Source organism: Aedes albopictus, chromosome 1 (assembly GCF_035046485.1).
Source record: "Aedes albopictus strain Foshan chromosome 1, AalbF5, whole genome shotgun sequence".
Taxonomy (NCBI): Eukaryota; Metazoa; Arthropoda; class Insecta; order Diptera; family Culicidae; genus Aedes; species Aedes albopictus.
In genome coordinates this window covers 65,696,133-65,768,221 of record NC_085136.1, presented here as the reverse complement: position 1 = coordinate 65,768,221, position 72,089 = coordinate 65,696,133, and the positions used below count along the sequence as shown (strand labels likewise).

The following is a 72,089-nucleotide window of genomic DNA, read 5'->3' as shown; positions in this document are numbered from 1 at the left end:
GCTCCCCTAGAAATTCTCCCTGGAATTTCTCCAAAAGTTTTTTTTTCTATTTTTGCTGGAATTTGTAAGTATCGGGTCAGCCAATCGGAAGCTTTTTTAGAGACTCCCCGACTCAACCCAACTAACAATCGCAAGCCGCAAACATGCTGAATTGTTGCTTTATAATAGTAATAATAGCTGAACTAAAATTATGCTGAACACAACACTGTACAAATGCGTTTTTAATTGAAAAAGTAGCCAATGTTCAACCTTTTGTATCGGTATTAACAATGATAAATTAAAAAACTTTTCAACCGTTTAATAAGATTTTTATTCGACTTGAAATAATTCCTTTACAAAATAGTTTGACAATACCTTTTTCGGCTTCTTGTTAAGTTCCTGTAACAATTTGCCCATGTATCTGTATAATGTGTCTTCACAAGTTAACTAAGCACTTTCGTTTCATCATACTTCGACTCAGTGTACAGGATGAAAAACACGTGTTTTTACTGAACAGCAACTGAATTAATGTGTTGTTCAGTTGTTAACCAAAAACAGAACATTATTCACCACTGCTGAATAGGAGTCAAAGTGTGATCATTATTAAACCACGGAAATTTTATGTTTTGATTCGAGTGCTTCAATTCATCATCTCTAGGATAGCGCAGATAGGAACACATACGGCTGGCAATCGATGGGTCTCGAGTTCGAATCTTGATTTAGGTAAATTTATGTGTAGTTATAATTTCAAGGTAGTTGTTCACAGCTTAAGTGCCAATTATCGTGGAAATTGAAAAATTTAGCATTTTCTTTATTTCTAATCATTTTTGCTCAAGCTGAATAACAGCTTTACTATATAGTTGTAAAACAATTTAACAAAAAACAATTCAGTTGGCTCACAACACTATGCTTTATAGTTTCTCCAAATTTGTGTGAACAAAACCCGAACAAAGGTTGTACCTGAAAATTATCCAAATGTTATTCATCATCATGCTGAATTATTTTGTCGTAAACAGAATAATAAAATGCACTGATGTTTGAAGCTTGCTTCTTAAGATTTGTGCGTCTGAAGTTCTGATGCACTGTTGAAGCGGGATTTCAAGACGTTTGTCCTTAAGGTGATTTTGCCTACTACTGTCCTAGCTATATGCGAAGTGGGGTTTTTTTTACTTTTTTATTTAGGGATTTTCTGCCGTAGGCAGGTTCATGCGAAGTGGGGTATTACTGGGGAGGAATACCTATTTCTTACACGAAATCTACCTGTCCTTCATACATTTTCGAATATACAAACACAAAATCACTTCAACACAACCAATTAACAAACCAAACACTTACAAATTTCATTATGAGTTCTGGGACTAGTCCAAGGATTTTCCAAGAGTTCCTGCAGAGGTTATTGCAGAAGTGTGTTCTGGATTTGTATCAGAAGTTTTTTCTGGTATTCCTGCAGGAGATATTTCAAGAACTTGAATTTTCGCTGCTCCTGCTGACACTCTTTCAATAGTTATTTTTGGAATATTTCATGCAGGATGCAGGAGTTCCTTCTTATTGTTTTACTAAGATGCAGGAGTTCATCCAAGCTGGAAAAGTGGCGCTAAACTGCACGAGCAGATTAGGCCTAACTACCGTCGGGGGCAGTGATATTGAAGAACTTTGACTGCCCGGTTTCGAGTCTAAAAACTAACTAACTTGATTTATTCTTCCTTTCTTTTTACAAAGCTTCTGTATTTACTTTATCTTCATTTTGGTGCCGTGGGCACCGAGTAGTTTTCTGCTGAATCGCTCTGAGGTTTCGGGTGTCCGCCGCTCAGAGGATGTGCTGCTCTTCGTTGGTGCTGGGTGCACCAAATCGTCCGTTGTATTCTGAGGTGTCGGGTGACATCCACTCAGACGTTTCTTCAATGGTGCTAGTCGCACCTAATCTGCTGACTCAAACTTCCAAGTTTCTTCTCTTCGTAACTGCTTCCAGAGCCTTGAGTCGGCTCGCGTTGCGCCGCCACTTCCAGAAATGCGCCGTCCATGGAGTATGACACGACGTCATGCGCGGTGATTGAATTTGAGATAGTTTCGCTATCTCCGAATGGCCACATGTTGATTCTGCTTCTGCTGGTTGTTGATGTGAACTGTATTCCACAATTCACGATGTGTTGATTTATATTGACCGGGTGGACCTTCTAGTGGCACATTTTCTGCTGATAGAGCGTCTGCTCGGCTCTTTAGGTGCGCATTTGTTGATGGTGCATGTTCGCTGAGAACCTTATTGCTTTTAGGTTCCCACTGACGCTTGCTTTTTAATTTGAATGATTTTAGCTATCTCCACAAGCCTTCTAATTGTTTTACTCCTCCAAAAGTTCCTTATGGGAATCTAACACAAAGTAATCACTTGGTTTAATTTTGTTCACTTTCGTAATTCCTGTGAAGCATCCAACGCTGGCTTTGCTCTACACTAACAGTAGTCTCTAATGTGGTCTGAGCTTGTTTTCATGCTACGCGTTCATCAGGTTATCAGAAACGGCGCGGCTTGATGTGTCGCGTGCGTGGGTTTTGTTCATTTTTACATTTGGCCACCTCCAGCGGGACACCCGGAACTGGTTACGGATCATTACCAGCAGTCCATAGTATGGTCTGAGGATATTTTCTTCTTACCCAAATAACACACTTGTCACAGAAGAGTCATGGCGGCGCAGGTTTTTGTTGCGCAGAAGTCACTGTGACTTACTTCTAGCAAGTAAGTGTTCATTTGTTGGAGGTAAGTCATACTGACTTCTGCGAAACAAAAACCTGAGCCGTCGTGACTCTTCTGTGGCAAGTGTGTTACTTGGGTAATGAGCGGTTACATTAGGTTATCGGAAAAAACGCAGTTTGATGTGCCAATGCATGGGTTTGGTTCAAGACCAATTCCAGCGGAAAACTCGGAACAGATACCATGACACTACCAGTTGTCCCATATATGATCTATTTCATTGCTAACTGTTCATCAGGTTACATAAAAAGCCATGATTTAATGTGCCGCATGTATGAGTTTGGTTCACCTTTACATTTGACCACATCCGGCGGAACACTCGTCTGTGCATATCTCTTTACTAACCGTTCATGAAGCTATAACATAACATTGGTTCAACTTTACATTTTACAACTTCCGGCGGGACACCCGGAACTAATTGTGGAACATTACCGGTAATCTCTAATGTGATCTGAGGCTATTTTCTGACAACCCGTTCATCAGCTTATCGAAAAATCCGTGATTTGATGTGTCGCATGCATGGGTTGGTTCATTTTTATATTTGGCCACTTTCGGCGGGACACCCGGAACCAGATGCAAAACACTACCGGTTCGGATATGGCCTGAAACTAATTTCCTGCTTACTGTTCATCAGATTATCAAAAAAAACACCATTTGTGATGTGTCGCATGCCTGGGTTTGGTTCACTTTTATATTTGTCTTTGTCCACCCCGACGGGACACCCGGAAAGTTTCCGGAACAAAGCCAGTACAAATGTAGTCTGTGATTATTTTCTTACTAACCGTTTATCAGGTCATTGAAAATGCCGCGGTTTGATGTGAAACATGCATGGGTTTACTGCATTTTCATATCTGGACCCTTCCTGGACCCCTACTGATCCGGAACACGTAAATGGCAATAACTCCGGAACGGATGGGCTGATCTGAACCATTTTCAATCGGAAACAATGGGACCAAATTCTGCGTGGTATGAATCGTCGGTCATTAAAATTGGTTGAGGTGTTTTGCCAGAGTGATGTGACTTCGTTTTGTACACACACATACATACACACAGGCAGGCCCGGATTAGCGGATGTGGAGCCCCTCGGAGGTACAAATGCGATGAGCAAATAAGTTTTTCTTTGATTTGAACAATACTTGAGCAAAATTAAAAATATAGTTAATGCTTAGCAAGCAAAAAGGGGTTTTTGGGGGCCCCTAGATCCGTGTCCTGCGGTGGAAACGGACACGTTGCACAGTAACTGTTGTGGCAGTCGACAACAGAGTTAAAGTGCGATGTTGCGATATTTGCGGAGCCATACCGGGTTCTCCCCGAGAACTGCAACACCGACACGCTGGTTGGACGAAAGCCGGTAATCATCGGAGGTGACTTCAACGCTTGTGCTATGGGGTGGGATAGCAGACTTACCAATGAAAGAGATAGAGCTTACTGGAAGCCCTAGCGAAGCTGGACATAAAGCTTTGTAATGAAGGTACGGTCAGCACATTCCGCAGTGACGGGCGTGAATCGATAATCGATGTCACGTTCTGCAGTCCTTCGCTTACGGAGGGCATGAACTGGAAAGTCAGCAAGAAGTGATTTCACAGCGATCACCAGGCGATAACTGACACCGTCGGCCAGCTAGCCTATTCGGCAACGAAACGAACAAGGACCCGAGAGCGGAAGTGGAAAATACAGGAAGCTTTTATCGAGGCGCTTCGGACACACAGCGGTCCATATTTCGAAGCAGAAGAGTTGACAGAAGTGGTGGGAACAGCCTATGACGCATCAATGCCAAGGAAGTCCCAAGTAACACACTTGTCACAGAAGAGTCACGGCGTGCAGGTTTTTGTTACACAGAAGTCACTGTGTCTTACTTCTAACAAATAAATACTTACTTGCTAGAAGTGAGTCACAGTGACTTCTGCGCAACAAAAACCTGCGCCGCCATGACATTTATGCGACAAGTGTGCTACTTGGGGTTGGAGCCCAGGCTCCGATGGCGCCCAGCCTACTGATGGAATGGATCACTCAGTACCCTACGTACTACATGCCGCAGAGCCAGAAGAAGTGTTCAGAGAGTAAGAACCGCAAGAACTGATGTCGAGAGGGAAGAACGAAGACTCGTATTTCGCGAAGCTCACGCGGCTCTCAAACGGGAGATTGGGCTGAGTAAGTTGAACTGCTTCAAATAACTGTGCCGAGAAGCTGATGCCAACCCATGGGGTAACGTCCATCGAATCGTGGCGTGGTGGCAAAGTTAAAGGGCCCGGCAACCCCCGTTGAAATGTGCCCGGAAAAGTTGGAGACGATCTTGGAAGGTCTTTTTCCACACCATGATCCAACGTTGTGGCCGCCTACGCCATATGAAGAAGATGAATCCAGAGGCTCACAGATGATCTTCAACGAAGAGCTAGTATTGGTTGCGAAGGACCTGAAGGTGAATAAAGCTCCTGGCCCGGATGGAATCCCCAATGTAGTGTTGAAAACGGCGATACAGGCGATCCGTGAAATGTTCAGGATGGTATTACAGAAATGCTTTGATGAAGTTTATTTGCAAATAGATGGAAGATCAAGAAGTTAGTTTTACTGCCGAAACCGGGGAAGCAGCTAGGGAACCCAGCATCGTACAAACCCGTATGTTTGTTGGATACCCTCGGAAAGCTAATGGAAAGGATCATCCTTAACAGGCTCACACATTGCACGGAGAGCGAGAATGGTTTATCGAGGAAGTAATTCGGATTTCGAAAAGAATCTCAACGGCGGATGCAATCAGGACAGTCGTGCATATTGCAGAGAAGGCATCCACACAGAAGAGGAGAGGAAATCGATTTTGCGCGGTAGTAACAATGTACGCAACGAAGTAGGGTCAAAAATCAATCACGATTACGGCACGGGTTCCACAAGTTTTCATTCTAGGTCCAATGTTCTGGAACGCGATGTACGATGGAGTAGTTACGCTGCAGCTGCCTAGTGGAGTTGAAATCGTTGGATCGTCAGCGAAGATGTCATTCTTACGGTAACCGGTGAGACGCTAGAAGAGGACGAGATGTTGACGGCGGAGCGTGGATGACTGGAGCTTAACTGCAGTTGGCCCATCATAAGACGGAAGTAGTGCTAGTGACCAACCGGAAAGTCGTTCAATCGGTTAACATAAACGTTGGAGAACACGTCAAAGAGTTCGCTGAAGCACCTGGGGGGTGATGGTCGACGACCGACTCGTTGCCTAAGTGGCAGCAAGAGTGGGACAATGTGGGAAATGGAAGGTGGGCCCACCGGCTCATCCCGAATGTATCTGAATGGGTGAACAGGAAGCATGGAGAAGTGAACTTCCATCTGACGCAGTTCCTGTCCGGGCACGGCTGCTTCCGGAAATATCTGCATCGGTATGGTCACGCACCTTCGCCTCTCTGTCCAAAGTGAGGAAACGAAGAAGAGACACCGGAGCACGTCGTCAGATTCGACGAAGCGCATAGGGATATGCGTGGTATGACTGCTGACAGTTCTTCTTCTTCTTTATGGATCTACGTCCTCACTGGGACTTGGCCTGCCTCGCTTCAACTTAGTGTTCTTTGAGCACTTCCACAGTTATTAATTGAAGGGCTTTCTTTGCCTGCCATTGCATGAATTTGTACATTGTGAGGCAAGTACAATGATACACTATGCCCAGGGAGTCGAGAAAATTTCCCCGATTGGAACGGGAATCGAACCCGCCGTCTCCGGATTGGCGATCCATAGCCTTAACCACTAGGCTAACTGGAGACCCCTGCTGATGACTGCTGACAGTGTCATCCGTGAAATGTACCGCGAAGAAAAGAAATGGAACGAATACTGTCCGAGCTGCAACGCAAATGGCGTGAAGTCCAGAGCATCTCGGATCACGACCGGAGTAGGCTTGATCCACCGCCCGGGACAAAACCGAGTAGACCGTGACGTAGTACTGGTTTGTGATCGTTGGGGCGCCTGTGAACCGGAAGCCAGTCTCCAACCGGAATCTCAGAACCGACCTCGACGCCGACCCGGGAAGATCGGTGCGGAAGAACTTCCATCGCCGGGGAAGTCTTCGTCGGAGTAGGATGGATCCACCGCCGGGGACTATCCGAGTAGCGAGCGACCGTAGTGAATTGATAGTTTGGCTCATCGAAGTGAATCCTTAACTTCAAACCGTGAACTTATCAAGAAAGCTAAAAGCTAGTAAGTCAATAAAGCGCCAGGACCAGATGGTATTTCCAACTTGATGTTGAAAACAGAAATCCAACAAAATTCAGATTGTTTCGAATCATGTTGCAGAAGTGTATAAACCAAAGGAACTTCTCCGATCATTGGAAGCGGCAGAAATTGGTACTACTGCCAAAGCCGGGTAAGCCACCAGGAGATCCGTCGGCGAATAGGTCTATATGGCTGCTGGACTCGACCGGCAAGTTCCAGACAAAGTTATCTCTAACAAACTTGCAATTTAGACAGAAGGCGAAGACAGATTTTTTTTAGTCAAATAGACTAAAAGAGGTTCTTAAAGCCATCATAAGACCAACATAAAAGGTATTTGGCTTTATGGCGGTTCTCAAAGCCGCAAAAAAACTAATTTGTCAACAAAATGTTACTGTGTATCTCTGTAGCATCCAGAGAAGCTGTTTTCAGAACCGGACATTGGTCTAAGAAACGCGTGAGAGCTAGAAGACTTTGGACATAACCGCGGGTGTCCCTCAAGGTTCAATCTTTGGCCCAATCAATGTTGTGGAACGTGATGTATGATGAGTTGCTGCAAATGTACTTACCGAGAGGAGCCAAAATTGTTGGGTTTGCGAATGACGTAGTGTTCATGGTATTCGGAGCGTTGCATAACAAGCTATAAATACTAGCCAAGGAGGCGATCGAAATGGTAGAGAATTGGATGTGCGGGAGAAAGCTGGCGCTGGCCCATCATAAGGCCGAAAAGTTGCTGACCAGCAACCGGAGGGCAGACAGTACAGCAGGTTGAAATAACGGTCAGGGAACTATCCATCGGGATGTTGATTGACGATCGATCGATCGATTGACGATCGGCCACGTTGACTACGCTTGCGAGAAAGCATCAAAGGCAATCACAACGTTGACCCGAATCATGTCCAACAGATCGGCGATCAGCAGCGGTACGAGAAGACTCCTGTCAACGTCGGTACTCAGATATGGCGCTCCTGTTTGGGCAGCGGAGCAGTTAACAAAGAGGAAGTGGAGCGGACCTGGTGTGATGGTTAGAACACTTGATTATCACGCCGAGGACCTGGGATCGAATCCCACTCCCGACAAACTCACAAAAATGTGAGTTCTTCCTTCAGAAGGGAAGTAAAGCGTGGGTCCCGAGATGAACTAGCCTAGGGCTAAAAATCTCGTTAATACTGATAAAAAAAAAAAAACAAAACAAAGAGGAACCATACTTACCTTACCGATCAGACTAAGGCTTAAGTGGTCCCTGTGGTACGTAGTAGCCGTCTCCATTCCACTCGGTCCATGGATGTGTGTCTTCAGTTCCGCAATCTATCGGATGACTTTCGAGAACCATTTTAGTCGGGTTGCTATCCGACATCCTGATGACGTGACCCGCCCATCGTAGCCTCCCGGTTTTCGCGGTGTGGGCGATGATTGGTTCTCTCAGTAGCTGACGCAGTTCATGGTTCATTTGCCTTCTCCAAGCTCCGTCTTCCATCTGCACTCCGCCGTAGATGGTACGCAACATCTTCCGTTCGAAAACTCCAAGGGGGTGTTGGTCCTCTGCACGTAGCGTCCATGCTTCATACCCGTGGAGGACTGCCGGTCTAATCAGCGTTTTGTAGATAGTTAACTTCGTGTGACGATGAACTTTATTCGATCGTAGAGTTCTGCGAAGTCTAAAGTAAGCTCGATTTCCGGCCACAATGCGCCTCTGAATTCCTCTGCTGGTGACTCCTTATTACACCCTCTAACACAATGTTGAACAGCAAGCACGAAAGACCTTCACCTTGCCGTAACCCTCTGCGAGATTCGAAGGGACTCGAGAGTGTCCCTAATACTCGAACTACGCACATCACTCGATCCATCGTCGCCTTGATCAACCGTATCAGTTTATCCGGGAATCCGTATTCGTGCATAATCTGCCATAGCTGTTCTCGATCGATTGTATGATACGCCGATTTAAAATCGATGAACAAGTGATGTGTGGGCACGTTGTATTCGTGGCATTTCTGCAACACCTGGCGGATGACGAACATCTGGTCCGTTGTCGCGCGTTCACCCATGATTCCAGCCTGATATTGCCCCACGAACTCTCTTGCAACCGGTGATAGACCGGTGACATCAAATTTGTAGGTAGCGCTCAGTAGTGTGATCGCCCGATAGTTCCCGCAATCCAACTTGTCGCTCTTTGTGTAGATGGGGAACACTATGCCTTCCATCCATTGCTTCGGTAATACATTCTCCTCCCAAATCTTGGTAATGACCCAGTATAGTGTTCACCAGTTCTTCCCTATCGGCTTTTAGAAACTCGCTTGACAGTTGATCTGCTCCAGCGGCCTTTTTTTGTTTTTCAATGGCCAACCTCCTTTTCAATCTTTTGGAGGTCAGGGGCCGATAGTCTTTCTTTTTCTGCACGTACTCCTAGAACTGTTATCACGCCACCTTCGGTGCTTGCCACGTCGCCATTAAAGTGCTCATCGTAGTGCTGTCGCCACCTCTCGACCACCTCACGCTCGCTCCCGTGATTGTCTCGCTTGTGGCTTGTGGCACAAAACCTGTATGCGAGCGTTTCAGCTTCTCGTCGAACTTACGTGTATTCTTAGTACTGTACAGCTATTCCATCGCTCCATGATCTCGTTCTTGGTGCTGGCGCTTCTTCCTCCGGAAGACTGAGAACTGTCTGTTCAGTGCATGTCCATAACGCGCCTCATTCGCCCTCGTACGGTGTTACCTCGTATTTCAACTGTTCACATTCGCCGTCGTACCAGTCGCTTCTGTGATTCGGAGTCGCGGAGTCAAGTGCAGTCGAGGTACTACCTATGGAGGATCAGATGTCCCTCCAGCCATCTTCAAATGTAGCTGCGCCAAGCTGCTCTTCCGTTAGAAGGGCCACTACTGCAATCGTATTACAACTAATGATTTAAAATAGTTGGAGTAGAACTCACATGTGTTAACAATCTCTTTCCCAGGTGACGACCCGTTCCGGCTCTGGATCTTGGGAACCCTCATCTACACCATGACCCTGTACTGGACCATCGGTTCGATCTACACGCTCCTGGACGTCACCAACCGGCCGGCCTTCATGCGTCGTTTCAAAGTTCAACCGGGCACCAACGAACCCGTCGACAACGACCGACTCCGCCGCGTCATCCAGCAAGTCCTCTTCAACCAAGTCTTCACCGGCCTTCCGATGCTGCTGGGCCTGTACCACCTGATCACCCCACAAACGCCGGAGCTGATCCGCAAGCTGCCCACCTTCACCACCGTCCTGTGGCAGCTGGCCGTTTGCATCGTGATCGAAGAGCTTGGCTTCTACTACAGCCACCGGTTGCTACACCATGGGCGTATCTACCGCTTCATCCACAAGCAGCACCACGAGTGGACCGCGCCGATTGCCATCACTGCGATGTACGCCAATCCGATCGAGAACTTGATCAGCAATCTGCTGCCGATAGGAGTGGGCGTGTGGTCCACTGGATGTCACATCTCAGTGGCCTGGCTGTGGTTCACGATGGCCATCTCGAATACGCTGCACGTGCACTCGGGGTATCACCTGCCGTTCCTACCCAGTCCGGAACAGCATGATTTCCATCATTTGAAGTACTGAGTTTCAGATGTTTTCGTTTTTCTATAAAACTAACCCGAGTTTTCCAAATTTCACAGATTCAACCAATGCTTCGGAGTACTGGGAGTTTTGGATTGGCTGCACGGCACAAGCAGCATGTTCAAGAGCTCGAAGCAGGCAGAACGGGACTACATCATGACCGGGTTCAGGCCGGTTCGAGAGATTCATCCCGATCAGGGTCAGGAAGGAGGCAAGAAAATCAAATGAACAATCAAATGAAGGAAGTGAGTAGCTCGAAGCAACAACGGAAGCTCGATGGAAGGCTGAAAATGACACAACAAGTCAATGCAATTGGAAAAATGACAAAAAAAGTGCTTTATTGATATTACTTAGTAAGTTGAGCGTTTATTGGGATACCATTTATCTTGAGATGAATTTTATGACACAGTAATAAATAATCTGAAAATTTTAAAAGCTGTTTTCCCACATCCGAATACCGTTCTTGTTACACCAGCTGCTATTTTGAATGCCTTTTTGTTCTAATTATCTTTTTACGGGCCTTTCGGCATACCAGTATCAAGTTTAGAAACATCGAAATATTTCTAGATATGGATAGGAGGAAACTAAGATATGGCTACTAATGTGGCTACCAAAGTTACACCACAACCTCCATTTAGGTAACGAGTCGGGACTGCCAATCAGGGATGGGAACACTCACTTGCAAAGAGTTACACTCACTTGCTGTTTTCTCAGCTCAGAAGCGTGCAATGAAGAAACAATGTATGCAGGGCTGGTAGCGATCAAGTGGCAAAATAATAGTGATTTTAGTGACCAAAATTATCAAAAAAGTGACCAAATAGTGACTAAATAGTGACCTCAAAATTATTGAAAAATTGAACTTATATGCCGAATATTCGATGAATTAACTCATTCCCAAGACAGTTAATATATAATTCTAAGCTAAATTTTACAGTTTGAGCTGGTGAATACTTGAATGATTTTTTTTTGTTGTTGAGCTACATTTCAGTGATTTTGAAAGGAATTAGAATATGAGGTTTTATATTAACAATAAGAAATTTTTCCATATAGTATTATTTGTATGAGAATGAATATTAACTACTCTGTATATATAAGGGAGATTTTTTACAATAGATGTTTTATATTATAAAGCTTTTCCAAATTATCTGAAGTTTATTCATAAAGCCTTAGGACTTTTTCAGCATATGTACTAAGAATTAGATTCAAAAATACTTCCAGACTTTCACAATAATTTCTCTTTATGTGAGGTCAAAAAATGCCTTCAGGATTCCATTTAAAAAAATCTTAGAGTGGACAAGATACTTTCCTATGGAAACCCCTAGCAATACTTTCTAAAGGTTCTTCAAAACCTGTTTTATAAAATTTACTGAGGAATGTCTTATGACAAAACGTAATCTAATTTAAAAAAATATAAGGAAACATCACAAAATGTATCTACCGAGTTTAGCAGGATACTCTATATGTATTTCATCTTCTCAAAACAAATTATTAAAGTGCAGAATTCGTTTCTTTTTTATTTATTTTTTGTTGAAAATGAGCAAAGCACGTATGATAACAAAAGAGCGATATCAATCCATATCATATCACACCTAATTAAATTGCATCTGATATTGTCTTTCTTTATTTTTTAGTTACTGGAAAAGGTATTTCTTAGCACTCTGTCAGGAATACTGTCAAATACTCCTCCAGGACTTCAATTCTGAAAAATTCTCACTCTATATGCTTTTGTTTGAAAAATTATTTTTCATATATTGGGTAACATACAGATATTTTTCCGATCGCAGATCGCCGAAAAAATAAAGTCTCTCAAGGGTTTGCTCAATAATCTCCAGGAAGTTTATAGGAAACACTTCCAAGAACACTGAAAACTATCTACAAACCATTCAGAAATTTCTCAAAATCCACCTGAAATGACAAAAAAAAACATGAATTTCTATGTTTTTCTTTAATGAAAGCTGAGATGAAGAAAAATTTTATATAATTGAATTTAGGAATTTTAGGAGAAATTGCAAAGAATGGCAAGAAAATCATGTAAATTTTACCACAATATTCTCCATGAAATCTGTGGAATGTCGTGAGATTTTCAATAAAATTTCCTGAAAATGCCAAGATTTTCGTAGTGGATACTCTGTTATGGTTGTTTTACTTATTAACATCGCATATAGGATATTAATAAATTAAGGTTCCAAGAAAAACACAAAGATAAACGAAAGAGTCTTGAGGAAATTTTAAAGAAGCGTTTTGAAGAAACTTCTGGATAAATTCTTAATAAATCTTTTTAAATAATTCTGCCAACATTTCACTAAAAAGTCTTTCGCATTCCAGCCCAAAGATGCTGAACAAATCATGTTACTACAATTGACATTCGATAACTTCAACATGTGTACATTTCACTTCACATCATTTGACGTTAATTGGATTGTGAAATTCATTCGAGTGTTCATTAGGACCAACATAGTTCACCGTTTTGACGGCGAACGGTGCGATAACTGCAAATTTTTTGCCCTTACCGAACTGGTTTTTAAAGCATTGCACTGTACTAGCTTCACAGTTAGTTCATCAATGCGTGGACATAGGACGATACAATTAAACAGAAATCTATCTATCTATCTATCTATCTATCTATATATATATATATATATATATATATATATATATCTATATATATAAAAATGAGTATGCAGTTCCTTTGAGGCAACAAAACTCACAAACGGATGAACCGATCAACATGACTCTTGCACGGTTCGATTCGTATTCATGGTGGCTGTGTTTAAATGCAGAAAAAGTTACGAAAATCCTTTAAAAAAATATGAAAATTGAGAAAATTCTGATTTTTGATGAACCGGGAAGAAATTTGGCGTGATCGACAAAAAATCAATCTAGAGTGCGTTGCTGCGATAACCTCAACAGTTGTCAAACCACCACAAGACTGGCAAGACAAAGTTTGCCAGGACAGCTAGTATATATATAAAAATGAGTTTGAAGTTCCTTTGAGGCAACAAAACTCAAGAACGGATGAATCGATCAGCATGACTCTTGCACGGTTCGATTCGTATTTAAAGTGGCTGTGTTTATATGTACAAAAAGTTACAAAAATCAATTAGAAAAGTAAGAAAATTGATAAATTGCTGATTTTTCATGAGCTGGGAAGGAGATCAACACGATCGATATGAAACCAATGTAGAGTGCGGTGATGCTATGAGCTCAACAGTTGTCAAACCATCACAGCTTGTCAAGACAAAGTTTGCCGGGACAGCTAGTATAAAATGAAAATAATGAAGGAATAATAGTGTTCTGTTAAAATGGATAAGTTTAAATATTTAACAAATTTATCTAAAGTGTTAGACACATTTTCAATCAAGTGTTCTAAAAAAGAATTGAAACTGTAGCTATAAGCCGAAATTTTTTTGTGAGATAAGCATTCTGAAGAAAATTTTGGCGATGCGTTCTAATCTAAATTAATATTTTGTCTTCTCCATGTTGTCATATTACCAAAATAGTGACTTTAGTGACCACTTTTCTGAAAAAAGTGACTTTAGTGACTTTTTCGTGCAAATAGTGACTTTTTAGTGACTGACTCGAAAATAGTTACCAAATCACTAAAAAGTGACTCGCTACCAGGCCTGTGTATGGACGACTTTTGCCTTGTGGTTTTGTCTAAAAGTTTGCCGAATAGAGTATGGGTCGCACACGCATACCAACATTGTGGCAGAGCTGCGAAAGCGACTCTCCACGAGGTGAGTGTATTTTACATTCACCTCGTGGAGAGTTGCCTCCACAGCTTTCTCACAACTTCGGTATGCGTGTGCGACCCCTACTCTGTTCGGCAAACTTCTAGACAAAACCACAAGGCAAAAGTCGTCCATACATCGTTTCTTGATTGCACGCTTCTGAGCTAAGAAAACAGCAAGTGAATGTAACTCTTTGCAAGTGAGTGTTCCCATCCTTGCTGCCAATAGAGTTTTTACCTAGATGGATTTGAAGATTGAAAAGAAAAAAAGTTTAAGAAAAGCGAATGGCATGGAGATTTAAAGGGGGCCATGCGGGGTTTCAGGAGGATTTCATGAGAGTTTCAGGAAGGGAGGGGGTGTCAAAGGCGTTGCACCGGGGTGCTTCAGGGGTATTTTTGGGGAGTTTCGAAGGGTCTCAGCGTTACATGGGATCCGATGGGGTTTTAGGGGGATTTCGAGGCCATTTCAGAAACCTTCAAATGATTTTTGGCGAGTTTCAGAAGTGTTATTCAGGCGTTACGTAGGCGATTTCGGGGGTTTCTGTGTATCTCAGGTGTTAAATGGGGTCTGAAGGGGTTTTAGAGGGATTTCTAAGCCATTTCAGAATGCTTCAGAGAATTTTTGGCGAGTTTCAGAGGCGTTACGAAGGCGTTTTCGGTGGTTTCTGAGAGTCTCACGTGCGTTACACGAGGTCCGAGGGGGTTTTAGGGGGAATTCGAGAGCATTTAAAATACATTCAGCTGATTTTGGGCGAGTTTCAGAGGTATTATTAAGGCTTTACGTAGGTGTTTTCGGGGGTTTCTGAGGGCCTCAGGTGCATCAGGTGTTTTAGGAGGATTCCGGAGGCATTTCAGACAGCTTCAGATGATTTTTGGCGAGTTTCAGAGGCGTTACTCAGGCGTTACGTAGGTGTTTTGGGAGTTTCAAAGCGAATTAGGTGCGTTACATGATGTCCGAGGGGTTTTAGGGGGATTTCGAGGGCGTTTTCGGAAGCTTCAGAGGATTTTTTACGGGTTTCAGAGCCGTTATGCAGGCGTTTTCGGGGGTTTCTAAGGGTCTCAGGGGTGTAACTGGGAGGTTTGAGGGGGGTAAAGGGGCCTACAGTTTCGGAAAATATATTTTGGATCACAGTACTTAATTAAGCTACAGGGAAAGTTCACTGGCGCTTTAAAGCGTTTCTTAAACGTTTCATGTGGTTTCAAAAGAAATTCAAGATGTTCCAGACTGTTTACGATTGTAGATCTGATGACCTCTTAGAGATTCTTAAACAATCATTGCACTTACCACTTGTCAGCACAAAGTTGCATAAGGCTGTGTAAGCATGACTGTTTTTCAATTATTTAAGCACACAAGTTATGCATATAGATTCGATGACCTATGCTCAAGAAAGTTCTTAGGAAACCCTAAACAGTCCCAAAACAAACATCACCCCCCCCCCCCCCCCTCATTGACCCCCCTCTCCTGAGAACGCTCTAAACTCCCCTTAACTCCACTTGCAACTTAAATCCCTTAAACCAACTCAATCTAAAACACTTCAACTGCTCTGAACACAATCAGATTCTATTTAGGTAACGTTACCTAAATGGATTCGACCTAAATGGAGGTTTGAGTGTAGACTTATTGTCAATGAGGGATTTCAGGGAGTATCTAGTGGCCTCAGGAGGCTTCGAGGGCGCTTCAGGGGGTCTCAGAGGCTTTTCAATGAGTCTTACAATGTTTCAGGAGAATCCAAGGGGGGGGGGGAGGGGGGAGATCCGGATTGCATGGGGGCTATCTGTAGGTCTCATGGCACAAATATTCCAAATGAAGGAGAACGTGCCTATGGAGCTGACCCACTAAGGGGCGTCAGGCGAATCTAGCTGGCCAATATTATTTACAGAGGATTTTCACATATTGAATTCACAATTACCAATGAAACACTGCATAAACGTCATTTGAATGCTATTTGCATGATTTACCCAATAAGAAATGCCCTTATCAATAAAATTATCGATATATTAAAGAAAGTTTTTCACTTTCTCATGAAAGCGCCTACCTTTAGGCGTAAATCACGGTTCAGAGAAATTTATTCATCAAATAACTCCAAAAGCACATTAGGGGCTGTCCATTAATTAAGTAAGGGATTTTTTATGACTTTTCGACACCCCCACCCCCTTCTAAGATTTTTTGTATGAGAGCCTAAAAATTTTTGTATGGCTCGTAATATTTTTCAAACCCCCCCTCTCCCCATAAACCCTTACGTAATTAATGGACAGCCCCTTACCTGTAAAAAATTTAACAACAAATTGGAATTTAGAATCGCTGCATGTCACTTGTCAGGGTATTTTTACATAAACGAATATTGTTTACACATTTCTTATTTTCAAATACTATAATTTATTGATAGATTCTTGGGTTAGTTCAATATGTACTGAGTGATATGGTTGGCAGAGGGTTCACACATTTGGTGGTGGATGCCAGGCGTAAGGTGAAATGTTAGTGTGAAGGTAATGCGGCACAGCTCACTTGATTGCATAACCTGCAGGCGTTATCTGATAGATTGTCACCGTGCTGTGAAAGTTTGAAAGGAAGGGAAACTGCTTTTTCAACCCGTTTCTGTTCTAGCGATAGCTATGAACATGTGAATATACACGAGTTGTATATGTTGAGAGGAGTGAGGAAGTATATAGAAAGGTACAACCCCTGTGGAGCGGACCTGATGTGGTGGTTAGAACACTTGACTATCACGCCGAGGACCTGGGATCAAATCCCACTCCCGACAAACTCACAAAAATGTGGGTTCTTCCTTCGGAAGGGAAGTGAAGCGAGGGTCTCGAGATGAACTAGCCTAGGGCTAAAAACATCTTTAATACAGATAATTAATTAATTAATTAGGTACAAACCTAGGTATCAAGTACTGACGATCAAAACGTGATATTGGTTTGATTAATATAAGAGAAAAAAAGATCTGAAAATAATATCTGAAAAATGTTCCTGGAACATCTGAACAATATCAAAATTTGATATTTCAAGATCAAACGAATAGATCACTGCTATTGGTTAGATCTTACAAAATCTAAATATGATCTGATGATGAAGTTCCTGGAGTATATATTAGATATTATTCTTAGATCTATTATCTCTTATATCAATCAAACCAATATCACTTTTTGATCTCGATATCAAAATATGCTATCATTGAGCTCTTTTCCTCTATCCGGGAAGTAGGAGAGAGCGACGGGCCAGGAATTGAACCCACTTCCTTCTCAAGAGGCGTTTCAGGCGGAGGGGGAGGGTTTACAGATGTCTCTGGGTATTTCAGAGGGTGTCGTCTAAAAAATACTGAAAAAAAAAACTTGTAATTAGAATTGGCAACTAAGGGGTCTAGTTAGCAACTAAGGGGTCTAGTAAGCCTAGTTAGCCTAGTGGTTAAGGCTATGGATCGCCAATCTGGAGACGGCGGGTTCAATTCCCGTCCCAGTCGGGAAAACTTTCTCGACTCCCTGGGCATAGTGTATCATTGTACTTGCCTCACAATATACAAATTCATGCAATGGCAGGCAAAGAAAGCCCTTCAATTAATAACTGTGGAAGTGTTCAAAGAACACTAGGTTGAAGCGAGGCAGGCCAAGTCCCAGTGGGGACGTAGAGCCATAAAGAAGAAGAAGAAGAAGAAGAACTAAGCCGAAGGATAGATGGATTTGTGAAAAAGAGAGTGTTTGTGGTGTGGGCTCGGAATCAGTTTAGTTTGCTATTCCGCAGAATCGTTACCTGTTCTCTGGCTTATTTGGTTAAAGCGCCGGTCTAGCGAATACGGAGTCGTGGGTTTAAACCGCACCTGAACGCTTTTTCACAAATTCATCTCTCATTTTGTCAATAAGCAATATTCTGTGCCCCCTAAATAGAAGTTGTTTTCTCAGTATGGGTACCAGGAGATCTTAGGGGTTTTTCAAGAGGGCATCAGAAGGTACCGAGAGCGTTTCAGGGGGATTCTAGGGGGTCACTGAGGCGCTTCTGAGAGGCTTTCCAGAGAGATTACTTGGGCGTTTCAGTGAGTACCTGGAGGTCTCAGGAGGTTTCTGGGGCTACCATGAGGACTCTAGGGCGCTTCAGGGAGTCTCAAAGTATTTCAGGTGGTTCCAAGGACGTTTCAGGAGAGTACCTGTAGGACTCAGGGGCGTTTCAAGGGGTCTCTGGGATGCTTCAGGGGTCTCTGTGCTGCATCAGAGGATCTCAGGGGCGTTTCAAGGGTGTCACAGGGAGTATAAGGGGCGTTTCGGAGGGGTACCTGGAAATCTCATAAGTGTTTCGATAGGCCCAGGCTTCAGGAGCTCATGGACATTCCAGGGAGCTTCAGCGGAGTTTTAGGGGGTTTCAGAGGCGTTTCAGGGAGTCCAAGAGAGTTCCACGAGGTCTCACAGACGATTCAGGGGATCCCAGTGGATTTCAGGTAGTCCCAGAGGGTTTCAGGGGTATCCAATAGTCTCAGGGGCGTCTATGGGGGTATCAAAGGCGTTTCAGTGGGTCCCACGGCGCTTCAGGAGATTTCTGGGAGATTCCAGGGGGTCTCAGGGGCATTTTAGTGAGTCACAAGGGTCCCTTTAGGAGGTCTCTGGGGAGCTTCATATCGATGAAACCATTGATGAAATGCTCCTGAAATCCCCGTAATCTCTTTGAAATACCTCTAAACGTTTTTTTTTAAACTCCTGAGACCTCTTCACAAAAACCCTTCAAAAAATGACCCTGCAACATCCATATCCCCATAAAAACGCCGTTGAAATCTCCGTAGTTCCCATAGTCACTCTGAAACCCCATGGATTTAAGGGTGTTCCTGAACCCTCTTGAAACGACCCTGAAAACCTCTTGAAGCGCTCCTGAAATGCTTCGAAACACCGCTGAAATCTCCATAATTGCATTGAAACGCACATAAAATCCCCATAATAAATTAAAATGCTCCTAAAATCCCTTGCAACGCATATACAAGGCTTCACAAACTTTCTGAAACGCATTTGGAAACCCTTGACCCTTTAAACGCCCCTGAAATGTTATCAAAAAGCTCTAATATCTCTCAGAAAGCCCTTCAAAAGTTCCAGGAACCCTTTAAATCCTCAGCAATACCTCAAAAAAGCTCCAGGGGTCTCCAATTAGTCTGGTGGTTAAGGCTATGGATCACCAATCCGGAGACGGAGGGTTCTATTCTCTTTCCGGTCTGGAAAATTTTCTCGAATCACATAGTGTATCATTGCACAATGTACAAATCCATGCAAAAGCAGGCAAAGAAACCCCTTCAATTAATAACTTTGGAAGTGCTCAAAGAACACTAAGTTGAAGCAAGGCAGAAAGAAGAAGAAGAGCCTCCAAAAATCCTGCAGCCCCTTGTAATGCCCTTGAAAGGTTCCTGAGATCACCCCCCCACCCCTGAATTTTCCTTGAAGCCCCTAGAAACGTCCCTGAAACGAAGCTCCCGTAATATAATTGAAACGCCAACGAAACCTGTCGGAACACCTTTTAAAAAGTCCCTGAACAACTCCCCACTTCCCCCTGAAACGCTTCTGCAGCACCTTGGATTCTGCCTTATTTTTTGGGTTCTCTGGGAACTTCCTGGAAACCCCCGATGGTCCCATCTCAAATGCCCTGTAACAAGATCTGTTTTCGTGAACCAAGTTTCGTCAATGAGTTATGCAGAAAATGCCCTCTTTTTATGCCCTTTTTAATTTATTCAGCCACAGCTTACGGCATAAGAGGTTCTAGTGTACTGCCTACGTTGGTTCCCGGATCCGCAAGCTAAGAATCGCATCTCATCGTCTCCAGGATCTCCGAGTACGTGGACTAGTCGGTCTTGATGTTGAGAACGTCACCCTTGTCTCGCTTTCCAAGAGGTATATCTTCCCCCGGGTCTACCCTAACCTATGGTAGCTGAGAGCTCATCCAAGGACCCACGAGTAACTCCTGCTCACATGCCTTTGGCCTTGCGAGTGCCACCGGGTAGTTCCTCTTTCGACGACTGCCTCGCACGCTTTTGCGCCTGCTTTGAGTAAGCCAGTTGCTTCTGGTGTTTTTTCGTCAGGCTACCCGCGGCCTCTGCCTGGGTAGACTTCGGCATCTACTGCTCTGCTACTGCTTTCCATGGCCTTACTTGACCGCTCCCATCAACTCAACTTCGAGGTTCAAGCAGCCCGGCATGAGATCCTTGCTGATGTTGCTCTTCGAGGACGCGAAGTCGATTGAAGCGCAACCGCTTCCATGACAAGGAGCCCCTCTTTGCTGTTGTTGACGACACGCACCATCAACTACTTACCTCGACGTGCCAGCCGGGATCATAATGGGGTTCTAGACATTTCTGCTCCTTGCACTACTACGCCAACAAGCTGTGTAACAAACGAACTGTGCCGCACCTTTATAGTAATCCACCACCGTCCGCCTACCGAACGGCATCTACGCATCACCGTGAACCATCTGCCATACAGCTATTTCAAAAACAAACATTCCGACATCTCATCATGAAATAACGCAGATGCAGAGGATTCTACGGTCTGCCAGTGCAATCGATTGCAATCATCACTTCCTTTCCCTGCACCACATTGGCCTGCAATCTGACGTAGCAGGCACCATTCTCACCTTGCCTTTCTCCCACGTGTGGAATCCTGCTATTTATCTTACTTTATATTGCTACTACAAGCCTCCTAAATTGCGTGGTTTACCGCACCGGCCTGGCAAGCTACTCGTGTGTCCGAACTCTAATCTTTTACTACCACGTCATCTTCGGTATGCAAGGAACTCACATTATGTAGGATGCCACATCCTCCCCTTGAAGAAAAACGCTTGTGACGCTGCACTTCTTTCAACAATATCCGGGTATCATTTTTGTGTCTTATTTGCCTAGGTTTGCAAATGAAAAACATCTTACTTCATATGACGGTGGTAACCAGGAGAGATATGTTTCAGGGGTCACTATCCATTTGAACTCTTTGAATAAAAACTGTTCCACAGATATCTGTCCTGTTTCTGCATCGTCAAAATTCCACCACATACACGCTGTCCTCCCTTCACACAAAATAAAAAAAAAGAAAATTTCAATCTCAAATCGACTAAAATCCCAATTCTAGGCAGTATCTAATGTCACTTTTGTTTCTTTTCGAAATTTTATTTCATTAAACGCACTTCTACGTTCTGGTGTTGCGTTGTTGTAATTTTTTTTTTCGAGGATCTACAACATCTCATTCTTTCGCTCCCCACATAGTAGTGATTTCATAATTTACAGCATGCAAACCCGGAGATGCTATGGCAATGTGATATGTTTGTAGCCTGCAGAATGTAAGCTCAAACGGCGATGGTTTCAACGTTTCAATCAGTCCGATTTGTATTGAAAACACACACCGTAACGCATCCGCCTACAAACTCTAGCATACAAGAATAACAAGCCACCGCTGCGACTCTACCAAAATCAGAGCCCTTATCTTGTGTTGCGTATACATTTAGTTTTGATACATTTTGTGAACTCGACCCACTCGGGAGCTAAGTCACAGTTTGAATATAAACAAACATCAGCTGTTTTCGTCTACTGCTAGAAGAGAAATAAAAAAAAACCGCTACTGCATATGTGTCCACCACACACGGCGGAACGTGCAAAAGCTTGCTATTGAGTTGCATTGTGCGATGATTCTCGTGTGCCTCTCACGGCGCCTGTTTGCAACACGCTTACTTCAAACTACCCATCGGCTGGGTCTACTCTACTCGGATTTTCATGTTGTTAGCAGTTGTCAAAATCCGGGTAACCCGAAAACCCAGATTTTTTGGATCTGAGTAAAGATCTGGGTAATCGGCACTTTGTCACTTTCCGGCTTGAGAAGATGGCAGCGGTTAGGGAAAAGCTGAAAATTATGAATGTTTTCTCGAAAAATATGCCATAAAATGACGAGAAAACAGTGAAATTATTCCGGGAACTGTTTTCCTGAAATAGGGAGCTTTTCATAAAAAAATCTAAATTGGAAATAAATTAACAAAATCAAGATCCCGGAGGAGCTGGGTATCGTTTACCTAGATTTTGCCACCAACATCGGTAACCCAAATTTGAGTAAAGGTGCCTTTACTCAGATTAGAGTAACTGCAGTTTTGCTCAATCTGGGTCACTTTGACACCAATCTGGGTAACTGGGGTTAGCGTGAACACCACCATAAAATTATCCTCTCCACCTCTCGCTCTCAAACTGGCTTTCGACTTCCAGAAACGATATTTCCACGATGCGTCACCCATTCAGTGAGTGCACGCCCAACACTGCGCTGTCAGTGTGCGCAGTTTATTTTCTCGCCTATCTCCAATAAAAATTAAGCCTCAGACAACTAAACCAGAACTTTATCCATGTGGTTCGCACCAGACGTAAATTTGCCATGGGCTCGACCCAGCTATATTTTTTTTTGTGTTCGCAGAAATACCTATTGGCCATGAGCTTAACTCGGCGCAAAAAAAAAACTTTAATTGGCCATGAGCCAAGGGGAATGACATATCCTTTTCTAACCGGAATATCCGCATTTATCCGTTTCTAACCGTCGCCAACCGTTGCTAAGTGAGCTGCTAAGTGAGCAGCAGTTAGACGCGGTTAACGACGGTTAGAGACGGATAAAGGCGGATATGCCGGTTAGAAAAAGATATGTCATTCCCCTTGCCATGAGCTAAACTCGGCGCAATACATTTTTTTTTCTTTATTTTTGATCACTCAATTAATCCGGTCATACTGGCCATGAGCTTTACTCGGCGCAATATTTTATTATACTTTCATAGTACTGGTCATGAGCTCAACTCGACGCAATACTTTTCTTGGCCATGAGCTTAACTCGGCGCAAAAAAAACTTTAATTGGCCATGAGCTTAACTCGGCGCAATACATTTCTAGATTGAGTTTAAATAAGGGCGAAAGTAACATGAGAGAGTTCTCTTCATCGACTCTCTCTTCTGCAAATTAAAGTGACAAGATGCAAATTCAATCGAACTTTTTTACACTTAGACGCTAGATTACATCGCAACCTAGCGATTTATGACCAAAAAGTGCAACCTTACTTGCATATTGTCACTTTAATTTGAAGAAGAGAGAGTCGATGAAGAGAATTCTGTCATGTTACTTTCGCCCTTATTTAAACTCAATCTAGATTTTTTTCTTTACCTTTGATCACTCGATTATAAATCCAACTCACCATCCAAAGTTTTCTGGCAACATTTCCAACATGAGCTTCGACACGAACGACACTCAATCACAAAAAAAAACAAAACAAAACCAAATCACAGTCAACTTTTCGCAAATAGTAGTTTACGCAACAAGGTGCAGAATGAAGATTTTTACAGCACGAGTCGTACACTTATCCAACGAGGCTTGCCGAGTTGGATAATTACGGCGAGTGCTGTAAAAATCGAGTTCTGCACCGAGTTGCGTACAACATTTTTTGCAAGTTCATAAATTACCGCTTGAGAATAGTTTTTAACAAAACTTTTTCATCAAACTGCACATTGATGATCATAGCCATATTAAAGAAAATCTGTTATAAACAGGTTATACTGTGCAGCTGTCACAATTTTTCAAACCTGCGTCCAGAAAACATCAAGAAGTTGATCAAAACTGAAAACAGTGCTGTAATGGTTCATTACGCAACGCAAATCAGTGCTGTAATGAACCATTACAGCACTGTTAATTTAGTGTGGGAAAGTAGGCCTTTTCCTGTCAGATTTGCGTGAGGTAAAACAGCCTATTACGATGAGAAATTGCAAAAAATATATTACAATTTACACTATTGTCGAATATTCTCTGCCAATAATAATCATGGCAGGATCGCCAATGTGGAATCCTGCTATTTATCTTACTTTATATTGCTACTACAAGCCTCCTAAATTGCGTGGTTTACCGCACAGGCCTGGCAAGCTACTCGTGTGTCCGAACTCTAATCTTTTACTACCACGTCATCTTCGGTATGCAAGGAACTCACATTATGTAGGATGCCACACCACGTAGCTATCTCATTAGTTCCTTGTAAGAGTGAGGGGGGTCCAGTTAGCCTAGTGGTTAAGGCGATGGATCACCCCACAGCGGATTCGATTCGCCGTTCGGAGACGGCGGATTCGATTGCCGTTCCGGTCAGGAAAATTTTCTCGACTCCTCGGGCATAGTGTATCATTGTACTTGAATCACATGAGCATGAGCATGAGCATGAGATGACCGTACAATTCGTAGTTGCCACTCCGTTACTGACCAGAGCAATCAACACTGCACAGGGAACCAAATGGATGGGTCCTGGGTATAGCTTTCCATCCTCAATGTGCAATTTTGAAGGTTCAAAACTTTATATTGTCAGTACCGGCGCCGGCCACGTCCTTACGGTCATCGGGGAAGGGAAGGAATGTTGGCGTGACATCCGTTGCTACTAGAGACCGTGTGTACCTCCGCATCCCCACGGTTGTCACAGGAAGGAAGTTTGTTACAAAGGAAGGGAAGGGATAGAAAGTTACATAGATCTGGATTCACATTGGTAAGTGATGTGTGTGGAAGTAGGCGATGGTGACGCGTAGCGGCAAGCAACCCTAGGATGATTCCTCCGCCAAGGATGATTCTTTTATTCTGGAGATACACTTGTGTATGTTCAGAATTAACAAGAATCATTGTTGCCGGTTCCAAGCCCGGGTAAAGGAGGAGGATATATGTGGTGATGACCGTAGCCACACGAATGCCTAATACGGTCTAACCCCGAATCTACGGTGTAATGCGACCCGTGCCTATGGATGCATGGCTGGGGGGGTGAAACAAATACTCAGTCGCGAACGGAGCCTGTGGGGTACCAGGGAGAACCCCACAGTATTCATCCCTTGCTGCGTTAATGCAGGGCTCTGGCGCAGTCGACCTTTACTTCCCGTGCGACTCGTGGGAACAACAATGAGCAACAACAACAAACAAAATAAAACAACAGGTGCCAACTGCCTCTCTCAGCTGGAAAAAATGGACACTGACCAGGGAGACTCGCTGGAGCAGCTCGAAGCACAGCTAGATAGTAAATCACTGGAAAATCTGTCCAGTTGTCCATCGATCAACTTGGACACTCCAAAGAACTCCGAGATGGAAGACAGCGACGAGGACGATCGAGTAAGCGTCACTATCAAGACATCAAGGGGATCAACCGTTGCAAATCCGGAACAATCTCAGCAAATGGACCGAATCAAGCTAAGTGGTGCCGGTAAAAAGCGACTGAAAAAACTGCTAGATCAGGGCTATGACAAAGACGAGGCCTATCGCCTTGCCTACAGGCCAAGCGTGCAGTCAGAACCATCGAAAAGGCCTAGAGATGACCTATCGAGTGGTGAGAAGCCACAACCCAAAAAGACAAAAGGGACATCAACACCAACGGGAAGGCCGCACAAAGACCATTCTCGGAAATCCCTAGCCACATCATCGGTGAACATCCGGCTGCAACGGCAAAGAGATCCAAACTTCCAAGATGGAAGGGCAGAGGCAGATGCTGTCCACATGCAACCCGGTACCTCTAAAGTTGCGAATAAGACAAACGAAGACGCTGAACGCTCCAAACCCGGGAAACTGAAAGTCCCAGGTAAACAGGCTAAAGCTGGAAGTTGCAGTCAACTCGGGAATACGAAGGTCCCAGATAGGAAAACAGAGGCAGCAGCAGGGCGAAGTCAACCCGGGAAACCGAAAGTCCCAGGCACGAAGCAAAAAGCAAAAACTGCTCATACTCTACCCGGGAATATTAAAGTCCCTGGTAAGGGGGCATTGGCAGTAGCTGAGAGTCGTCTATCAAGGAATCTAAAAGTCCCAGATAGGAAAACTAAGCCCACTGCTACTCAAAATCCGCTATACACGGAGGTTGTGAGCCAAGTACGCATAGGAATAATACCAAAGGACTATCCGACTACAGCTCTAACAACACAACAGCTAATATTGGTACAAGACACCATTATTAACAAAGTAGTGGAAAATCGGGGAACAGATGTAAAACCGATTTTCAGAGGCTGCACCATAAAAACAGGCTTCCTTGTTATCAACTGCCACGACCAGGCTACAGCGGACTGGTTAAAAAGGATAACTCCGAGCCTACTTGTATGCGAGGGAGTTGAGTTGATAGCGGTCGACGAAAAGAACATTCCTAGATCGGAAATCTTGGTAGCCTACCTGCCAAAAAGCGCCACTAAAAGCAACGAGCAAATAATGGCATTCATCGAGTCACAGAATGACATGGACACGGATTCCTGGAGAATTCTGCAAAGATCTTCCCCTAACGGGAATGATGTTGAGCTGGTTCTCACAGTGAACGAGGACTCAATGCAGAAATTGACAAGATGGGGATTTCAAATCAACTACTTGTATCACACTGCAAAACTACGTCGGGTCAAGAAAAGCAGGATCGACAAGCAGGACAGTAACACTGACTGTAGAGAGGTTCAGGATATGGCAATGGAAACGGAAGTCGCCAGTATGATACAGGGCAAAGACCTAGGGAACACGCTGCCGGGCCCTCAAGTGGACCAGCAGCAACAAATTCCTGGGCCAAGTCCGGTAAATACTACTGGTGATGAATGTGAAAGTTCGTCTAAAACTGAATCCCAAGAAGGAACTGCTAAAACGAATCCGAAAAAGGATAATAACCGTGGTGAGAACAACAGTAGTTCACTGGGAATGCAAAAGAAGGTCCCAGAAATCTCCAAAGAGTCCACCACAAAAGGCACAAAAACTAAGCCGACGATCCGCCAGTCACAAAAAAGCGGATCGTCAACGCAATGACCAACATAAAATTGGTTCAGGCAAACCTACAGCATGCAAGAGGGGCATCAGGCGTACTTTTGCAAAGGTTTGCCAAAGAAGACCTCGACCTGGCGTTAGTACAGGAACCGTGGGTCAACAATCATAGGGTGATGGGCCTTACTACACCAAAATGTAAGTTACTCTATGATGATAGCCATCCTTCTCCAAGGACAGCTATCTTAGTAAATGGAAGGATTAATTTTACTCCTATTACAGAATTTATCAAACGAGACATCGCAGCCATCAGGGTGGAGGTTCCAACAACCAGGGGTAAGTCTATCGTTAATATAGCATCAGCTTACTTTCCTGGTGATGAAGAAGAAGCTCCGACGTCCTCAATCTGCGAATTTGTCACCAGCTGCAGACAACAAAACCAGCAATTTATTATCTGCTGCGATGCCAACGCTCACCACACTGTATGGGGAAGCAGTGACATCAACAAACGAGGTGAGTCCCTTTTAGAATATATTTCTGCTAATAACATTGATATATGTAACAGAGGGGACAAACCCACATATGTTAACTCAAGGCGACATGAAGTACTTGATTTAACACTTTGTAGCCAAATTCTAACAGATAGAATTACCTCTTGGGAAGTATCTGACGAGGTATCTCTCTCAGATCATAAGCATATCACCTTCTCAATAGAGAGGGGAGAGACCGTGAGGGAATTCTATCGAGACCCCAGGAACACCAACTGGGATCTCTACAAGCAAATTCTTGCGAACAAGCAACCTCTGCTGGACGAAAAAATAAGAACAGCAGAGCAACTAGAAGAAGCTTCTAGGATGGTCACTAACAAAATTATACAAGCATACTACGAAAGTTGTCCACAAAGGGAAAGGAGTTCAAACAGGAAAGTCCCTTGGTGGAACAACGCTCTACAAAAAATGAGGAGGAAAGTAAGAAAACTCTTCAACAGAGCAAAAGCAACTTCGGATTGGGGCCAATATAGAAAGGCTCTAACCGAATATAGCACTGAAATAAGGAAAAGCAAACGAAGACATTGGAGATTCATGTGTGAAAACATCCAATACACTTCAGAAGCGGCCAGGCTTCAAAAAGTCCTTTCTAAGGAACACTCAAATGGCCTAGGCAACGTTAAGAAGGATAATGGCACATTCACCAGAAGTCCTTCAGAAACATTGGAAGTACTGATGGAAAAACATTTCCCAGGCTCATTTGCTGTTGATGAAAATTCATCGGGACAATTGAGGACAAATTCTGGACGCAATATGAACAGAAAAGATGCACTCATGGAATCCCGAAAAATTTTCACAGTGGCAATGGTGGACTGGGCAATAAATTCCTTCGACCCTTTCAAATCTGCTGGAGAAGACGGCATTTTTCCGGCGCTAATACAGCACGGTAGGGACATAATCATCCCTGCTTTAGTTGAGATGTTTATTAGTAGCATGACACTGTGCTACATTCCCAGTTGGTGGAATAAGGTAAGAGTGATATTCATACCAAAAAACGGCAAACGGGACAAAACACAGCCTAAAGCATACAGGCCAATAAGCCTAACCTCAATTATACTCAAAATAATGGAGAAGATTCTGGATGAGCATATCAAAGGCTCGTTTTTAAAAGCTCACAAGCTAAATAAATTACAGTTTGCCTATTGCAAAGGCAAGTCGACGGTAACAGCCCTTCACACGTTAACACAAAAAATAGAAAAAAGCATCAAATACAAGGAAGTAGCTGTAGTAAGCGTAGATTGTATATCGAAATAATTATGTTTATCAATGCAGGGAATCCTAGGTTTACATATTTAGCATTCTATTTTGTGCCATTTTATGCTTAGTAGGATTGATGTTGATAAATTACAATTTTAATTAGCATCACATCAATAAATTGATCGCGCTATTTTAGAGTGTACTGTGTGCCAAATAAACATCGCACAGCTTGCGCGGAATGCTTTCGGTTTGGGCTTTTGAAGAAGCTTTTCTGTGTCTGGCTTCGGTTCGAGTGCGTACGAATGAACCGGGAACGGGCAGCCGTTGATGATGTGCATGTGACCGACGCGTGAAGTGAATGGGATGAAATGATTGAGGAATGTGCGAGAGGGAGATGGATAGATGACAGTGCGTGGACTCGGGATCAATGATTACGGGACATAAAGCACTTCAGTTTGTTAACCAAGTTTGTGTCGTACGGACGTTTCATGCGCAGCGCGCGAACGGGAGTTTCTGTCGAGTTCTGCGTTTCGTCGGATTTTACCACGGAACGTGAAAATACCACATGGCGCAGCCGGTGGGCTTTCTGTTTTAAAGAGTTTTAAAGGTGTTTTGTTTTGGTTCAAATAGTGATTGATTTAGATTTTGGAAAGATAGCAGTGAATGTGCAGAGTGAATTTGTAGAAAAGAAAATGGCCGACCAGGAAAGCAAAAAAAAAAATCAAGGCCGCGCGAGTGCTTGTTAATAAGGCGAAAAGGGGCAAAAGTGGAAGTGATTTTTTTGTGGGTTTAATAGTGGTGAAGAGCGGAGTGCCCAGAGCAAGGATTTCATTGATTAGAAACGCAAATTGAATTGGAAGAAAAAATCAATGAAATACTCTGCATGGAAATGTTTGGATCAGGGTTTGGATAAAATTGGTAAGTAAAACCTTGCTTTTTGCATTTGATTTGAGATGGAAAGATGGAAACGTGTTAACAAATAATTTAGACGATTTAACATTTGCACGGTACTCTAAAAAGTGAAACAAGATGCAATAGTGGCGCGGATTGTATAAATGGGATTGATAATGTTAGTCGTTATTGAAGAACAGTGAGCTTGGATTACAGGAAATTAATGAAACGCGAAATACTGTCCTGTTTGAATTCACCTGTTTTATTGTATTTGAATTAAATAATCGTATAAAAAATCTTCGCAAAACTACAAGAATGTTTATTTTATGTAAGGGTATTGCTGAACATGGCGCGGATTGTATAAATGGGATTGATAATGTTAGTCGTTATTGAAGAACAGTGAGCTTGGATTACAGGAAATTAATGAAACGCGAAATACTGTCCTGTTTGAATTCACCTGTTTTATTGTATTTGAATTAAATAATCGTATAAAAAATCTGCGCAAAACTACAAGAATGTTTATTTTATGTAAGGGTATTGCTGAACATGGTCAGAAGTATTGGGTTTTTATTCAAATGTACTTTCGTTACCTAGCGTTTCAAGCGGTAAAAAAAGGTTGAGCAAGAATGCAATGTAATACCCCGGACAGACATGTGATACGAGTGTGATTCCTGTACAACGGTACGCAGTGTCAAGAAAATTCTGACAAGACTGACTTGAACTTAGAGAATTTTCAGTATGGCACTCATTTCAAGCGCAACTGTACAGTGATTCTTGTATCACATGTGTGTCATAAGTATAAGTCATCTCTATCGTGATTTGCTTTCATGTTTCGGCATTATATTTGATTTGAAATTAGTCAGGTTTATATCAGAGCTGGACCCAAAAGGCGATTCGACTGAGTTTTGAATACAGTTTGGTAAGTGGTGTATTAAATCAATTGAAAGTTTTTTTTCTAGCAGCAAGGAATTGGCTGTATTATTTTTTACAGTGCAGAAAATGTGGTGCAAGAGAGTTTCTCAGAAATTTATGTGCAATCTGGGATCTAGGTAAATATTTTGCAATTAGAAGATAAATTAATAGGGGGATTCACTTAACAGCGTAAACCGCTTATTGAAGTTTATTATGATTAAACATCGCGATCATCAAGGCAAACTTTGATTATTTCATTCGCAACTTCATGAAACATTTCAAAATCATGGCTTACGCAGAAATTTAAACTGTTTAGTGAGTACCCACAATATGATTGGGGTTTGAAAAAAAGGGTCTGTTCACCAGGGTGGTGCGGCCCTAGCAGAGTTTGCTCTGGATGAGTAAGAAATGCTGTATCGCGTATACTATACTATGCTATATACTAAGCGTCGCTTCAGTATGGTATCCTGCTGAAATCCTTCAACTACATACCACGAAGAGCTAAAGTAGATAAAATTGGGCTGAAATTTAATTCATCTTAGATTTGGTCGGCATCAAAAACCATTAAAAACTCATAAAGGGCGAAGAGAGTAGTATGTAAAATTAAATAAGCAATGGAAGGATTAATCAAACTGAATAGATCTTTGGCAGTGATGGAAAGAGGTGAGGAATGCAACTGAACAGACACAAACGTAAAGCTATCCTACTCGTGAACAACAGAAGCCTGAATATATTCGCACTTCCTTCACTCGCGAGCTAACGAAGCTAGTCGTACTCGTGATTGATTCGAGAAGCAGCTCTGAACATTTTTCAGTTTAGTGAAAAAAACGAATTTACACGGCTGACAGATCTACTTTTCAGGAACAATGATGCACAAAACATTACTATCTGATGAATAATTATTTGTTTTGCTATTAAAATTGCACTAAAATGCAAATCCCGCATCTCCACTGGTTCTTCACGAATAAAAATTCATGAGTGTTTTTGTTTTTGTTTTGCTTCATACTCATGAAGCAAGCGGGTGCGAATGAACTCACACATGGCTTACTCTCGGCACCGTGAGTAAACAGTTTGTTGGTTTTTCACTCGCGAGTTGATTCACGATGAGAGTCTTTCCATCTCTGATCTTTGGCCTACAATTGCATGTAGGCTCTTCTGATAGAATCAAGTAGAATAGCGAGTAGGTCCTAATAGTAGAGCGAGTGAGTCTCTATAAATTATGAATCAGAATAGCTCTGAAACGAACAGATATTCTTTTACCAGATTTATGTAGAGCGAGTAGGTCTCTGTAGAAAAATCTGGATCGAAGGTCTCAAATTAGTCAGGTATATAGAGAATGTGTAAAAATATAGGAAAATCAAAGGGAAATGATAGCAGTAAGAGAAAAGACGTAACCAAGCGAGAGTAAAGCAAAGTATTTAAGTCTTTGGTTTATAACCGTATGTAGCGTCTTCTTAAACATCGGGCTTTGTCGAAGAGAAACTAAACTGTAAGAGTCATGGGCTAAGTCAATCAAGCATTTCGTAATTTCATGTACTCTATTTCGTATTCTTTAAATAATAATTTTTAGATTAAACCTGGGATGAGATGGTTGAGCGAACAGAGTTTTGAAGAGAAGGTTAATAACGTAATAAACAGTGAGTAGGTCTTTATAGAATAGGTGTACATTCGAGGAAAAAAACGAGAAAACTAGTGGATCAGCACAAATGCATAAATGCAATTAATTTAGACTAAGTAGATCTCTTGTGGAAAAAATAGAAGAGCTGTGAAGCAAACAGATCCCCTTTTTTTCCATGAACATGTAGAGCGAGTAGGTCTCTATAGAAAAATGTGGAGCGAGTACGCCTCACATTAGACAGATATATAGAGCGAGTAGGTCTCTATGAGAAGCCAAAAATAGAGAGCGAGTAGGTCTCTCATTTCACAGACATGTAGAGCGAGTAGGTCTCTACAAATGTCTTCTGTCGAAAATTGGTAGAGCGAGTAGGTCTCTGCAAAAATGGTTTTCTCCTGTCAAAAAAAGGTTGTAGAGCGAGTAGGTCTCTATAAACATAAAAAAAGGGAAAATCGGTTTGTTCACACACTCTATCAGAAAGAAAATCAAATTAATGCATTCATGTGTGCTGGATTAGAAATCGATGATCCCTAGTTGATCGTAACGAGGATTGAAGAGAGGATGCGGAAGAAGAGGAATCTAATACAAGAGGAGGAAAATTTATATCAGGAATATATAGAGCTGATAGGTCTCAATGGAAAAGTACAGAAGGACAGATACAGAAGTTCAATAGATGTAGAGCGAGTCTCTTGGGATAAAAAAAACGGAAGAGCCGTGGAGCAATCATATCCCCTTTTTACCTTTCTTTTTATGAAGGTCTCTATGAGAAACCAAAACAGAAAGAGCGAGTTGGTCTCTCGATTGACAGATATGTGGAGCGAGTAGGTCTCCCATTTCACAGACATGTAGAGTGAATAGGTCTCTAGATAATGTCTTGTATCTAGAATTTGTAGAGCAAGTAGATCTCTGCCAAAAAAATGTTTTTTTTACTGTTAAAAATGTTATAGAGCGAATAGGTATCTACAAACATAACAAAGAGTGTATATTTCTGTTCTCACACTATCATAATGAATCAAATTTATGCATTTATGTATGTTGGATTAGAAATTGATCATCCAGTTCATCTTAGCAAAGATTGAAAAGCGAAAGCGAAAAAGGAAGATTCAAATACAAGAAAACGCTAATTCATATCAGGAATATATAGAGCACGAAGGCCTCAATGAAAAAAGGTCTAGGAAAAGGTATATATTTGAAAAAAAAAAAAAAAAGAGCGAGTTCGACATTCATTCGACAGGTATGTGGAGGAAGTAGTTCTCCCATTTCACAGTCTTGTAGAGCGATTGGGTCTATACAATTATCTTCTGTCAATAGCGGTGTAAAGCTAGTGGGTCTCTGCAAACAAAGGGTTTCTCCTGTCAAAAATGTTGTAGAGCAAGTAGATCTCTGGACTGGAAAATGATCATCCCAGTTCTTCATGTGAATAGCTCTGAATCGAACAGGTCTTCTTTTATCAGATTTATGTAGAGCGAGTAGGTCTCTATAGAAAAATCTGGATCGAAGGTTTCACATTAGACAGGTATATGTGTAAAAAAAAAAATAATAAGAAAATGAATCAAAGGGAAATAATCAAGCAAGAACAAAGCAAAATGGTTAAAACTTTGGCTTATAACCGTGTGTAGCGTCTTCTTAGATGTCGGGTTTTGTCGAAGAGAAATTGCACTGTAAAGTTCATGAGCTAAGTCAATCAAGCATTTCAGTATGTTCATGTTCACTGTTTCGTATTCTTAAAGTAATAATTTTTAGATTAAACCTGGGATGAGATGGTTGAGCGAACAGAGTTTTGAAGAGAAGGTTAATAACGTAATAAAGAGTGAGTAGATCTTTATAGAATAGGTGTACATTCGAGAAAAAAAAACGAGAAAACTAGTGGATCAGCACAAATGCATAAATGCAATTAATTTAGACTAAGTAGATCTCTTGTGGAAAAAATAGAAGAGCTGTGAAGCAAACAGATCCCCTTTTTTCCATGAACATGTAGAGCGAGTAGGTCTCTATAGAAAAATGTGGAGCGAGTACGCCTCACATTAGACAGATATATAGAGCGAGTAGGTCTCTATGAGAAGCCAAAAATAGAGAGCGAGTAGGTCTCTCGTTTGACAGATATGTGGAGCGAGTAGGTCTCCCATTTCAAAGACATGTAGAGCGAGTAGGTCTCTACAAATGTCTTCTGTCAAAAATTGATAGAGCGAGTAGGTCTCTGCCAAAACGGGTTTCTCCTGTCAAAAAAACGATGTAGAGCGAGTAGGTCTCTATAAACATAAAAAGGGAAAATCGGTTTGTTCACACACTCTATCAGAAAGAAAATCAAATTAATGCATTCATGTGTGCTGGATTAGAAATCAATGATCCCTAGTTCATCGTAACGAATGAAGAGAGGATGCGAAACAAGAGGAATCAAATACAGGAGAAAAATTTATATCAGGAATTTATAGAGCAGATAGCTCTCAATGGAAAAAGTACAGAAGTACGGTTACAGAAATTCAATATATGTAGAGCGAGTAAATCTCTTGCGATAGAAATGAAAGAGCTGTTTAGTATAGCTTATTTAGTTTAACCTAATAGACTTTTGGAGCTTTTGTTACGAATGGTCTACAGGCAACTGGGCAGAAAGTGAGATCCCTAATATTTTGTTTATCATTTATGTAAGTTTTTTTTGCAGGCCAAGAGGGCCTGTGGTGAGTTAGCTTTTGTATTTAATGACAAGTCGAACATATAGAGTAAGATAGGTAGAAGAATTTTTATGATGATGAAGTTTGACTAGTTTCAGACTTGGACCAGCCAAGTTAAACTCAGGTTTGTAGAGGAAAATGTATCTACTTACAAAAAAAAAGTTACGATAAAGTTAGCAGTCGTAGTTCATTGAGAGACATAAGTGGGGGGGCACTAGATGAAATTGTCTTGAATGTGTTTTAGCCTGTGGACCCTGGTAAGCACTATTCCAAAAATGTTGATTGAAGCCAGCTTTTAAAGTGTAATATGAGGTAGGTAGATTATTAAAATCATAAAAATAACCGCTGGATAAAGGTGCCGTTATTAGGAAAAATGTCAAAGCTTCCACGTAAACTTCGCTAATGTTTGAGGTCAATTTGTTGTTTAATTTGTTGTTTTAATGAATACATCGTAGCTGGCATTTGAAGCAGAAAATAACTGTCTATCTTAAATCTTGTGTCACCTAAAAATCAGATCTTCATAAGCATAAAAAAAATCTAAAAAGATTTCTAATTTTTTTTTTAGTGCTAACATTTTCCAATTTTAGCTTAGTTGATTTATACTATTGAAATTAATGTTTTCAAAATTGTTTGTAGAAGCATACGAAAAAAATATTCAAGAATAGAGAAGGAGGCGAATGTAGTAAGCGTAGATTGTATATCGAAATAATTATGTTTATCAATGCAGGGAATCCTAGGTTTACATATTTAGCATTCTATTTTGTGCCATTTTATGCTTAGTAGGATTGATGTTGATAAATTACAATTTTAATTAGCATCACATCAATAAATTGATCGCGCTATTTTAGAGTGTACTGTGTGCCAAATAAACATCGCACAGCTTGCGCGGAATGCTTTCGGTTTGGGCTTTTGAAGAAGCTTTTCTGTGTCTGGCTTCGGTTCGAGTGCGTACGAATGAACCGGGAACGGGCAGCCGTTGATGATGTGCATGTGACCGACGCGTGAAGTGAATGGGATGAAATGATTGAGGAATGTGCGAGAGGGAGATGGATAGATGACAGTGCGTGGACTCGGGATCAATGATTACGGGACATAAAGCACTTCAGTTTGTTAACCAAGTTTGTGTCGTACGGACGTTTCATGCGCAGCGCGCGAACGGGAGTTTCTGTCGAGTTCTGCGTTTCGTCGGATTTTACCACGGAACGTGAAAATACCACAGTAGCGTACTGTGCATTTCTTGATATTGAAGGTGCGTTTGATAACGCTTCACATGCTTCAATCAGATCAGCTATGTATAAACGGGGCTTTCATGGCTCAATCGTTGACTGGATCACTGCAGCGCTGAGAAATCGATGTATTGTCTCTAGACTGGGCGAATCAACCATTAAAGTAAGTACGTCTAAGGGCTGTCCCCAAGGAGGTGTACTTTCACCATTGCTGTGGTCTTTAGTTGTTGATGACTTGCTTAATAGTTTAGTGGCAATGGGATTCGAAGTCATTGGTTATGCAGATGATATCGTGATAGTGGTAAGAGGGAAGCATGATGAAACGCTATCAAACAGAATGCAAATAGCGTTAAACTACACTCTTGCCTGGTGTAAAGGAGAGGGATTAAACGTAAATCCCTCAAAAACTACTCTTGTAATTTTTACAAGAAAAAGAAATGTCAATATAAAGGCACCGTCCTTGGATGGGGTACAGTTGACATTCTCCTCCAGGGTGAAATATTTAGGAGTCATACTAGATAAAAAACTGAACTGGAGTGAACATCTAGAGCATGTAGTAAATAAGGCAACAACTGCTCTTTGGGCCTGTCGGAGAGTGATCGGGGGAAAGTGGGGGCTAAAACCCAGGATAGTTCATTGGATCTACCTGGCAGTTGTTAGACCCAAAGTCTCTTATGCCTCTCTAGTCTGGTGGCCTAAAACCAAAACCAAAACAGCCCAACGAGTGCTGGCTAAACTTCAACGTTTAGCAACAGTGTCAATAACAGGAGCTATTCGAAGTACTCCTGGTTCAACACTAGATGCCTTAATGCATCTGCTACCCTTGCACCAATTTGTGCAACTAGAGGCAAAGAAAAGTGCCTTGAAGTTAAAAAGATATAAGAACATCTTAGAAGGCGATCTAACAGGACATTTGAAAATCTTAACCAATGTTACTGTAAATCCACTAGTAATACAAAATGAAGACTGGATGGAACCAAAATTCATCTTAGATATACCATACAAAGTTTCGATTGATGATCGGAGCGTATGGGAATCAGGAGGACCAACGGTTCGACCAGGATCTATTGTATTCTATACGGATGGATCGAAAATGAGTGATAGAACTGGGGCTGGAGTATATGGACCCAGGACTAAACTCGCCATACCAATGGGTAAATGGCCAACGGTGTTCCAAGCTGAAATTCAAGCTATTTTGGAATGCGCTGCCATCTGTCTTAAAAGAAAATATAGACATGCGAATATCTATATCTTTTCAGACAGTCAGGCAGCTTTAAAGGCAGTCTGCACATTTGAATGTTATTCTAAGCTAGTATGGGAGTGCATTACACTACTGAAGGAACTGGCTGGAAGGAATACTGTAAAATTATTCTGGGTACCAGGTCATTGTGGAATTGCAGGCAACGAAATTGCGGACCAGCTAGCTAGGGAGGGATCTCTGGGTGCCTTGTATGGACCGGAACCCTTCTGTGGAGTATCATCAAGTGCTCTATCGATGGAGCTAAAAAAATGGGAGAAACAGAGCGTAGGAGCAAACTGGCATACTGCACCTGGAATATCCCAGTCAAAGAGATTCATCGTGCCAAGCGTGAAAAACACGAACACACTACTGAAACTTAGTAAACGCGAATTAAGTGTGTACACAGGATTGTTAACTGGGCACTGCCCATCTCGACACTTTCTATTGAAGCTCAAGAAGATTGAATCAGAAGAATGTCGGTTCTGTGGTTTCAACTCTGAAACCTCGGAACATCTACTTTGTGAGTGTAGTTTTCTCTTTAAGAAGAGAGAACGTTATTTCGGTGGATGTATCATGCATCCCCGAGATATCTGGTGGAATATAAATCCCAAGAAGGTAGTGGCTTTCATTTTGGAAGCTATTCCAGACTGGGGTATAATGCAGGCCTAAAAAAAACAATCGCTAGTTCTTAATACTAGTGAGTGTACTAATGTACTGCATAAAGCAACTGGGTCTTACCACAATAGATCAATTAATGGTCGCAGTGGTTGTGTACCCCTACAGGGAAAAAAAAAAAAAAAAAAAAAAAAAAAAAAAAACCCTAGCAACCCTATTTTGTTATCTATTATCAATAAAGAGAAAATTTGTTCATTACTATTCTGAGAGCCAACCCGATTAGTTCATTTTATTAACGCTCTACGGCCAGCCCCCCAATAGGTTATGGGCCTATGGAAGTAGTTCACGAAGATTATTTTCAAGTCGTCGGAGTTCTTTACGATAATTGGATTTACCGGAAGAATTCGAAGAGGTCTACGCTGTAATTGGATTTACCGGAGGACCGCAACATGGACGGGAACAAGTTCGCCGTCGAGAAGCTGAGCAACAGCAATTTCGAAAGCTGGAAGTTCAACGTTCAAATGCTCCTGATTCGAGAAGAGTTATGGAAGTATGTAGAAGAAGATGCCCCGATTCCGCTAACGGATGCCTGGAAGAAAGGTGACCAGAAGACGCGGGCGACCATTGCTCTACTAGTCGGAACGACCCAGCGAAGATTGATCCAGAAAAGCACAACCGCGAAGCAAACCTGGGAAGTTTTAGTCAATCACTATCAAAAGTCAAGCATCACTTCAGTTCTGGCAATGCTGCGCCGGGTGATCAACATGCAGTACACGGAGGGCGACGACCTGGAACGACACCTGATGGAGATGGAGGACCTGTTCGAGCGGATTGCAAACGCTGGGTACGAGTTGCCGCCCAAGATAACGATGCTGATGGTGTTACGAAGCATGCCGGAGTCCTACGACAATTTGGGAATCGCATTGGAGAATCGCCCCGACACCGAACTGACGATGGAACTGATTCGCGGAAAGTTAATCGATGAAGCCCTGAAGCGACGAGACAACGCTCGAGGTGAGTCATTGCTGAAAGTACATTCCGGATCGAAGCAGGTGGTGTGCCATCACTGCCACAAACCGGGACACAAGAAACAAGATTGTCGACAACTGAACCAGAAGAGAGAAGTGTACCCTGCCAAGGATCGCAAACCGTTCAAACCAAAGGCTCGTGTTGTGAAGGAAGAAAGCAACTGCGCTGAATTCGCTTTTGCAACCGGATCGAAGAAGACGTTCAGGCCCAACGGATGGATAGTCGATTCTGGTGCGTCAAGTCATATGTGTGGAAACGAAGATTTTTTCGATGAGATGACACCGCTTTCCGGAACAACCCTTACACTCGCAGATGGGAATGTTGCAGAAGTGAAGGCCAAAGGAAGCGGACGATTGTTCTGCGAAGCCAAGGATGGGATGCCGAAGAAAATAAACCTGTCGGAAGTTCTGTTGGTTCCGGAGTTGGAAACGAACCTGGTTTCTGTTAGCAAGCTGACCGAGAAAGGAGCTGAAGTCGTATTTGCCGGAAACAACTGTGAAATTTCGCACAACGGGATGCCTGCTGCTACAGCCGTGAAGTCTGGAGGATTGTACTACGTCAAGCTGATGAAACCTGAAACCGCTGCAGCAGTTCACACCAACGAATGTCTGCATCACTGGCACAGGAAATAAGGACACCGAGATCCAAACGCTATTCGTCAAATGATCAACAGCAAGCTCGCTACAGGAATACAAATTGAAGATTGTCCGGTAGAGGAAACGTGCGAGTGCTGTCTGGAAGGAAAAATGGCTCGTTTACCCTTTCCCAAGGAAGCAACAGGATCATCTCGGAGCATTCTGGAGCAGGTTCACACGGATATTTGTGGTCCGATGAAGACACCCACACCTGGAGGATCAAGATACTTCATGACCATTGTGGTAGCCGCGTGTGATAAGCACAAGAGTGTATATCGAACTAAATGTTCGGCTGCAGCACAGCAGAGCATGGACCCTACTGTCGCCACCGGACGGCTGCATGTATGTAGACGAATGCACTGTATAAATGTGAACGGATAAGACACTCGTCACCAGGCATGAGAATGAGACTTTTTTCTGTTAACCGTTCATCGATACTGGCAGTAAAATAAAAACAAAACAACGGCAGTACCAATACCATCAGACGACGCACCGACGGCAGTCAAGCAGACGCTTGATGGTTTTCGCTTCCCCACGAAAATATTTTTGAGCAGTCATGCTAAGGCGGGTGATTGCGAAAAATGTCAAATATGTTTAATTGTTTATAGCTCACTTGTTTTAACAAATAATTTAAATCGATTTGCACAAATAGCTAGTGCACACTCCTAGCTTTGTGATGCATGTGAAGAAGTCTGTCTAGAAGCGGTGTGAAACGCAGAAAAATGCGAAAATGGGAGAGACAGAAATTTCCGTCGTCGTTGTGCTCGAGTACTGGCGCTCTCGCGCTTGGAAACCGTTTCGAGGAAGAAGGCTGCAGGAAAAAAAATGTTATGACATTTATTTTTCGAACAGTTTGAGTTTGGCTGGGCCTGTGATGTTTGTGTGGAAAAAAGTCAAATGTACAGCCGGTTACCGTTTTTTCCGGTACATTTCTCATCCCTGCTCGTCACCACATCCCCCTTTCTTTATTCTAAATTGTCAATTAGTTCAAACTGTTTTCAAGTGAATACGTATTTTAAAACTTAAGTGATCTGAACATGCTTCTGAATAACACAACGACATGTGGACTAATCAATAATTGAATAGAATGTTCCAACGCAATGTTGTTACAGTTGATGTTTGGTACTGTATGTACCACTCAGCACTTTATAGTACTTATCCGGACAATTGTTAAGCATTCATTTACTTATGATGTTGCTAAGGTAACTCTCCTCCTTCATATTTCCCAAAAAAAAATCTACATATTTTTCGTATAACCTTTTAATTCATCAATGAATTCGGAAGATTATTCTTCGCTGTGATAACTGAATTTGTAGAGATGGGAACGGAACAGCACATAAATCGATATTCGAGCAGCAAAAGCATTTAGTGATATAATATAATAACTATTCCTCTTTATACTGATCCGCATCTTGGAGTATTTCAACCTGTTGTAATAAAAGTTTAACATTCTGTTAAACTCTCATCCTCATTTCCACGCATTTAAGTATAATCTGTCTCACTGTACAAGGTGTGCCAAGATGTGATCTTACAACTATAACCAATCGCAACGTTTATGGAGTAACTTCAATCATCATCGGTTCGATTATTCCTCGTAGGCGCACTGTTTGGTACGATGAGAAATGGACTGTATTCTTCAATAGGTTGTGCTATCCGCATAGATGAAGAGATTTTGGGTCTTTACTGAAAAAAGAACACATAATACCGATATAATCTAAGAACAATATAACTTTTCTTCTGAAACGCATGATCGATCGCGTACCATTGATTGTGTATTTTACTAGGGAGATTCGATTTTTTTTCATTACTATGTTTAAGTTATGGTTTGTAGTAATGATAACTATGCTTGTCTATATCTAGTATGTACCTGTCTTCATTCCTCGAGACTTGTATTAATTGATCATAGAAAATTTACCTGCATTGTTAATGCACGCTGATAAGGCTTATTCACTAAAGCACGTCTTGCGCATTTACTACTCATTAATTAACAAATTTCTCAGATTCCGCACACTTATATTTGACAAGCTATAATTTTCCATGTTGAATCTGTATGTTGATAAACTGTTTTAAATCGACTGGAAATTTAAGTGCGCCAAAATCCTTTTCAACCATTAACCTAAGAACCATCATGTTCGGAGCACTGGACCTATGTTTTGATTATTCTTGTGGAGCTGCTGTATATTGCAATCAGCCCAACGACTCAGTCTGTTGTTTGTACGTAACCCAAGTGTGTTGAATTTGACAATAATACTTGCTCATCTCCACAGCATTCATGCAGGCATCCTTGCTGATGCATATTATGGAATTTTTTTTCGTGCTATGTCTACAAAATCAGCAATCCTGCAATCGATTTTTTTTTTTTTTTTTTTTTTTTTTTTTTTTTTTTGAATTCGTAATATTGCTTGAGATTAAAAATGCCTTGCTTGTGACTAAGAAGTATGATTTTGAACACAAAACATTCGCATTTTGAAAAAAAGATCTTTTCATTTGACTTGGGACAAATTCACGCGATACCCCCTCTCAGTAAATCAAGTTCTCTTTCGTGCTTCAAATATTAACGAATTCATTCGTCCGACTTCTACAATTCAAGTGATCGCCAGTGAATTTAATCACAACTCATCAACACTGCACGGATGAATACTTTTTTTCTCCTGTTTTTTGTATCTACTCTCTCACCGGAAGCTGGCCATAGTTCAACTTAGTGTTCTTTAACCTTTCGAAACCAGATTATTTCGCCACTGCTGCCGCAGCCTCGCTTGTGTCGAACACGCTTTTTTTTCATGCTCGGTTTCATTGCCAGGGTCGTATATGACCCCGCCGGCTCCAAAGGGCTAAGCTTTGCCAACCTGCATTTGTGTGTCCAGAACAATATTATACAATGTCCAGGATTCGAGTCTCAGCCGCAACAGAAATTGATCGCATCGTATTTGGATTGACAATTCAGAAACTCATCTACTAGGCTTCCGAGAGACCCCGGATATATACCCGAAGTATTTATGTTCCTTAGAAAAAATCTTTTTCGAACTCCTGCGTGACTAGTGAGGAAGCTATTTCATACCAAGCTTCGAAACTTATTTCTGTTTTACTCAACACTTAGTTTGCTGTGTATTCAAATTTGCACCATATGTTTCATTAATTCTAAAGGAATTACAATTTTTTTTTCCGGGAGTAACAGGGAGTAACACATTGCTCGACGCTTTTCGTAATAGTAGTGGTTGATATCAACACAAAACTTAGAAATGGAGTGAGTATATTTTTAAAAGCTCAAAATTGTCTCATAAAAATTCAATACGATAATACAGTTGTTATATGAAAAGCAAATTCGAGGCTGGCATACAACTACTCTATTAACTGCAAAATGAGATAAATAAAATTGGAAGAATTGGTAGGCTTCTTTAGAAACTTTTGTGAATAGTGGCATCACTATAATCTAACACAATATATTGTTGACGGAACCATCCCTATCTTATTTCTCTCTCTACGAAACAATGAATTTAATCACAATCTTCTATGTGTCCGCAGTGAATTTAATCACAGTTCTTGCAGTACCCTCTACGTAAGTACAATCACTCTCCTTTTTCGCACTAGTATTCTTCTCTGTGTTTAAGTGAATTTAATCACAACATTCTATGTACTCTACCAGTCAGTCAGTCAATCAGTGAATTTAATCACAATTGCTTTCACGTACTTTCATTGACTTAATCAATTCCTTTTCACCATCAGTGAATTAAATCACGTGGCTTCTTGTCCGTTTTAAGTGAATCTAATCACATTATCTTCCACGAACTCTCAGTGAATTCAATCACAGCTCAATGTGCTCTCTGTGAATTTATCACATTCTGTTCCTCGCATTATCAGCGAATTTAACCACATATTTAACCGTAGTTTCCACGTGAGATCAATTACAATACCCTTCAAGTGCCTTCGGTGTATAGTAGACGTTCGATAACTGCAACATGTTTACGTTTTACGTCCTGAATGCAATTTCGATAACAGTAACAACTGACAGACGTCAAAGGACTGCTAGTTTCTGCAAAATGCAACCAATGTTCGTTCACAAAACATCGCACTGCAACAACAGTGTATAATTGTATATGACAAACATCGCATAGCTATTCATAGACAACTGCAAAATTGTTGCACTTAGCGGACTTTCAGTTAAAACATTGCAGTTCAAGCATTTACACCGAGCGAACGTTTACTGTATCTAATCACAGCTGTCTACGTGAGTAGTGAATTTAATCACAGTCCAAACAAAATCCATTCTATGCACTGTTGAAGTTTAGAAATTTATCATAATGACTAATCAAACACCAGTACTATGTACATACAGGTCAATACGGCAAAATGAAAGTCGGTAAACTTGAAGGCCCGTCCAACATAGCTTTGATCTTTTTCAAGTCCCTACTTCGAGTCAACACATAAAATGATTGCCCGCTAAGGGCTTCCTAGGTACTTAGTTGATTGTGCAGCTTATCTTTAACAGTCCCACCAACATAGTGCCGTGAGGACTCGGTACGGTGGTTACATATTTTTCAATTTTTACGAAACAGATTGAAGAAAACCTTTTTTTTTTGTAACCAATTCAGACATGAAAGAAAGACTGTATTTTTGAAACCTCTCCCTAAGTAGGGAAATAAAATAACAGCACAATACAACAGATCTGTTAAAAGAATATTTCAGGAATACCGTGAATATCAGACCTCAAAACACCTCCTCATGTATGGCGTTAGACGATATTGACCTAGAGGCTTTGGAAAACGGGAATGAAACCGGCTTTACTTGGGTGCTAAAAGATTTAATGGAGCAACCATGGATACATTACCGCACAGCAACCAAATGATAATCTGTTGGGCAATTTTGACTGTTAACCCTAATTGATTAGCATTCCGAACAATGGAATTCGTTCAATGAAACAATTCATTTAGCGGTTGTACGAATTATAACCTTCAGAAGAAACAGCGATTCAAAAGAGGTTTTCAGTTAACCTAGCGCTACTTGAAACACACATGTAAAATTTTGTCACGTACGTTTGACTTTGTCTACGCTCGAAGTCAATAAAAATAAATACCACATGCTTTTGACCATCTGGTATGCAAGAGAACGGTCGCTATCGCTGAGCGGCACGATGAACACAGCATCCAGTAATCATCGAAACTGCTAGGATACATACAATGGCTTGAATATTCTGTGAGAACATTCGCAAACATTGCGAGTCAGTAGCAGTAATTGTGAATCTACTTTCCAGCCAATCCAATCGCAAGTTTACTGATGTCATCAATGAATTCAATCACAACACCTCACATTGACGTTTTTTTCCTTTTCCTAAGTGAATTTAATCACGATACGAAGCTATCTCACTGCGTCACTAAGTCCATTGCAAATACAACGTGCATTTCTCTCGTGGTGCAAAAATTCATAACCGCATAACAGAAATTCACATTTCTGAAACTTTAGTTTTTCAAAACATTCCAAACACATTTATCTTATCTCGGTGATTACTTTGGAAATCCAGCAATAGTTAAATCAATCAATATCCAAATGGTTTTGCATACACTCACCTTTCCATTTACACATTGCCACATCGCTACATCACTTTGCAATTACCTGCAATCCACACATAACAAACATCCGCCTTTTCTCCGCTCACCGCCAAACAATCACTATGCAACGCTTTCTTTCGGCACCGCATGCAGAAAACAATGTGCAGTCAAGGTCGTCTCCTTCGCACAAAGCGCTCGCTTTTGCGCGGCGTCGCATCACCACCTTTTTTCTCGCTGTTCACTGTGAAACACATCAAAATCTTCTGTGTATTCAAATGATTGAGGTTTTCTCTCTTGTTCTATTCACATTTTTTTTCCACTAAAATCAATTACCAAGAGAAACATGCACCACCGCGTTAACACCAGCACCCCATTCTTCATTTATGCATTAGATTTTTTTCCGGCTTCCATTTAACAAAACACAAAAATATTACGAAAATAATTGAATTCACTAATGCACACATAGACCGTTACTTAAACGAAATCAAATTCACTTTATAAAATCAACTTTATTCGCAAATTATTCAACTTTTTCTTTTTTTTTTTTTATCCTCGTCGCCACTTGTGGTAGCCGCGTGTGATAAGCACAAGAGTGTATATCGAACTAAATGTTCGACTGCAGAACAGCAGAGCATGGACCCTACTGTCGCCACCGGACGGCTGCATGTATGTAGACGAATGCACTGTATAAATGTGAACGGATAAGACACTCGTCACCACAACCATGATAGATGACAGATCAAGATTCACGGTGGTGTATTTTTTGCAACGGAAGTCAGAAGCGGTTGACAAGATAATTCAGTACGTCAGGATGGTAGAAACGCGTTTTGGAAAGAAGCCTTCAATCATACGATCGGACCAGGGTGGTGAATACAAGTCAAAGGCACTCGGAAGATTCTACCGTGCAGAAGGGATTACTCCGCAATACACTGCTGCCTATTCCCCGCAGCAGAATGGAGTCGCCGAAAGGAAAAATCGCAGTCTCGTGGAAATGGCCAGATGTCTCCTAATTGATGCGAAGCTCGGATACCGATATTGGGCGGAAGCAGTAAATACAGCAGCTCATTTGCAGAACGTTCTTCCGTCAAGATCAGTTCAGAAAACGCCGTACGAACACTGGTATGGAACGGTTCCTGATTTGAGACACTTGCAGATATTTGGAAGTTCAGCATATGTTCACGTTCCGGATCAAAAACGAACCAAGTTGGAGCGGAAAGCAGTCAAGATGATTTTCATCGGATACTCGGACCATCATAGGCGTACAAGTTCATTGATCCTGATACCGACAAAGTTGTGATCAGCAGAGATGCTCGTTTTCTCAACGAGGATGACCGTACGAAAGAGGCTACCAATCCTGAAGTCGTTGAATTTGAATGCGATCCAGAAACACCGGATGAAACACCAGATGAAATACCAACCCAAGTCGAATTCGAAGAGGACCTGTCGGAAGCGGAATCTACACTCGTTCAGGAGGAGGAGCAGTCCGAGTCAGGTGATAGCAGCATCGAGTTTCTCAGCAGCACCGAAGAAGTTCCTGATTCACCACTGCCCCGGCGATCGGAAAGAGGTACCAAAGGTCGAGCCAAAGGTAAACCACCCGCACGATACTCTGAGTCGCTGAACATCATCTACAAGCAGCAATCCGAGCCGCGAACGTATGAAGAGGCGGTAACTGGTCCTGAGAGTGACATGTGGATAGCAGCTATCGAGGACGAACTCAAATCTCAAAAGAAGAACCACACTTGGGATTTAGTGAAGCTTCCTGCCGGGAGAAAAGCAATTGGATGCAAATGGATATTTAAAAGGAAACTGGACGAACAAGGCAACGTGGTGCGGTATAAGGCAAGACTTGTAGCTCAAGGATTCACACAAAAGTTTGGAATTGACTACGATGAAGTTTTTGCACCGGTTGTCAAACCCGTTACCTTCAAGATTCTTGCTACAGTTGCTGCCCAAAGGAAGCTGTTATTGAAACACGCTGATGTCAAGACAGCCTACTTACACGGAGAACTTCAAGAAACTGTCTACATGAAACAACCTGCAGGAATAGCCTCAACCGACAAGAACGCTGTTTGCCACCTTCGCAAGAGTCTCTATGGTTTGAAGCAGGCTGCTCGAGTCTGGAACACCACGTTTGATGCTGCGTTAAAGAAGATGGGATTTACGCAATCAAAGAACGATTCCTGCCTCTATTACCGTGGGACAGGCGAGAACACCGTTTATTTGGCTGTTTACGTTGATGACATCGTTGTGGCCTGTCGGACCGAGGAGGAGTATTCCGAAATCATCAAAGGATTAAACAAACATTTCGCTGTAACGTCATTGGGCAACATTCGCTATTTCCTTGGAGTTGAAGTGAAACGAACCGATGACCGTATTTCGTTGAATCAAGCCGGATACATCAAGAAGCTGCTGAGTCGTTTCGGAATGGAGGAAGCGAAGCCATCCAAGATTCCGTTGGATCCCGGATATTTGCAAACCAAGGAGGAGACGAGTGAGATGCTACCAAACAACACGCAGTATGCCAGCCTTGTTGGTGGTTTGCTTTACGTTTCTGTGAATACCCGACCCGACATAGCTGCTAGCGTTTCGATCCTGGGACGAAAAGTGAGTTGCCCATCCCAAGCCGACTGGGTAGAAGCGAAACGGGTTCTACGTTATTTGAAGCACACGTTGGACCATGAGCTGATACTGGGCATCAAATCAGATCCACTAACCGTATACGTTGACGCGGATTGGGCCGGAGACGCGAAGGACAGGAAATCGACATCTGGATATTTGCTGCAACTGAATGGCGGTTCAATATTTTGGAGTTCCAAGAAGCAAACATGTGTTTCACTGAGCAGTACGGAAGCTGAGTACATAGCGCTTGCAGTATGCTGCCAGGAAGTCCAATGGATTTTGCGGATTCTGGAAGATTTCTCTGTGCCAGTCAACCTGCCCATTACAATTTTTGAAGATAATCAATCTTGCATTAAACAACTATCATCACCAAATGTAAGTCGCAGATCCAAGCACGTCGAAACCAAGAACCATTATATTCGAGAGATGCAGGCCAATGGAGGAATTCAAGCGGTATACTGTTCGACCGAAGAAATGGTTGCCGACATGTTAACTAAGCCACTTCATGCGGTGAAGCTACGTAAGTTCCGAGAAGCAGCTGGAATATTACCATCGAGGAGGAGTGTGGAAGTAGGCGATGGTGACGCGTAGCGGCAAGCAACCCTAGCAACCCTATTTTGTTATCTATTATCAATAAAGAGAAAATTTGTTCATTACTATTCTGAGAGCCAACCCGATTAGTTCATTTTATTAACGCTCTACGGCCAGCCCCCCAATAATGTGAGCTATGCAACCCTTGAGATGATTTAGTCTTCCGCCAGCCGGCTGTCGGAAGAATACAATAATTTTATTGTATGTTTAATTATATACCGGGTATGAATATTTTTTAAACCACGCTTATGTCGGATCCACTCGTAATAACGCACGTTTTAAGCTTATCGTTTCTCAGTCAGAAAATAAACTGTATGCAACTCCGTTTAGTGTTACTGCCAATGCTGAAAAACCGAAACCCGCGCCGTAGCTTTACGAGTAAATTGGACAACTAAACAACTAGAGTCGTTGCTTTTGAGTTTCATCTATGTTCTTGTATTTCTTTTTTTCGCTTTCCCGTGTTAATAAGATTGGGGATAATAAAACCGTTGTACATATTTATTATCCGCGAATGTTCGCAACGCGTAATATAAGTTGAAGGTGTGATGAACAGAAATACATTATCGTAAATGTTCGAAAAAGATATCGAAATTATGGAACTCGGCACGAATAAATCGACGCGGAAAACGTGGTCTACTTGTCACTGTATCGTACGGTAATCTTGACCTTTCTAAAGAAAGAGATACTTCGCCGTTTTGATCGCTGATTGCCTGCTTGTAAATCTGAAATAGAAAAAAGTATTAAATTGTGATACGTTCTCCACTGTTATATTTTTGTAAATTGTTATTTATATATAGTTTAAATTTACCTCCATCCCTCTGAAACAAACGGTACACGCTATGTCCAAAGGGAAGTATTATGAAAATCCAATGTACCTCAAATGTTATTCCATAGGATCGTAGGTTTGGACCTCTAGTTTCAGAATCTGTGCGGTTTTAAATATTTCATCTTGGGTTTTTCGTTTTTTTTCGATTTTTTTGATTTTTTTCCTATTTTCCCATACAAATGGCGAAAAAAGTCATTTTAAGGTTAATTTCATCCCATATAAAAATGTATGGGAAAAAAACCCAAGATGGATTATTTTGAATCGCAAATATTCTGAATCTAGAGGTCCAAAAATACGGTTCTAGCGAATAAACTTTGAGGTACATTCACTTTTCATAATACTTCCTTTTGGACATAGCGTGCGGTATATTAGCAATGCAAAATAAATAGAATAAAATAAATAAATAAATAAATAAATAAATAGTGTAAAAAAGTACACCAAATCTTGATCCTGGAATGTTCCTGCATTTAAATAAACCAGGCTGGAAAATAGCAAGATCAAAACTTGAAATGGTAGATCTTACACCGTAACGCACCATTCCAAGGTGATCTACCCACGTTACGGGTAGTATCATTGTACTTGAATCACAATATACAAACTCCTGCAATGACAGGCAAAGAAAGCTGTTCGCAACCATTGCGAAGAGTTAGCATTTCTAAATAAATCATAGATTTCGGCACATTAAATAGACGTAATTATCTGCCTCTTTCCATGCACTAATAGCTTATCAAGTTTAATCAATGAATCATCACAGTAGACTGTCGCCCTGTATAAACGAACCAAAAGAGAATACGCAACCTAACAACTGATAAGGTTAGGACCCTACTGCACCACGCAGTCGTAGGCTGATCACGTGATTCAGAAAGAAAGCATGATAAGGTGTCGATGTGTCATTCCTTTAGGTTTAGAATTAGTATATAAGCACTACTTGAACCAACGAAATACATGATCTTTTGTCAGTCGAAATAGTGCGTTTCACTGTGAAAGAACTCATCCTCGGGAAGTGACTCCTCTACCAAGGTGGATTTCAATCCTCTAAGAAAGCCAGGACTTCTAATGCAAGTAACCAGCTCTTAGGTTTTGAATTTTCATCTCAGAAGTTTCACTTCACCTCTTCGACAATATTTTATCTGAGCCACTTCAGTAACCTTACGCTCTCAAACCATTAGAGCAATCGGCCTGAAGTTTCGCAAGAATACAATATTTCGAAAGGTTCGAGATTCTTCCGCCAAACTGCAAACGTAGCAGTGTGTCCGTTTCAATCAGCCGATTGAGACGATTTCATCGGCCATCCATCAAGGCCACTCATCGAGGCCACCTTCAGCCGAAGGTTCCGCCAGTTTCCACCAATGGTCAAGTATCGACCAAAAGCCCTTCAGGGGATCATTGAAGCCAAATTTTCCGCTACTCACCGCATCAAAACAAAAGCGCCACCGTATATGGACTGTAACACAGTGACAGCAGTCGAGTTACGTCAAACACACATGTTCATTTCATAGCAGCCGTTTTAGTTATTTTAGTGATCCATGAATAACTGTGGAAGTGCTCAAAGAACACTAAATTGAAGCGAGGCAGGCCAAGTCCCAGTGAGGACGTAGAGCCATAAAGAAAAAGAAGAAGAAGAAGAAGAAGAAGAAGAAGAAGAAAAAGAACAAGAAGAAGAAGAAGAAGAAGAAGAAGAAGAAGGGGGTTTAACTGAGTTCAGAGGGGTGCCTAATAGTTTTACAAGGGCGTTTCAGGGGGCCCAAAGAATTGTATGGGGGATCCAGGGGGTTTCAGGGGCGTTTTAGGGAGTCACAGGGGATTTCAAGGGGTCTCTGAGTGGATTCATGTTTTTGAAACGCTCCTGAAACCGCAATAATCCCTTTGGAATATCCCTGAACGCTCTTAAACGCTCTTAAGAGCTCTCAAGATCTTTCAAAAACCCATGAAACGCCCCTGAAATGCCTAGAAACGACACTGCAACCTCCATTATCACATTGATACGCTCTGGAAGTCTCCATAATCAATTTTTGAACCCTCTTAAAACTACCCTAAAAACCCTGAAGCGCTCCTGAAATACCTCGAAACGCCCATAAAACCTCTATAATTACATTCAAACGCCATTGAGATCCTCATAAATAATTTGAAATACCCGTAAAGCCCCTTGGAACGCTTTTACAAGTCTTCAGAAACCCTCTGAAACGCACTTGGAAACCTCTTGAAACGCCTCTAAAATGCCTATCAAACGTCCCTGAAACATTTCGGAACGCCTTTCTAAATTCCTAACCCCCTGAAACTCTCTGAAATGTATCTGAAAAGCCGTTGAAACCCTTTGTAACGCCCTTTAAAGGCTCATGAGACCCACCTGAATCGACCTTCAAGCTCTTTGAAAGGTCCCTGAAACCTCCGTAATATTTTCGAAACGGCCCTGGAATCCCCACAATCCCGTTGAAATGTAAACTTTTCAGGACGCGCGCCCTCAGGCAGCTGAAATTGCACCGCACTCCCGCTGTGTACGACGAGCGAGGTTTTTTTGGTACACAGCAAATAATTTTGTAATATCCAGGCACGTAATTTCTGGCGATGTATCCATTTTCGAACGTAATCTTACTCGGACACATCGTTTTCCAACAATTATCACACTCTCCATGTACACCCTGATTGGCGCCGGAAAGTGTCAACAAACCCATACCAGCAGATACCTAGAACCAGTATCATATTTATCAACCGCCTCCGTGAAATAGCCGAGAGGCAAGGGATATGCTTCACAATCCGCGGATCAGTGTACGAATCCATGCTAATATTTTACGGTTCTAGCGATTGTTAGACTCACTTTCAAGCTGCGGCGGCTTATTTGCTGCGTGGAAAAGATGTAATTTGTACCTACATCACTTTTACGACGCGACTGATGTGCAGCGAAAGTGATGTGATTTCACAAGATTTTTTTTGCTATGTAGTGTTGTACTTTTTGCAACGGCGCGCGTCCTGGAAAGTTAACGAAACCTGTCGGATCGCCCTTGAAAGACTCTTTACATCACCCGAAACGTCCCTAAAGCTCCTTGGAACATTTTTTTCTCTGTTCTCTGGAAACTCCGCTAGGTTCCAAGGGGCACCCTCACCTTGGTTTGTCCTAGCCTGTGATGATTGAGGACTCACCCAAGGACGCACAAACAACCCCTGCTCCCTACCCTCCTTTCAAACCGGGACGGGTCGGCCATTTCAGGTCCACCCTTCCGTGCCTTCTAGGGTGCCTAGCTGGGACCCAACTCACGGGCTTTAATGCCTATTTTCTTCCGAATTGTCACCCTCTGGTCTTGCAAATGCCACCGGGTAGCTCCTTCTTCAACGGCTGCCTCTCACTCTTCTGCGCCTGCTTGCTGCGTTGAGTAAGCAATTACTTCTGGTGTCTTCGTTGGGCTACCTGCGAAGGACAAAGGCCTCTACCCGGGTAGACTTCGGCACCATCAGGTCTGCTGCTGTCACTGTTGCCATCAACTTGTCATGGTATTGCTTAGCCAACTTTCAACAGCTCTGCATGTGGTGCTTCCTCCTGTTGCTCTTCGAGGACGCGAAGTTGATTATCACGTCCGATTGTTGCGCAACCACTTCCATGGCAAGCAGTCCTTCTCTGTTTTTGTTGGTGGAACTCGTCAACCCGACGCGTGCCAGTCCGGATCGTAATGGGGTTCTACACACTTGCGCATCAACGTGAACCGAGGATTCAACCGTCTGCCGGGGCAAGCGATTGGCACCTCCACTTCCTTTCCCTGTCCCACTTTGCCTGCAATCTGACGTAGCAGGCACCAGTCTCACTTAGCCCCTCCCCCAAAGCAGCTATCTCATTGGTTCCTTATGAGAGTGTAGCTAATCTGAAGATATTGGATCAGCAACTGCTCAATCAGGTTCGAGGTTAAGCCGTTAAGCATACAAGTGTTTTTAAGCAATTTCTTTGTTACTATGGATGATCAGAATCTATTTCATAAGTGTTACATTAATTGAATATTACAAGGAATACGGTAAGTTCAGCTCCACGCTTAAAGAACCTCAGTTTTACCGAAATCATAATCCACACTGTACGTATCCGTCTCGATGCTCGCTTTGCATCGTATCCATACTCTGTGGCTATATATACTGACCCTTCCAACCAACACAACACACTCCAGCCAGCCCTAGTTCCGATTGTTTTCAACAGTATCACTTTGCCAGTGGTCGAGTGTACGTCGCCAGTTACACTATTAAGGATAAACCCGAAACTTTATATTACTACAGGTGCGTCAGTATATCAAAGTGAAGAAAATGGTTCAAAGTGCCACGAAAACATTCTGTGCTGCTCCGCCTAATTGACCGGATACGCCAAATAGTCGGAAAAGCATCCTCATCAGCTGTTCTTTGTTTTACTCCTGAAGCTATGCAAAAATTGGATGGTCGCCTACTGCGTTTCAAATGTCTGAATGCGTGAAGCGATAGCTATCACAAAGAATAGATCTTTGTTCGTTTTCCAGACTACTTCGATGAGCTGTGATAGTTCTTTGTGTAGAAAATTGTTTGAAACCGAAGACAGATGCATTACATAAGATTAGGCGAACTATTAGTAAACTGAAAATGACGTGACTGATATTGCGCCTTATCTGGTTTTCATTGTTCTCAGCAAGGCGCCTTTGAAGAGCTTGAGTTCCACATTTCATGGTTACTGCAGCGTTGAACTACAGTTTCCAAGCATCTTCATGAATGATTTTCAAACAAAAATCAACGTAGGTATATTGTTATCACCGACGATAAAATTGCATCTTAACGCAAGACCACCGGAACAACATTGGGTTGGAACGGAAAAATCAATTTATCGATTTTCCTTCCACAGTCAGCCGTGTGCTGATCATCACAAGAAAGGCGACTCTCTGTTGTGTTTTCCAATTCCTGTTCTCCTCCAAACGAGATACGATAACAGAGTCAACGCGCGAGAGAATACTCCAACCTCTCCGCGCTCAGCTTGCTTTGTTTGTTTTGGTCATTGCGATCGCGTTCCCATGGTGACCACCTGTTGCTGGCTTTTCGCTCACATGTAGCTTACGACTGTTGTCTTATTTGCTTCGCAGAATCTCCCAACCGAAATGATGGATGCCAGCACTAGTCCGGACGTTCCGGAATCTCCTTTGCCGACACAGCCCCCGACGAGTGCTTCGAAGCCCGACCAATCGCAGCCAAAGCAACAAACTTCGGAGCAACAATCGCAGACTCAACTGGACCCTCAAAACCCGAATCTCCTCTCGTCTTTGTACAGCTTCTTGGTCATTGTGAGCTTCTTCCTAGTAGGCTTCGCAGCGTTCCGAAACACTCTTACCTGGTAACTACTGCTGCTTCTCATGGTTTGCTGTAGATGAACTATTGGTGATCTCTTTAACTCCACACAGGCATCTTCAGAGGTTCTGGGGTGCATCCGGAGATTTCTGGCAAGCCCAATGGGACCGATTTATTGACTTTACCGGTAAGTTCAACACAGTGGGTTCTGGAACCACACTAATCTCTGACCCCGTTCCAGGTGAAGACCCCGCGACCCTCTGGGTTCTCAGTACAACCCTGTTCACCGTGTTCGTGTACTGGTTCTTCGGAGGTATCTACACCATTTTCGACCTAACGTGCAAGCCGGCCTGTATCCGTCGGTACAAGATGCAACCGGGTACGAACGAACCCGTAGACAGGACCCGTCTCCTGAAGGTCATCGCTACGGTCCTCATGAACCAAACCCTGGTCGGAATCCCGATGGCCGTGTTCATGTACCAGGCGATGCGATTCCGGGGATTGAATGACCTCCGTGAGCTGCCCACGTTTCACTGGGTGCTGGCCGAACTGTCGTTCTGCATCTTCATCGAGGAGATCGGATTCTACTATGCACACCGGTTGCTCCACAACCGGCACATCTACAAGTACATCCACAAGCAGCACCACGAGTGGACGGCCCCGATTGCCATCACGGCCATCTACTGCCACCCGATCGAGCATATTTTCAGCAACCTGGTGCCGCCGTTTCTGGGAATCTTCATGCTGGGAAGTCACGTGGCCGTGGCCTGGTTGTGGTTTACGCTGGTCATCCTGTCGACGCTGAATGCCCACTCCGGGTACCACTTGCCGTTCTTCCCGAGTCCGGAAGCGCACGATTTCCATCATTTGAAGTAAGTATGGAGGGGTTTGGGATGCGGGTGGTTGGGGAATGTTTGGGATAGTTTTAACTGGGATTTTTACTGAACCTCCTATTAACTACAAGATGCCGGACTCTCAATCCTGCTATTCCACATCATCCCTGGGAGGCTATGAGCACATTACGAACTGGTCCCAACATACAAGGTACAGATTTTCACATAATCTGGTCGTTATGTCTACTTCGTATGTGGCATGCATTTTAATTGGGATGCGATATACGGGGATACTTTCGAGATGGTGGTAGCATTCGTCTACCTTGGTTCCTCTACGGCGAACTCAGCATCCAGAAAATGGCCCTAGCCAGAAGGATATGGTAGGCATGTTGCAAGAATGTCGGAAAAGAACCTTGTATGGTGCCGTTTGGCCGAATCGTGATCAAAAGAATCAAAAGAAGTTTGTGACATTCTAACTGCCAATATGATCATCAGACACTGGCGTAGCCACAGGGGGGATTTGGGGTTAACAGCCACCACCACCATCCCCCCACCACCCACCAGAGCAAAATTTCTGGAACAAATTTTCAGTATAAAACGCTTTGCGATGAAAAAATTTTTCGGCTGCGCCGCTTGTTTCACACTACGAATACAATTGCTCATTACTGTTTACAAAATGTAAGTGTCAAATCAAAAAAGGTATCATTCACCGTTGAAAACCTCTCCCAGAGACAATTACTGGCTACGCCACTGTCATCAAAAATATTTCCTTCTTTTAGTCATAGGCTTTTCATTTTAGTTTTGATGGTCAGGGAATAGTTGACGTTGAAACCACCGACGGTGTTGAAACTGCCTATATTTTATCAAAGATTTTTCCTTCTGTGACTCATAGGCTGTCCTTTCAAGTTATTCTGAGGCTAGGAACAGAGGAATTGTCACTTAAGTTCATCATTCATTTTTCGGTCAAACGGTATTCGGTCAAATGGCGTTTAGCCAAATGAGCCGGAACCACCTTGTATAATTGGTATTCGACACAGATCCTTTTGGTACATAAAGACGTGGAGCACAGATCGGTGAAGGTTACAGTGTAGTAGCTGGTTAACTCCTCCTATCGCCAGCCTCTCGTACAGGTTCACCGTAACGCGTTGCTTAGGTTCTACTTCCTTGTCTAAAATCCAAGCCACCGAGTTCCGTCCGGCAATCGGATTTCTTTAACACGTCCTTCAAGCTATTTCGGTTACCTAGTTGATTAGACTATGCCTGTCATAATAGTTTCAAATGAACTACATATGGAACTACCTTCTACCTCTGATACGGGTATTCGACTTTCATCAAGGCTGTAGACTGTCGCGATTACTGCATCCAACTGGAGAATCTTGAGGTACGTCTCAGCATAGTCGATGCCCGTGACTTTGATCAGTAGACGAGACTTGTACCTCTATGTGAGTCATACGAGACTGGTTTTCACCTTTAAAACCCACATGTAACGGAGGGCTTTCCGTTTTTCTGGTACACTGGAACTTCCATTAAGGCAAGTTCTATTAGTTGGAAGTTAATGGGAGAGTTCAAGTTAAAGGAATGAGGAAGGCATGGGAACCTTATTGAACTGTCCAAATGTATCCAAGAACTCTTTTGATTATAGGGCATTGGATCTAGAAGCATATCTACATGCTGGTCATTTGAAGCACTTTGAACAGAGTTCATGCTCACCCGGGCTCCCTATGCAATTATGTTCGGTCAAATGGTAAATTACTGTTTAAGGCCTCCATGAACTCCATTAAGTATGGGTTGTAGTATCTACAAACGTACCCAGTGATCTTCCTCTGTATTTATTACGAATATGGTTTTTTAGTATTCTCATAATCATCTCTTAAACTCTCTTCTCTTAAGACCCTAAAGCCACCCAATTCCAATGAAATTTTCGGAAACTTATCTTAAACCCCTAGCAAATCAGCATGAAGCCCACTGAAACTCTCTGAACTGCCTTGAAAACCAATTTAAAACCCCATAAGAACCCTGTAACTCTCATGAAAACTTCCGAAATCCTATGAAATCACTTGAAATGCCTTCAAACTGCTGTAACATTACAATGCTGATACCCCTGAAAACTTCTCTGAAACCCCAGAGTGGAGGCTCGTAGCCGTGCGGTTAGGGTCACCAAGCTTATAATCGCACCATGCTATGGGGTGAGGGTTCGATTCCCGCTTCAGGCGTAGAACTTTTCGTGAGAATAGTTTCTTCCCCGTTTCCACTGGTACATGCTCCGTTGTCCGTTGTCTAATGTTAAGTTTAAAACAGTCTGTACAGCCGAAAGCTGAAGACGTTGTCCGTGTCCTTTCAAACTCCGTAAAACCACCGGAAGCTCCCTGAAGCTCCCAGAAATTCTCGGGGAGCTCTCTAAAACTTCCGAGAATTCCTCTGTAATCCATTGAAATACTTTGAAACGCCATGAATCCCTTTTGATCTTCTTCCCCTGAAGATACAGTATGCGGCAGGAAAAAATGCGAAAGTGTTTTTCAACTTCAAACCTCATTTTCGTCCATTTGACATTAACCAATCTATGTTTCAACGTTCCATGATCTATAATAGGCTAGTTTTCTGAAAAGTTAATTAAAAAAATTCCCATTTTGGTCACTAACCTTTACAGGCCGGCGCCTGAAGATGAAGACAACCAGAATTTTCAAACCGCAGAAAATCGCACAGGTCGCTAAATTTCGCATCTGATAAAACAAAATTTTTGATTTTCTCTACAATACCATTAAATATATGTACTTATTTCATCTGGTATGTGAAACTACATGGCTCTGGAACAGTGTGGTCTGGTTGTTCATCGAATTTGAGCTAATTTTGATACTGTTATAGTCATTTTGTTTAATGACCATTGGGCGCGCAGTTTATTGATATCCGCTTATTAGGCCTACATTATCACATGTTAAACATCAAATATGTTCATTTTTATTTTTCAGTGCTAGAATATAGACATTGACTGATACACTGTCATGAAAAAATAGTCATATATATCCCATATTTAGCGTGTAATAGTGCCTTGAACTTTTCGCATTTTTTCCTGCCGCACCCTGTATTCTAAAACACCGGGAAACTACTCCTCTGAAAGTCCCAGGAACGCTTTGAAGCACCTAGAAACCACCCTCGTACCGCTTAGAAATTTCAGGAAACATCTCGTAAACCTAGTGTAGAATTAGCATTAAGTTAAAATTCACAAAAAATACATGAAAAAATCTCGTAAACATTCGGAAACTCCCATTAATGTCTCTGAATCCTCCTAGATCACTCTGACACACACTGAAGCGCGTCGGAAGCCCTTTGAAACTCTGAAACGCCATAAAATCCAAAAAAAAACCTTGATGCTCACAGAAACTTCTCGTAAACCCCCGAGAAACCCTCTGAAATACCTTCAAAAGCTATAAACCTTCTCTGAACCCCCTTGAAGCTACCTTGAAACACGTGGAAACTCTTCCAACTTTTCCCATCGAAGTCTCTTTAAAACCCCTACACGCTTAGAAGCACTTTAGAAACTACTCTCACACCCCCTTAGATTTCAAGGATCATCTCGTAATCTCACGGGAAACCCTCCGGAATGAAACAAAAATCCCCCAAAGCCTCCCAAAACATCCTGAAACTCACTGGATTGCTTTAAAACCTCTTCAAATTTCTCTGAAACTCCTTTGAATCACCATGAACCCCGCTTGAGCGCCCCTGTGTTCTCTTCGAATACATTGGGAAGCCTCTGGCACTCCCTGAAATCCCCGAAACCTGCTGAAACGCCATGAAAATCTCCCTGGAACCTATCTGAAATCCCCTTAAAGCTCTTCTGAAAGCTTATGAAGCCCCTGAAATCAAAGGGAACCCATCTGATATTATCTAAACCAACACCCCTTCCAAACCTATACCCCCCCCCCCTAAACGCATGGAAAAACTCAGAAATTCATCAGGCCCTCGCCTTAGGTCTCACGGGGTGTTCGAGAATAGTTTCAGCGACTTCCAAGAGACTTACTTGATGGGTTTAATCACCGTTAACGAGTATATCTCTTTATTGTTGATATTTCTCGGTGAACGAATAAAACAAGTTTGTTTTATTCGTTCACCGAGAAATATCAACAATAAAGAGATATTGACTTCCAGGAGAGCTTCAACGACTCTCATGAGGTCCAGGAGAGATCCAGCGGATCTCAGGGGTGGTTCAGGGAGCATTTCAAATGGTACAATGAGGTCTCAGGGGCATTTAAGAGGGTCTAATGGTGTCTAATTGGGTCACAAGGCGTTTTAGGGAGCTGCAGGGGGTCTCTGGAGTGCACCAGAGAGTCTCAAAGCCGTTCAAGGGATCTCAGGGGCATATTAGGGCGTATAAGATGCGTCTCGGCGGGCTTCAGATACATTATAATGGGTCCGAGGTGGTCATCGGGGGATTTCGGAGGCGTTTTAGAACATTTTCGGCGGATCTCAAAGGCGTTACGGAGTCGTTTTTAGGAGTTTTGAGGAGTCTCAAGTGTGTTACATGTTCGAGAGGGCTTTAGAATGATTTCGGTCTCGGTGGCATTTTAGGAAGTTTCAAAGCATTTTTGGGAAGGTTTCAGATGCGTTACGGAATTGTTCTTAGGATTTTCAGAGACTTCTTCACAAAAACATGAAACGCCCTCCCATAATCCAATAGAAATATCCTTGAAATCTCCGCATTAGAAATGCCCCTAAAATCTCATAAAAAAAGGTTTTCCAAAAACATTCTGATGGGATCCTGACCTGAAATGCCTCGAAACGCTCCTAAAACTCCGTTATCCTATTTAAACGCCCTTTAAATAATCATAATCAATTTGAAATATCCCTGAACCCCCTTGGAGCGCCATTAAAAGGCTCCAGAAACCCCCTAAAACGCACATGAAAACTTTAAACGCACCAGGGAACTTTCTAGAAACTCCCTTGGTCCCATCTCAAATACCCAGGAGCAAGACCTTTCCTCGCGAACTTATTCTTCTTCTTTATGGCTCGACGTTCGCATTGGAACTTGGCCTGCCTCTCTTCAACTTGGTGTTCTTAGAGCGCTTCCACAGTTATTAATTGAATCTTTGCCTGCCATGACATGAATTTGCACATTGGGGAGCAAGTACAATGATACTCTATGCCCAGGAAGTCGAGAAAATTTTTCCAACCGGAATGGGAATCGAACCCGTTGTCTCCGGATTGGCAATCCATAGCCTTAACCACTAGGCTATCTGGAGACCCCAGTCCTCACCAACTTGGTTCCCTTATTAAAGCCGTGACTTAATTTATGCACAAATGCCCTGTTTTTATGTCCTTCACCCCCAGCCAATGACACACAAAGAGGTTCCAGAGTATTGTGCATAAAAAATGTAATAATGCCGGTAACTATGGCAGCAGTGGTCGGGGGAACGTTTATATAAGTAAGAGCAAAAGAAAAGGGTATCAAGTGGTTCAAAGTGGTACCAGGGGATTTCAGAGGCGTTTGAGGACATTTCAAGGGGAATAAAATATGGTTTCAGGAGTGTTCCTGGGATGTTTTAAAGAGTTTCGAGGAATTTTCAGCGGCGGTTCAGGGGGTATATTCTGGGGATTTTCTGGGACATTTCGATGGTGTCCGAAAATTGCAGGGGCGCTTCAGTGTTTCAGAAGGGTATGTAAAGGATTCCATGGAATTTTGGGGGGCTTCAGGGGCTTCAGAGGGTTTAGGGGGTTTCAGGGGCGTTTCAGGCGGCCTTAGGAGATTTCAGGGGGTCGCAGGGGCGTTTTAAGAGTGTCGCAGGGGCACTAAGGGATGTCTAAAAAGTGTTTTACAGTATGCGGCAGGAAAAAATGCGAAAGTGTTTTTCAACTTCAAACCTCATTTTCGTCCATTTGACATTAACCAATCTATGTTTCAACGTTCCATGATCTATAATAGGCTAGTTTTCTGAAAAGTTAATTAAAAAATTTCCCATTTTGGTCACTAACCTTTACAGGGCGGCGCCTGAAGATAAAGACAACCAGAATTTTCAAACCGCAGAAAATCGCACAGGTCGCTAAATTTCGCATCTGATAATACAAAATTTTGGATTTTCTCTACAATATCATCAAATATATGTACTTATTTCATCTGCTATGTGAAACTACATGGCTCTGGATCAGTGTGGTCTGGTTGTTCATCGAATTTGAGCTAATTTTGTTACTGTTATAGTCATTTTGTTTAATGACCATTGGGCGCGCAGTTTATTGATATCCGCTAATTAGGCCTACATTATTACATGTTAAACATCAAATGTGTTCATTTTTATTTTTCAGTGCTAGAATATAGACATTTACTGATACACTGTCATGAAAAAATAGTTATATATATCCCATATTTAGCGTGTAATAGTGCCTTGAACTTTTCGCATTTTTTCCTGCCGCACCCTGTAGAGGGTCTCATGACGATTCGGGGGATCTCACTGGGTTTATGAGACGTTTCAAAGCGCCTTAGAGGCATTCCAGGGGATTTCAGAGCATTTTGGGAGGTCTCAGGAGGATTCATAGGGTTTAGGAGTGTTTTACGAGTGTTTCAGCGAGTCTTGGGAGGGTTCAGGGGCGTTTCAGGATGTCTTAAAGGTGTTTCAAGAAATTACAACGGGTTTCAGGGGGGTTTTGAGGGTCTTAAGGGCAAGTCCGCTTTGAGCGCTCAATGCATACTGAATTTGCACCGATCATATGGTTGGTGACGAAGTATGTGTCAGTCGAGCTTCAATATCTACATTCAAAAAACAATACACGCACACTTGTTGTTCGTTGGCCGCGAGAGTGCGGGAGATTGGCATCTAAGAGCCGGAAGAGAGATAAAATTGTAAAAGACGGACCCGATTAGGGTGGTGCTTCGAATCCAGTTCGACTTTCTATTCTGCAGAGTTGTAACTTGTTCTGTAGCTTAGCTGATTAATGCGCCGGACTAGCGATAACGGAGCCGTGGGTTCGAATTCCACCAAAACGAGTGGTAATTTTATCACAAATTTATCTCTAAATTTGCCAATTAAACGTACTTTTCCTAAAAATACTTCAAGTTTTTACTTCTGAGTCTGTCTTGGTTCGTCGTTGCATCCGCGTCGTCGTCCTGTGTGTGTGCTTTTAGAGGAAAAAACTAGTTTTTGTGCGAGTCGGTCGTGTGATGCCAGCAGCGGATGACATTTCAGTCTGTCTTGGTTCGTCGTTGCATCGCGTCGTCGTCCTGCGTGCGTGCTCGTCTTCGTACGGGGCGGTTAACCCTTATGTGGCCGGCAGGGTACCCGGGTACCCAGCACCCATTTAAAATACACAGTGTAGAAAAAAGCAAAAAGTTTGCCGGCCACATAACGGTTAAGTGTGTTTTTAGAGGCAAAGTGGAAGTGCCGCTTTTTTCATTCGGATCGGCCGCGTCTTCGTCGACAATTTGAATGTGCACATCGTCGTACCCGTGTGTTGTTGTAGCGGTTCAGTGTGATTTCGAGGCCAGTTTGTGGAAGATGCTGCAGCACATACGCACTGGACACTTCGAAGGATGTTTATTGGTGAGCTCGTTCCATTTTATCACAATAATTAATGCTATAGGATGTATAAAATTCTGCACTGGGTTTTGTGTATTTATCTAACAAATATTGAAAAGTTCGTCACGTCATGTGTCGGCGCTAGTTCCAAATGCACATTTAGTTGGTAATAAATATTTTTTGCATGTACACAAAAATTTGAATGGTTCGTCATCTTCGGTGTCGACATTTGTAATATTTTAGCCCAAATGAATAAATGTTTTGACTCAAATAAACGTTGCATGAATTTCTGGAAAAAAGAGAGGGTCGGTAAAAGATAGACGGCGAACCATGCGGTAAGATCTTTCTGATTTATTTATCCCGTGTTATTTTGTTAATACTTGTGAATCGATCGCGTTCAGCATTGTCTCACGCGGAAACGCAAACTACAGATGCGTCGGTGTTTAGCATTGTGTTCTCCTTAGTTGCGAATGAATAACTTATGTAGGGTGAGTTTTGAGGCACAATAGATCGCGTTCGTCGTCCAAGGTTTAGAAGGGTATTTCTTCGCGAGCGCATTATTAATCGCGAATCAAAACATTACATTCGTTCACCACGTCGAAATCCTCAACACATCTCCATTTCCCCTGTCCAAACTCCTAGTGATTTCTCGTAGTAACGCAGAGAATTCCTCGGTTATTGGCCTAAGCGAGAATCACGTCATCATTTCCTTCCCTATCCTCAATTGACCTGCATTCGGACGCGGCCGGCGCTGGTATTGCTTATTGAAAAGTATTGGGATTGCAGCATTTACACAATGAAGAGAAAGCTAATCCCAAGCATCATCTGTTGGTTCTTTGTGTAAATGCAGTTGTCCTTGCAATAACAGAGGAGCAACCGCGGGCGGTCAATCATGCTCATGCTCATGCTCATGCTCAAATACTTCAAGTTTTTACTTCTATTTCAGACATACTGGCCGACTGGTATAGCCGGAAAAGGGCAATAAAATCATTGTCATTCAGGAGAGTTTCAGAGGTTTTCAGGGTTTTTCAGGGGGTCTCAGGAGGATCCAGAGACGTTTTAGAGGACCTCAAGCACGTTTCAGGGAGGCTCAAAGATGTATCAGGGAATTACAGTGGGTTCAGTGAGATTTAGATGATCTCAAGAGCGTTCTAAGGAGGATTCAGGGGCGTTTCAGGACGTTTAAAGGGATCTCAGAGCAATCAGGGAGTTTCATGGAGCTTCAGGTGGTCTCAGGGACATTGTGAGGATTGTCTCGAGGTTACAGGGGATCTTAGAAGGGGATTCAGAAGGCTCAGGAGAATGCAGGGTCATTTGACGGGGATTCGGGTTTTCTCAGGGGTGTTCCAAAGGGTTTCAGGTACCGCTCTGGAGCTCCTTGATGCCCCCATTGAAAGCCCTTTGGAATGCCCTTGCAACGCACTTAAAACTCACTGAAACCACCCTAAGCAAAGCCCTCTTGACTTACCCTGCAGCACCACAAAATCCCCATAAACCCACTGAAACCCCCTACTTTTATGCCAGAGAAAGACTCTAAGCTCAACTATGCACTATGGTCCTCCGGAAAGTAGGGGGTTGGTGCCCGACCTTACGAGCCAACCGTAAAAAAAACGGAAAATCAGCAACAGATTAATACGAACCGAGACCAACGGCAACGACCCTTACGAACAAAAAGAACTTGCGATTGGAAACTCGGTACTTGGAACTGCCGATCTCTCAATAGACTCTACAGTCAGGATCTATCATGGTGCTAACATCGACTCCGACCACTATCTGGTGATGGTCAAACTGCGCCCAAAACTTTCCGCCGTCAATAATGTACGGTACCGGCGACCGCCACGGTCAAACCTTGAGCGACTGAAACAACCGGATGCGCAGAATCTCGAGGCCGCGTTGCCAGACGACAGTACCATCGGGTACGTGGAAGGGGTCGACGAAACGAATGGTTCAACGAGGAGTGTAGAGCGATTTTGGAGAAGAAGAACGCAGCACGGGCGGTAATGCTGCAGCATGGAATCCGGCAGAACGTGGAACGTTCAGAAGCGGAACCAGCTCACCCGCCTCTTTCGAGGGAAAAAGCACAGCCAGGAAGAAGCAATGCAACCACTGTACCGTTCCCATGGAACACGGAAGTACTACGAGAAGCGTAAGGTATTCCGCAACGGCTTCGATGCAGGGATAACGACGGAAGCCTCTTGACGGACGGGCGTGAGGTGATCCAAAGGTGGAAGCAGCACTTCGACGAGCAACTGAATGGCGTGGAGGAAGTAGGCATAGGAGATCACGACAACAGAGAGATCGACTAGGCCGGTTGATATTCAGGATCTGGGAAACCGAATAGCTACCGGAGGAGTGGAAGGAAGAGGTTATCTTCCCCATTCACAAGAAAGGCGACCGTTTGGAATGTGAGAACTTCAGGGCGATCACTATTTTGAATGCTGCCTACAAAGTGCTATCCCAGATCATCTTCCGTAGTCTGTCACCTAAAACGAATGAGTTCCTGGGAAGATATCAAGCCGGCTTCATAGACGACCGGTCGACAACGGATCAGATCTTCACGTACGTACGTACGGCAAATTCTGTAGATATGCAGTGAATATCAGGTCCTAGCGCATCATCTCTTCATCGACTTCAAAGCGGCATACGACAGTGTCTACCGCACAGAGCTATGGAAAATCATGGACGAAAACAGCTTTTCTGGGAAGCTGACTAAACTGATTAAAGTAACGATGGACGGTGTGCAAAACTGCGTAAGGGTTTCGGGTAAACTATCCAGTTCATTCGAATCTCACAGAGGACTGCGACAAGGAGACGAACTCTCACGCCTCCTCTGAAACATCGCTCTGGAAGTGTGATGCGACGAGGCGGGAACAGCTTTCACAAAATTCGGTCAATTTGTGTGCTTTGCGGACGACATTATTACCAGAACATTTGGAACGGTGGCAGTGCTGTACACCCGCCTGAAACGCGAAGCAGTAAAGGTCGGACTGGTGGTGAATGCCTCAAAAACAAAGTACATGCTGATCGTGAAGAAGCTGCGGTTCAAAAAGATTCACCCACGCACCAAATGAATCATGTACAAAACGCTAATTAGACCGGTGGTCCACTACGGATACCAGGCATAGACCATGCTCGAAGAGAACCTGCAAGAACACCTTATTTCCTGTAACATTGTTTAGCACTACAGTAAGGACCCGATTTTGTCAGCCCCTGGTAGCATTTTGGGCTGACAAAATCGGATACCTGACAAAATCGGGACATTTTTTAAAATCATTTTTTATTCATGAAAAATTGTTCTGAGCACGTCAGAGACGGAGATAGGTGTGGAGGGTCTGCTTTGGGTTCGTTCAAATATTACGTAACGAAAATGGTGGTGGGGGGGTTTCCAGCGCTTTGTTACGCTTCATACAAAATTTTAAAATTTCTCTTTCAAAAATAGTTACGCGGTGAAGGGATAGCGGATAGGGTCTAAAATTGCCAAATTTTGCGTTACGTAATATTTGAACGAACCTTTTGTGGTAAAAAAATCGAAAGTGTGATAAGGGCACAGGAAAAAATGGTATTTGGCAAAGTTAACGTTTAGTGCTTTTTTACAGCAGAACTATTGAATCTTTTATTTATTTTTCTTATTGTCATAACATCCCTACTGGAACACAGCCTTCTCCTAGCTTAGCAATTGTGGTCTATAGAAGACAGTTGACACTGGTTAGCGCAGTTTAAATCATCTAACTTTAGCTGTCAACGAATGCAAATGAACCAACATCTGATTGACAAGTATAGACATTCATACTGTTCGAATTGGCTACGTTTCCGCTGCCTTTTCACTTTAATTTCCAGAGCCTTATCTCTAAAAAATCTCTAGAGAAATCTTTGAAGAAATGTTCGGATATGCGGAACGTAACCCTCAAGACATTCCTGAAGGGATCCCGTAAGTAGTTTCTGCAAAAACCTTTACAGGAGCTCCGGATAAATCTCTTAAGTAATTTCTGAAAGAATCCTTACTGCAATCTCCGCAGAAATCTCTAGAGGCATTTCTTTAGCATTTTCGAGAAAAGCTAAAGCATCTTTGAAGAAATCTCCTCGATAAATCCATGGAGGAATTCCTGGAAAAAAATACTGGGTAAATATCTGGAGCAGTTTAAGGAGAAACCATAGCAGAAATGAATTGTTAAATTCTTGCATGAATTTCAGAAGAGTTTCCAACAAAATTTTCTAAAGGAATTTCAGAAGCAATACCAAGGGATTTTCGTAAAGAAATACCAAGAGGTAACCCTGGAAAAATCTGAAGCGGGACCCCGGGATATCCATAGAGGATGCCCAATTGGGAAATCTAACAGAGGAATCATAGTGAAATCTCTAGAGGAATTCTTGTATGAGTAATTACTGAAGGCATTAATAGAGGAACATTTTACGAAATTCTTAGAAGGATCCCTGAAGGAATCCTAAGATGAATTCTTAAAAAAAATCCCTAAGAAAATCGCTAGATTTATTCATCAGAAGGTTGGCTCCAGGGGCACGTTCTCTTCCATTTGGGAAATTTATGCCTTCCGTAGATTTATCCATGGACTAAAACACGCAGTTATTCATATAGGAATTTTTTGCAGAAGTATCTACAGAATTCTCCTAATACATCACTAGAGGAGTTCCTGTAGAAATTACTGAATAAAGTCATACAGGAATACCAGCAAGAATTTCTGAAGGAATCTCAGGAGTTCGTCAACGTGGGGTATCATAAAAAGAATGCATGAACAATTCTTAGTGAAATGTCTGAAAAGGCTCTTATAGAAATTTCCAGAAAATTTCTTGGAGGAACAGAAATGTATATAGAAATGCCAGCAGGATGCCTTGAAAGAATCGCTAGGAAAATTCCTGGATAAATCCACTGAGAAACTGCATAAGGAATTATTGGAGAAATCCTTGGAGAAACCCCTGAATACATCGCTGTAGGAGTTCATGTAGAAATTTTTTTAAAAAGAAAGCTGTCAAAATATTAGCAAAACTTTTGGAGGAATCCTAGCAGGAGTTCCAGAACAAGTCTCAAGGAAAGCTTCTGGGGAAATCACAGAAGGAATACCTGAGAAAATCTTTAGACAAACTTTAATGAATCGTTATAAAACTCCAGGAAGAATTCCTTCAAAAATTTCTGACGGAATTCTTGGAGAAATACCAGCAAAAAATCTTACAAGAAACCACGAAAAAGTTCTTGAAGAAATCGCAGCAAGAATTTTTGGGGAAATCCCATCTCGAATTCCTTAATGGTTTCTAATGAATACAATTCTCACAGCAATTTTTTAAGCTATCCAAACAGGAAACACATGTAAAAGAGGGCGGAACAACCATTGAATGTCTCAACTTCTTCCACCCCGTCTAGGCGTATTTAAATTTATTTATACAAATTTATCCCGTTATCAGATAGAAGGGAGTCTGCTCTATCTGTTACTGGTCAGAGATTACATGAAAAATGGGCCATGTGCTCAGAAGGAAGGGAGAAGCAAAAATTCGAAATGATTGTTGCGCCCTTTTTAAATGTTAGCCTACCTGAATGAATCCAAACAAGTAAACCTAGAGGAATCTCAGAGATGCCGGAAAGAAGTAAATAGATTGACTTGTAATCACAACAACAGGAAGCGTTTATTGTTTGTTCTGTTCCAGAGGAAATTAAAACGAATAGTCTTGAAGCCCATATAGCCGATGTGGTAAGCGCACGTGCAATCAACAAAACCATGCTGAGGGTGACGAGTTTGATTCCCGGTTAGCTCAGAATCCATTTCATAATCGACATTTCCTTAACTACCTTGTGTATAAAATATCTTCCCGACTACTTCACGATATATTTACATATGCAAAATAAACATTGGCTGTGGGGGATCTCAGTTAAAAATTGTAAAAGTTCTCATAAAATACTAAGCTGAGGAGCAGGCTGTGTCCCAGTTGGAACGTTACGCCAAGAAGAGAGATAACTGGAATCTTTAAGCAATTTAAAACAATATTGGTTTAAAACATTGGCGAGGGTTGGGTGCTAAAATTGTCACAATGTTTTAGTTTGCAAAAAAAAATTTGGCCGTTTTCAAAAGTTACACGAGTTTTGTTCATTGCGTAATTTTTCTATGACGCCTAAAGACATCAACTGCATTAATAATGATTATAAAATGGAAATCCTGAATGAAATACAAATTTATGTTTTACTTCAAAAAAGGCTGACAAAATCGGGTCAAAAAGCTGACAAAATCGGAGGTAGACAAAATCGGGGGCTGACAAAATCGGGTCCCCACTGTATTTTGGGAATCCATTCTTCATTCAAAAATAAAACGTCATTCTGCCATTGATTCAGACAGTACCGGAACTGAACAAAATATCCTCCCCGGTCATTATACGTAGTGAACACTGGCGCAGTCTTGGGCCACGCATGATTGGCATTTGTATAAATCCTTCGCACATTGTTTTGATTCAAGCTTTCCTGTGCTTACGCCATCACACTCTCTTCATTGTTGCCGTGAGTTTGTTTCTATTCTGCTCTTGCCATCCTGTACCGCTTTCTGTTTAACCGGGAACCTGTGACTAGCAATCGACTTCTGGCGACGTTCTTCTCTCATTTGTCACTCAGTGACATTCTTCGACAAACCTGTAAGGTCGTCATCGGCACCGTACATAAATAATGTTGGGCGCAGTACATTCATCAGTGAGAAGTTTTAGCTCAAAATCAAATTCCGCTTCTCTAATGATTAACCCACTTCTCGTCCACTTTCCACAGATTCAACCAATGTTTCGGCGTCCTGGGGGTCCTGGACCGGCTCCACGGCACCGATACCTTGTTCCGGAACACCAAGGCCTACGCCCGCCACATCATGATGCTGAGTTTCATTCCGGCCCGGGAAGCCTTCCCCGAACCGGCCAAGAAGGCCTTCTAAGAGACACTCCCTGTCTCTTTCTCACTCTCTAACTATCTCTGTCACTATCTGTCACACTGTTGTTGTAGAACGCGAGTACATCTCCAATCAATCAATCAATGAATCTCTGTCTACGTGTGTATTCGTGTGCGTGCACCTTGAACACTGATCAAAAAACTTACCCCCATACACTGCTGTGTCATGTTACATCACTACCTACTACTGTTGTTAGATAATTACGATGATGCTAAACTACGAAACGGTTCGGATGGAAGGGTGATGGGGATTGGGATCCGAAAGCGGATGGTTGGGGAGAGTTGGGTAAAACGCTGGAGACGCTACATTCGTGTAGATGATACAATTCTAGATCGTTTTAGAGACTTTGAAACTAAGCTGTAGGTAAGGATTACACGAATTGCGCTTTAGAAGCGTCTCTCTGGACACTGTATTTTGCACCGAACTGCATATTTTCGAAACAACGCTTCGTCAGTGCTTTAGTTTAGGGTTTCTACTGGAACGAATGTGCAAAACTAGGTAAATGCTAGGTCTAGTTTCACTTTTTCGTTCAAACGAAAAAGTGAGAATAGAATTTGTATGAATAAGAGAGGGGAATAGAGATAGGAGAATTACACTCATATTCTTTCATTTACACAATTATACACCACAAGACTGTGATTAGATGGAAAGCTAAAAGCAAATACGCCTATTTCTTTCATGACTTTTAGACCTAGAATGAGGAAAGTGAAGCTTGGCGGTGAAACTATTTTTCAAACCCATTTTGTGAAGAAAACCCATTTACACTAACATCACTAACTACTTACTCATCGAAGAACATACACTACTAGACATATACTACTTGCACTCAAAGTGTACACACCAAAAATAAGTAAAACTAAATGCATATATTTTCATCGGATTTAATGTATGGGAAATACATGGTAATTCTTCTCAGTGTAGTACAGTGTCTGTTCCATCGCTGAAAGAAATCGGGAATCGCGCTACTTGGGCGGTGGCTTCTATATTCGTCTGTTTTCCACTATAACTCAGTCAATTTTGAACCAATTGACACAATTTTTGGAATGCGGTGAGATAGGTATAGTATCTACCCGTGTACAAAATTTCAAGTCAATTGGTTCAACATTGACTGAGTTATAGTGGAAAACAGACGAATATAACAGACGAAGAAAGCCACCGCCCAAGTAGCGCGATACCCTCCCCCACAACCGATCACTCAAACAACTTGCCCAAATCTACCAGACTGTCGACGTAGTAATCCGGAACGCATTCCTCGTCCCCCTCCTGCAGCATATCGTCCTTGGTAGTTCCTCCGGACAATACCAACAACTTTCGGAACCCGCAACGACTGGCGAAGACCATGTCCTGTTGCATCATATCTCCCACAAACAAGACCCTTCCGCGATCCTCTATCCCAAACAGTTCACCAACCGAGCAGGCCAACTCAACCCCCGGCTTACCCAAGACCGTGGCCTTCCGCCCTGTAGATTGCTCCAGAACGTCCAGGAAATGTCCCGGACCGATCAGGTTAAACCCCCTCCTAGCATGCAACACCTTATCGGTCGCCCCCGCGATCAACAAACACTTCGGGTCGTTCTTCAAGTACATCTCGGCCCGCAGCAACTTCGGGTAGTTCACGTTGAAGTCCACGTCGATCACGACGGCCCGGACCGAAGCCCGGTCGTGCACGGTTGCGATGATCTTCTTGAAGGACTCCTCCAGCGGATGATCGGGACCCTCGATCAGCTCGAAGCCGGCGTTGATCAGGACGGTCTTGAATGGCTGCGTAGCCAGGCAGAAGATCAATCCCTGGAAGTGAATCGACTTCAAGTGCCGCACGATAGCCTGCGCGGGGTGAATGATGTCCGCCGGGGTCAGGGTCACGCCCAAGGTACGGAACTGGGTGGCGTAGTGATCGAACGTCCGAACGCTGTTGTTGGTGATGTAGCGGAGCGTTTTGCCATGGGCTCGAAGGCTTGCCAGAGCTTGTCCGATGCCCGGGATCGGTTCGAAGACGGTCCAGAGGACACCTGCGTAGGAGTTGAACACACGGATGAATGACCTTATACCCTTCATTAACCTATGATGACCTACCATCACAATCGCAAATGACACTCGTTTGAAGAAAGTTCCAGAATATGCGGAATCTGCCGGGACGACATTGCTGCTTGACTTATACGTTCCGGTTCTACCGAGATGCACAAATCAACTGATTCCTAATTGGCAATATTGATCATTCGATCGATGATTGAATTCCGTCCAGCAGCGCACAGTAGGGCAGTGAAGTTGGATCAGCGCGCGGTTTGTACCGTTCATAGGATAAGCGACAACGGAGGATTAAATTACCTATATGATTGTAGAGCTAAAAGTACACGTGATCGATGAAGAATCGTGGCAGCATCAGCCTCGATCGACTCGGGGATCAAATTTCTTCCGACACCTTTCTGCCTTTCTCGTACATCGTGGTGAAGAGGATGTAGATGATACAGTCAG

The 72,089-nt window shown here is 42.6% G+C and overlaps 3 protein-coding genes across 3 annotated transcripts in view; 2 read left to right on the top strand and 1 right to left on the bottom strand.

Moving 5' to 3' along the window:
* Nucleotides 1-10,928, top strand: part of LOC134285053 (fatty acid hydroxylase domain-containing protein 2-like) — a 17,905-nt gene extending 6,977 nt beyond the window's left edge. The window contains exons 2-3 of the mRNA XM_062845051.1: nucleotides 9,859-10,489; nucleotides 10,553-10,928. Of these exons, the coding sequence (XP_062701035.1) occupies nucleotides 9,859-10,489; nucleotides 10,553-10,721 (800 nt within the window). The 3' untranslated portion in view covers nucleotides 10,722-10,928. The remainder of the gene's footprint in view (nucleotides 1-9,858; nucleotides 10,490-10,552) is intronic.
* A 42,251-nt stretch (nucleotides 10,929-53,179) lies between these two features.
* LOC109401920 (fatty acid hydroxylase domain-containing protein 2) lies at nucleotides 53,180-70,537 on the top strand. The gene is made up of 5 exons (XM_062844692.1): nucleotides 53,180-53,336; nucleotides 54,161-54,408; nucleotides 54,476-54,549; nucleotides 54,604-55,234; nucleotides 69,446-70,537. Exons 2-5 carry the CDS (start codon nucleotides 54,176-54,178, stop codon nucleotides 69,600-69,602), a joined length of 1,095 nt encoding a protein of 364 aa, XP_062700676.1. The 5' UTR covers nucleotides 53,180-53,336; nucleotides 54,161-54,175; the 3' UTR covers nucleotides 69,603-70,537.
* A 260-nt stretch (nucleotides 70,538-70,797) lies between these two features.
* Nucleotides 70,798-71,672, bottom strand: LOC109401921 (uncharacterized). Its single transcript, XM_062853568.1, has one exon. The coding sequence runs from the start codon at nucleotides 71,670-71,672 to the stop codon at nucleotides 70,809-70,811; it is 864 nt and encodes a 287-aa protein (XP_062709552.1). The 3' UTR covers nucleotides 70,798-70,808.
* Between the last annotated feature and the right edge of the window lie 417 nt (nucleotides 71,673-72,089).

Coding starts and splice junctions, on each gene's coding strand:
- LOC109401920 (XM_062844692.1), top strand. CDS start 54,176: ATGATGGATGCCAGCACTAGTCCGGACGTTCCGGAATCTCCTTTGCCG. Junction 54,409..54,475: donor TTCCGAAACACTCTTACCTG/GTAACTACTGCT, acceptor AACTCCACACAG/GCATCTTCAGAGGTTCTGGG. Junction 55,235..69,445: donor CACGATTTCCATCATTTGAA/GTAAGTATGGAG, acceptor CACTTTCCACAG/ATTCAACCAATGTTTCGGCG.
- LOC109401921 (XM_062853568.1), bottom strand. CDS start 71,672: ATGAAGGGTATAAGGTCATTCATCCGTGTGTTCAACTCCTACGCAGGT.